General features: G+C 42.6%; 1 protein-coding gene across 1 annotated transcript; it reads right to left on the bottom strand.

The window, feature by feature from the left end:
- Positions 1-20,031: 20,031 nt before the first annotated feature.
- On the bottom strand, positions 20,032-63,666 carry SAMSN1 (SAM domain, SH3 domain and nuclear localization signals 1). Its single transcript, XM_074983467.1, has 8 exons — positions 63,545-63,666; positions 40,159-40,230; positions 39,371-39,526; positions 37,098-37,230; positions 35,318-35,469; positions 33,304-33,510; positions 30,605-30,755; positions 20,032-21,271 (listed from the first exon to the last, which is right to left on the bottom strand). The coding sequence occupies exons 1-8, from the start codon at positions 63,599-63,601 to the stop codon at positions 21,072-21,074; spliced, it is 1,128 nt and encodes a 375-aa protein (XP_074839568.1). The 5' UTR covers positions 63,602-63,666; the 3' UTR covers positions 20,032-21,071.
- Positions 63,667-72,089: the final 8,423 nt, after the last annotated feature.

Raw genomic sequence — 72,089 nt, 5'->3', positions numbered from 1 at the left:
TCTACTTTTAGGTGGTTGGGATGGGAATGATCACAGCAGAGGGGCCTAGCACAGAAGCTAATGCACTGTTTAGTGCCAGGTCTTGAAGTGGGACTCCAGTGTTGCATAAGCCTCATGCTAAGCCTCTGCATAGGAGTGAATTTCACCTCAAATCTCTCTCTATATTTCTTTTAGAGAGTTTGTGCATCTGTCTGTGAGTCCATCTGTCCATCTCTCTGTGAGTCTGTTTGTTCAAGAACTCCTCCTAAATAATAAGAGCTAGGGCCACCAAATTTGGTATTCAGCTTGCTCTTACCCTGACTTAAAGCAAGGTCTGGGTTTGATTGTTCCAGGTAAATGGGAAGAGATGGGAATGGGAGGCACAGAGTGCAGAGTAACCCCAGTGGTCACTGGAGAATGACCACTGGGGCCAGCCACAACGGCAGGAGAGTGGTCAGCTGGGGACAGGGGTTGGCATATCACTAACCACCAGACTGAGTGAATGGTCCTTTTGCCCCAAATGGCACTAGAAGGGACAGGGAACACCCCACCCACTGGACCTGTTGCCCTGCACTGCCTGGGACCACCCAGCACTAGGTCGCAGAGTCCAGTCCCACCCAGGAGCTTCACACATCCCTGCTCCTTAGGAGAGGCTGCATATTGGACAGGGTGGTCCTTGGAGCCTTGCCCCCTGGACCAGATGCTGGCTGGGGCCAACCCTTGTGCTACAAGGTGGAGTGGGCAGCTGGAGGCTGACCCTGGAGCCTCACCCCACTCTGGCTACAGTTGGGGGGTGTGGTGCAGTTGCACACTGGGGTTGTACTCGGACTAGCTGCAGGGTGGTGAGGACAGCTGCAAGCCATGGTCACCCACCTGAACCTCATCCCCCAGCTGCAGCCCAGTGCAGGTGTTGGCTGGAGGCTAGGGCTAGCCCTACAGCTTCAAACCGACCCCCCCTCACCCCGCACACACAGATAGGCTGTAGGCTGGCGGGGGGGGCAGCTGCAGACCATGTCCATACCTTGGGGCCTTGCTCCCTACCCTACCAGGCAGCGCAGCAGGGTATGTGTGTCTGCTGGAGTCTGGGCTTGTCCCCAGAACCTCGACTTTCCTCCCCTTCCCCATGCAAATAAACTGCTGGCTGGAGAGGGGGCGGCTTCAAGACGGGGCCATCCCTTGAAGCCTCGTCCCTCGCCAGGCAAACTGCTGGGTGGAGGCAGCAGGAGGCAGCTGCACACCGAGGAACGTTTCCCTTTTATTACCCAAACCCTCCATCCCTCAAAATCAATTACTTGACTTTGAGATCCAAGCAAAGCCGAGTAAATTTGCCAGTAACCGCATATTTTTGGCTACTTTGAATGTCTGTCCCTAGATTTTTTTAGGGTTGAGAATTATAGTTCAGTGGGGATAAATAAGAGCAGCATCAGAAAATTTGCACCATGGGCCAATTTTTAAAGGTATTTAGGCACTGACTTACGCAGATGGGCACTTACTGGGATTGAAATCAAAGGAAGCAGGGGCCTGGGCACTTTTGAAAGTCCCACTCAGGGTTTAAGTTTTCCTAAATGTCTTTAAAAATCTGTCTCACAAAATTCTGATGAGCTACATAAGGATAATAATTCCTAAAGAGTACTGAGGATAAGGTAGTGAGTTCCCTATTACCCCATTTTGAGTAGCTGTTCTGTCTAGTGAAGGGAGAAAACTATGCTGATCACCTGAGTAGCATCAGGATCATAAACACTTGGGAACAAGAAACATGTAAGTGCTAATAAAAGTGGTTCATATTGTGGCTTCACCTTCCGTATTATTTTCAGAATTCTGGAACAACAATCTGTCACATGCCAACAGCTGTTTAATGACCTGCTCCAATGTCTATTTAAGTCTGCATGAGTTTTTCTAGTGTCTTTAATGGACATTAACTCAGGCCCAAAGTAAGGGGGATTAATAGAACTCTTTCAGGTGGTCAGTATAAACAGGTAGGATTAAAAAAATGAAATCTCCACCTATAACAAAGGGAATCTAGATTTTTATGCATCTTCAATTGCAGTTACAAATATTTGCATTTAAAATTATTGAGACACAATGCTCTCCCAAAGACCAATACTCTAGACATCAACCAATTGTCTTGTATTCTATTTGGGCCTTTCAGTTAGTGATGCATACACAAGTCCATAGAAGCGCAGCCAGTGGCCACCATCGGTAAATCTTTTTCCTAATTAAGCAGGACGTGTAAGCACCTGACAGACTTTAAAATGTTGATATTCTGTAGCCAAAAAAGGGTGTGTTAACAAAATCCTCCCAATAGCAGCCTTATTTCAAAATAAGCTATTTTGGAAAATATATTGTGAAATACCTATTCGACATGATGCTGCTACACACAAAAATGTATTTTGAAATAGCACTTAGGTATTTTTAAATGCAGTGTCTACACACAGGGAGCCTATTTTAAAATAGACCTATTGGAGGCATTATGGCTTATTTCAAAATAAGCGCTATTCCCTGTCTTAACAGCACCTATTTTGAAAGAGGCACTGTTCCTTATAGAAGGAGATTTACCAATTTCCAAATAAGCCAACAGCTATTTCAAATTTCATGTAGGCGCTAGGATAGTTATTTTGAAATAACTATGCTGTGCTCGACATACCCATAGAATGTTTAAAACATTTTTAGTAAGGATTTCTGCTTTAAGAGACATGCTAATATAGTGTCAGACTAATGTTTGTAGCTGAAGATTTTTTACCATGCTGAATTTTATTCTTTCAAGCATATGTACCACAATGCTTTCTTGTTCTGAATCCATATTATTTTAGGCTGAATAATTAAACCTTTTAAAAAAATTATGCAGTGGCATTTCAAGAACCACCTGAGCAGTTTCTGCTAGTCCCATCTTTCTCTAGGTTCTCCTCAGTCCAAAACATTTAGGCTGTGTCTACACTTCAGCAAGCCTTCAAAAGAAGTTCTTCCAGAAAAACTTTCAAAATATCACATCCACACACAAAAAAGCAGAGAGAAAGATCGATCTGGTTTTTCAGTAGAGAGCAGCCACACATTCCCTGCTCTTTCAAAAGAACAGGCCAGGGACTGAAAAATCTGGCACCATGAGGACTGCTCTTTTGAAGGAAGGGCCCATGGAGTATCTGTGCGTGCTTTTTTTGGAAAGAGTCGTTTGGAAAAAGGTGCTCTTCCTCATCTACAAGAGGAAGAGGGCTGCTGGAGAAAGGGCTGCTTTCTTTTGATTTCAGCTCAATGGAGCACATTTTGTGTGTAGATGCTCCACAGGTTTTTTTTTTCAAAAAGTCCCAGCTTTCCCCAAAAAACAGACAAACAAACAAAAAACGTGCTAGTGTAGATACAGCCTTAGTGAAGACCCATAACTGGGAGTTTCTTAATCACTGAATGGCTGAATTGTTGTCATGCTGGTGAAGATAAAAAAAGCTCTTATGCTGGTTTGTTTTAGTACAAGCTGACTAGCAGAAATTGAGGTTAATTGACCTTTACAATGGATGGATGATAGTAAAACTATATCCTGATAACACAAGTTTATTTGAAATCAAATTGTATTTAACATTCATTGTGCATCCTTCTATTGTTTATTGCTAGCTGCTCATGTGAATAGTTTGTTTATTTCAGGTAGGACAAACATTTATTTCAGATAAAGAGTATTTTCAGCTGACTTGGTTTTAGTTGGACAGCTCCCAGTACTTGCTTTTTAAATTGTGAGGTACTGTAAGTCTGGTAACTGGAATCTTATTCTGTTGAATCATATGTCTTGTAAATCTGCTTGCTTTTCTGGCAAATAATTATTTCTTCACAGTAGGATGTTAAATTATGTTTCTGCAGAGACAAATTTAACTTGGAGGATCCAGGCTTAAACCCGTAAGTGGGCTGTCTGACTCACAGTCAGGATGCAAAAAACAAGGCTACTGTGAACACAGGTTCCTTCCATTGATAGACATTCCGACTACTTCCCCACTTGTTACCCTTCTACCACCACCACCACCACGTTTCATTCTAATGCTTTTTGAAACCATTCAATGTTTTTTTTTCTCTTTGAGTGAATATATCTACACCCAAAATACAATTTCTTTCAAAGACAGAGAGAATTAACTTTACTGATGTTGTGGTCAGCTTTTGGAAAGCATGTTGACATTTACTAAAATAATAAATAACAAATTCAGTTTTCTTTAATATAACAAGCCAATTGAGTATTTACTGTGTATTTGCCCACTGATTTAGTGCATTCTTTTAATAGGAAGCCCATATGTGCTGTTTCAGTGGTCATTCTTTTATTGTTTATTTTACCAAATATATCTGCTTTGGGAAACATGCAAGTGATTAATCTCCAAAATAGAGGAAACATTGGAGATGGGAGACAATTCATGAGACAATTTGTGTGTTGGAGAGACTTTTATGAAGGGATGAGAGTCCTTTGGTATGACTTTAAAGTTGCTAGAAATAGGGTGACCATATTACCGTATGCTGAATATAGGACATCTAGTAAAAATTACTTGTACTCAAGTGATTCAATGGAAAACAATCAGAACTATGCAGTTCAGATGTTCAAATTAACACCAAGTTGACTAAGCCCCTGTTAAAATAAAATACTGCATCCCTGGCATCTTTTATTTACCTTATCTTTGAGGTTTGCACAGGAAGAGGTGACTCACACACACCCATACACCTCCCTCACACAGGGATGGGGGTGATTGACTGACAGACCCAAACCATCCCTCCCAGGGCTCTCCATCATTAGACACATGACCAGACAAGTGAGTAGGGCAGGGAGGTGACACAGCATCACTGAAACTGAGCTTGGCTACAGCAGCCTGTTTTAGGGGCCATATTTTAAAAAGATGTTGGAAAGAGCCCGATGTTTTGAGGGCTAAAGAAAAATGCCTTTTTGTGAACTACTGAAAGGAGCCCAATCTGTTTAGCTTCCACAGAAGAAGACTAAGAGGTAACTTCATTGAAGTGTCTTAGTGCCTTCCTAGAGAGAATATGTTAGGCATTAAAGGGCTGTTTAATGTTGCAGTGAAAGGTATAACAAGCCCAATGGCTGGAAGGTGAAAACAGATACATTCTTACTAGAAATAAGGCACAAATATTTCACAGTGAGGATGATTCACCATTGGAACAAGCTGCCACAACAAGTGACGGATTCTCCATTTCTTGATGCCTTCGTGAAGACTAGATGCCTTTCTGATGTGTGCTTGGAGAGTGCTGGGATATGCAGGGGTCAGATGCAATGCTCTAAAGGTCCCATCTGGCCATAAATTATACTATTTAAGTCAAAACTGAGTGTGGCCTTATGAGCAGCCTCTGAGGTTTTACTGTGCAGCTAGCTTGAGCCCCAGACTCAGATGTCATGAAATAGGATGATCCAGAGTAAGCCACTCAAACCTCCAAAGAAGCTGGCCAGGGTCAGGACATCAGCCTTAGAAGAGAGATGTGGCAGTGACATCACAAAGGCCTGTTGCAGGACCTCAGCCTATTGGAGGACAGTGATGGGAAGGTGGTGACCTCACAGAGAGACCGTGACATCAGCCAGGCAGGACAGAAGGGCAAGGTAGGAGCAATCTCAAGAGACTGCTGTGGCTTTGGAGCAACAAGGCTCTTTCTGTAGGTCTCTCCTTGGGGACTCACAGAGAATTAGGATTAATGTGCATGAGAAGGAATTTCACTGGTGTCTTCTTCTTCCCTAACTACTGATTTTCCAGTCCCTGATTAGAAAGTAAGAACCTCAGACAGGTTTGGAATCTGTTGAGTCTAATACACTTGGTACCAGCTGAATTCTAGGCATTGAAATCACTGGGTTAAGGTGATTTGATTTCCTACTAATGACTTTGTCCCATAGAATCACTGGGGGCATTGGGAGTTTGTCCTTCTAGGTTTCCCTTTTCCTCCTCCACTCCCTCTTTTTCTTCTTCTCTCACTTTTTTTCCGCTTTTCCATTCCTGCCTGTTTTCATCAAAGTGTGGTTTGTGCGTTGGGTGAGTTGCTGCCACTGTGAGCGTCCTCCCAAAGAGATGGGGTTGGAAAAGTGCTCAGAGACGGGTTCCCTCCCACGATGACCTGGACGATCCTTTTGGACTTCTGCTGAGACCCCTCTGCCTCCCAGCTCTCAAAGTCTCTCGATGCTGATTGACCAAGGAGGTGGCTATTGACTGGGAAGACTCAGGTCCTTTTGGTCTCATTTAAGACAAAATAGATCACCAGCAATCACGCATTTGCTTGATGGTACTGCTTTTGTGCAATTACTGTGTTTGTGCAGTTCCCGATTTCTCTTGTGTTCCAGTTGTTCGCTCATACTTGCTCAATAATGACTATGAAAAATAGCTGGCCTGAAACTCATTTGAGAGAAATTTATTGTGATCAGTCAGTGTTTCTCAAGGGGCTGGCTAGGGGCAGGACATCAACCTTGTAGGCTGGTGTGGTAGTGATGTCACAGAGGCCTGTTGCAGGATTTCAGCCTATTGGGCAATGGTGGTAGAGTGGTGGTGACCTCACAAAGATCATGACCTGAGCCAGGTAGGACAGAGATGCAAGGCAGGGGCAACCTCAGAGACCCCCCGCATTGTGGCTTTGTGGGAGGCTGTCCCAAAAAGGCACAGTTGGAATGTCTTTGAGAAGTATCCCCTCTTGTGGTGAGCTTTGGGAGACCTGCTGAGATCTCTCAGCCTCCTACTTCTCAGAGTCTTCATGCTGTTTGGCCCAGCAGGGGGCTATTAATAGAGAGGAGAAATCTTCCCAGTTTCTCACCTATGACCCTTGGCTGTCCCTTCTTTTGCAGGTTCCGCAGAAGAATTTGTCTGACCTCAGGCACGCCATGTTGGAGAACATGCTGGTGATGTGCCCAGCCATAGACAGGCTCCAATACATCTTGGAGATGAGCATGGTCAAGAGGGGCAGGGGATGGTTTTATCTTAGTGCCAGGGAGAACTGGAGAGGTGAGACTGGAAATCCATTTTCCTGCCTGTGAGGGAGCCATTTAGGGGTCCAGGGCAAAAAGATTTAAAAAAAAGTCTGTCAGGGATAGTGCTTGGTCCTGCTGAGAGGGCAGAGGACTGGACTCAATGACCTATCAAGGTCCTTTCCAGTTCTATGAGATATGTGTGTATATCCTAGCCTGTACCCCAGTGCGCCATCCTTGTTCAGGGCAGTCAGGGCAGTGCTACGGGAACCCACACACCTATTGGGTGAGGTTCAGTGCCCTATGTAGGGACAACTAAACCACTTACACAGAGAAAGAATGAATCTCTTCCAGGGCCTTAGTTGAGCTCCAGCTGGTCCCAGGTGTGAGTCTGTCTGTGGGCGGTTACATTATGTTGGGCTATTGATCCTTCAGGGACCAAAGAAGATGAAACTTCAAGCCAGGGACCTGGCTGCCTGTGAGCTCCTCAAATCCCCTGTCAGATCTCCCCTGCTCCTACCGTGAGATCCAGAGGAGTGACAGATTACTTCACAGAGAACCATGTGGGCCTGAAGAAAGTCAGCTCTTCTCTCTTACCAGCACTGAGACACACTGGCAGTGTGTGTTATGTTGAAGTTGCCTTTACTGTACTTCCCTTGCTCTGACCAAGCGAGAGGCATGGGGTCTGATACTGAACATCATCCCTATCTAGACTGACAAAGACAAATTGTGACAGTCCCTTTCTCAAGCACCATGACCAATTAATCAGCTATTCCACCTTGAGCACATGTGCACTGGTCTATTGATTCAGCCGTGCCTCCTTCCCCGACAGTGTGTCAGCTTATGCATAAGATCCAGAGAGTCCTAGGAGAAAGCAAAGGCTGTAAGGAGCAGCAATGCCCGGTTCTGATTCACCATTGTCCTCCCTGAATTGGATGTAAGTGATCTCTGACTCAGGCTTCCTGATGCCAGGTTAGCTAGGGTGGCTCTAATAAGCTGTAGGACCTGAAGCTGCAGGGGCTGTGTGTTGGGAGTGTCCCCCCCAGGGAAGGCAGCATCAGAGCAGGGAATAGGATAAACTTGAGTCAAATTCATCTTCTCCTGGTTCAGTGGAGATCCTAGAACTTTAAAGGGAACATGTTGCAATCCTCGCTGCAGCCAGACTCATGCCTGGCCTGGGGTCCCTTCTTGTCCTCAGGGAGGAGCTGTGGGTGCAAGTCTTCATGGAGGACCCTGCCCCCATCCCTTGGCTCCAGGATACCATGGGGGCAGAAGGAGATGAGGGTCAAGCTCTAGCTCATCTCCCCACTGTCTCCAGCAGAGGGACATGGTGTGGGGGGGAGACTCCTGGTGCAGGGAAGATCAGGAGCTGACAGGAGGGTGCTGATGGAACTCCCTCTCCCTCCCTTCCATTAGAACTCAGCTCAGTTCCTCAAATGAGGGAACTTTGTGGTTTAGCTGCAACTGGCCAACAGTGACCCACCCAAGGACATTGGCCTGCTGGCCAGAGAGACAATTTACCAGCTGTACAAACTGCTGCTGGGCCAGAGATAAGGAAACCCAGCTGGGAAATGGGACCCAATAGAAAAGTGACACTGACAGAAGCCAGGCCAGGACCCCTGAAGAAATGAGCCACCTCCCATCTGAAACTGTCCTCTGTTGGGTAAGGGGAGCCCTGCTGAAACCCCCCAAATCCTCTGAGATTGTCCTTAACTGGAGGATGGGTCTTTTTCTTTTCCTTTCCTTCATGCCATTTAGGATCAACCCTCCCCAGGCACCAAGCATAATCCACCCACTGTAGGGAGCCCTGCTGTTCTGTGGGGCCAGAGATGCAGCCCAATGGGAATGGAAGAATGCAGACACCAAAACCACACAGAGAAGTCTGACAATGAGAAGCGGCCAAGGAACAGCTGTCTTAGGGGGACAGAGGGAATGAAGACAGGAGCTCTCACTACAATGGGGTTGGGTGTGTGGCACTGGAGATCACGGAGAGGAAGGGAAGTCCATCCCAGGGTACCAGTTGCCATTAATCCTCCCTGATTCCTTGGGGCATCTAAATTTCTGACACACTCTTGTGTCGTCAGACAGAAGGACATCATGGTGATGTGCCAGCTCCACTCCATCTGATGCTGTCACCAGGTGCCAAAGGCTTTGCAGGGGCTATACCTCTTCAGGTGCCTTTGATGAGATGTAGAGCCCTACCCTGGGCTAGGAGGTGTTAGAAAGCGGACCTGGGCCACTGGGATGCCACCCCATAAGCCTGGCAGAAGCTGCGCCAGCTGGAGAAAGAATTGCAAATCGAACCGGTCTAGGGGTATATGTGCCCACACAGTAGTTCAAAAGCCAAAAGGTTGATCCAGGCACTGCCAGCTATAGCTGACTGGCAGGGTAACAGCAGCTAGGAAGATGAGAGGCCTGGGAACAGCCTGGTAGGTCTTCTGAAAGGCGTGAGCAGGCAGGAGAAAGGAACCCTGGTCAGCAGACTGCTTGGAGTCATCCAGGGTCAGCCCTGAGCAAGAGGTGTTAAGGGGCCAACAGACCAAACAAACCCTGGATGGATGCCAGCACAGAGTGAATTTTCCATTTAGATACAAGGCGTGGGATTGACAGCCTCAATGAGCTGAGCAAGTTGAAGCCACATCCACCCCCCCTTTGGCCAGGAGATGCACCTTCGTACTGACATACTCCTTTCCCCCAAGGCAGACAGCTCCAAAGGCGGAGACCCAACAGAGAAGGAGAGAGATTGACCTGGGGTGATGCTGAAGAAGCAACGGGGTCTGTAGCCTTTGCCTAAGACTACAGACCCTGTTGCTGTCACATCGTTCCACTACATGGTCACTCTTGGTGAGGAGATTAGAGCCCGCTTGAGAGGCAGTGCAGAACAGAGGGTGGAACCTACACTAGCCCTGCCCGGAAGGCAGCATAAAACTGAAGGTGGCATTCTTGGGATCCCCTCTCCCCATAGCAACTTTGTAAACTCTCCAGCACCACCCAGAATCCTATTTTGGGTCTGGCCCTGTGTGATTAGAATGTGAAATTTCAAAGGAAGGCATCTGGAATGGATCAGTTTGGAAAACCTCTGGACGTGAGATTGATGAGCCTGCATGAGGACTTCTATTGGGCCCTTTCTATGTCCTATTCAGTGGAAGTCGTGGAAAACAGTCTGCCAGAAACCTCTGGCTGTGCTGGACCTTAGGGTCATTGAGGAATCCTCAAGTGCAACCTTTCTCCATCTGGGGCTCCCAACCCAAAAGGCTAGTGTACAAGGGTAGTGAGTAGGGTCACTATCTGCCCAGACTTTCTCTGCCATGGGGATGCACCTTCATATTGACCCCTTTGAAATTCCCTTTTTTGGTCCTCTAATCTTCCTCTGGCCAGATTTTGGAAATACTAAGACAGTCTGATTTTTTGCCCCCCTGGCTTTCCAAGGTGGGTGGCTTGAGAGCAGTGGCCACTGTCTAGGCACCTAGTTTGAATGGCAGTGCCACTGACAGCAGAAGCCCACAAGCAAAGGTAGCTGGAATGGTATTGCCTCGCTTCTTTCTGCACTGCTGTTAGTGGTGGCCCTGCCTTTGGACCTGGGCTGCAGCAGAGCAGTGGCCACAAACAGGTCACCCAGCTCAGAAGTCAGTGCCACCACTATCAGTGGAACAGAAGGAACGTTTCTGTACTGTTGCTGATGGTGGGGCTGCCTTCTGAGGTGTGTGGCCTAAGAGCAGTGGCCCCTGGCTGGGTGCCCACTCAGATGTCATTGTCAAAACTAACAGCAGTGCAGAAGGAAGGGTGGCATCATGATATGTTGTAGACACTCTTAATTCTGTGCCACTGCTGGTAGTGGCACTGATTTTCCAGCTGGGTGTCCTGTGAGTGGCCAGTAGTCCCTGGCCATCCTGTTTGGATATCAGTGCTGCTACCAAGCCCGGGTAGGGTACTGCAGCCTGGCTTGGTATTACAATGCTCCCTTCTGTACCACAGCTGGTGGCAGCACTGCCTTCCAAATGGGGTGGTCATAGAGCACCACCGTCCGGGTGCCTACCTCAGAAGGCAGTGCCACCACCAGCAGATGTGCAAAAGGAAGTGTGGCATTGAATATTATTGCTACCCTTTCTTCTGCAACATTGCTGTCAGTGGCTCTACCTTTCAAGCTGGGCAGATGGAACATCAGTACTGTTGCTGGTAGATGCATAGAAGGAAGGGTGGCCTGGCGTATTGCCTCCCTTCCTTCTGTGCCACTGCTGCGGGCAGCACTGCTTTCCACATTTATGGGCTGGAGAGTGGCAGTTTCTGGTGGGACACCCAGCTTGGAGGTCAATGCTACCACCAGCAGCAGCGCAGAAGGAAGGGTGGCCTGGTACGTTACTGCCACTTTTCTTCCTGTGCTACTGCTGCTGGTGGTGCTTCCTTCTGAGCCGTGTGCCCACAGGGCAAGGGGTTCTGGTCATGTGCACAGCTCAGCTGGCAGTGCCCCAGCCAGTAGCAGCACGGAAGGACACATGGGTGGTGTTGCCACGCATCCATCTTCACTGCTGCTGGTGGCAGCACTGCCTTTGGATCTGGCTGGCAGCAGAGCAGAGTCCGCTGGCAGGTCAGCCCTCGCAGAAGTCGGTGCTGCTGCTAGCAGCTGTGCAGCACAGAAGGAAGGTTGGGATGCGGTATGGTGTTGCCCCCCACCCCCCACTTCCTTCTGCACTGCTGCTGGTGGGAGGTGGCCAGAGAGTAGGTGCTGCTGGCCAGGCACCTACCTCGGAAGGCAGAGCCACCGTCAGCAGCAGCGCAAAAGGAAGGCTTCCACTGAATGGCATTGACGCTCTTCTTTCTGCTCCATTGCTGCTGGCAGCCCTGCCTCTCAAGCTGGGCAGTCAGAAAGGCAGCACCATGACAAGCAGTAGTGGAGAAGGAAGGGTGGCCTGGACTGGTGTGACAGTGTCAAGCTCCATCTTTTAATCTGGGCAGCTAAAAAGGCAATGTCAGCACCAGCAGCAGCAGAGAAGGAAGCTGGCCTGGTATGGTGTTGGCAACCTTCCTGCTGTGCGGTTGCTGGCAGTGGCTCTAACTTCTAAGCTGGGCAGCTAGAGAGTGCAGGTGCAAGGCAGCCTGCCACCAGCAGCAGCACAGAAGTTCTGCTACTGCCACCTTCCTTTTGTGCCAGTGCTGGTGGCAGCCCTGCTTTCCCAGATGAGCAAGGAGAGAGTGGCACCTGCTGGTAGGACACCCAGCTCTGAAGTCAATGCTGCCTACAGCAGCAGCAGTGCTGAACAGTGATATGGCCTCATGGCCACCTTTCCTTCTGCACTGCTGCTGGCAGTGGGGTTGTCTGCTGCACTGGGTGGCTACAGGGCAATGGCCTCTGGTGAGGTTCCCGGCTTGGACAACAGCACAGCTATTAGCAGCTGCACAGCAGGAAGGGTGGTGTGGCGTAATATTGGCACCCAACCTTCTGTGCCTGGGTGGCCAGAGAGATCAGGAGCCCAACTTTGAAGTCAGTGCCATCAGCAGCAGCAGCACAGAAGGAAGTGTACCAAGCTGTGCTGTGCTGCTACTGGCAATATTTTCCAGATTGAGGCTGCCACTCCAGCCACCCAACTGTGACAGCAAGAACAAATCATGGACATTCTTCATATTTCCAAAGTCAGCCTCGACAGTGATCAAAGGCCTAAAGAAGAGGTCATATCTGGAAAACCCAAACATCTGGTGCCTCTGCGAGTGATCCTCTTGCACTCACCCTTTTGAGGTGGGACCCCAAGTCTGAGAAATGCTTCACTACAGGAGTCCTCTATCACCCCCAGGGTTCAATACTGCCAGGAGTTCTTGGCAAAATCTTTCCCACAACTTCCAAGGACATGGCTGTAGATTCTGAGAGATATTATTTCAAGTATCTGTCTGGATGGAGGCTGGAGGACCAAAAAGAAAGTCTTGGCCAGGAAAACCCAGGTGCATGGTGTGCCTGTCAAACATCAGCATTCCTTGTGTTAAATGGCCATCTAGTTCTTTGTACAAAGAAAACTGTAACTTACTCAGGAACAAAAATAGTTTGTCTACATTCCACATTTATCAGCCAGCCTTTATACAACCCTCCACTAACGCTATAGTCTCCTGCCACCTGCTCCCTCCTTCTTAATTCCCTGGAATAGCAAAAATGAAACTCAGCCTCCGAGAGATGCTATAGCAATGCAAAATTCTTTGTCCTGGGAGCACAGCCAAGCTCAGATGGATGAACCTCGGGGGCCAAATAAAGAATCATGAGACTGGCTTAAAATAACGAGATGAAAGAGAAATACACAAAGGGTTTTGGGTCTTTTATGTGTCTTTGCTTTCTGAGCCTTAAGGACACACAATGGTCACATTTTCAGCCTGTTCTCTACAAAGCTGAGGGCTTGAAACACTTTTTACACGAAACCTGAGGGTGCGACCACACTCCAAAGGCGGCATAGCTTGGGCCACCGCTGGCAGCACTCACCAACTGCTGCAGCAAGCAGCCACTGTTGGCTGGAAATGAAACAGGAGGTGAAGGGGACCCGCTGGCCAAGGGGAGGCACTGCAGCAGGGACTGCACTGACGGACAAGCAGGGGGAGCCACTGGCCTCGTATGCTGTAGCTGTGCCCAACCAGTAGGCTTGCACTCCCAACCCCATCAGCCACTGGACTTCCACATGCTCACTCACACACTGGTGGGTGGTCATCTGGTGAAAAAGGCTCTGGCAAGCAGCAGGGCCCACCAATACTGATGGGAGGGGAAAGACAGGAACTACAGGCCACGTGGCCCATTTTTTAAAAAGAATCAGGACGCCTGCGTTAGGGCTTAAATATGGGACTGTCCCTTTAAAAATGGGACATCTTCACAGCCTATAAAAGCTGATTTTTCCCTCCCATCCTGAGTGACTTTGAGTCACCCTTCCATTTACATACATACGCTGCAAAGTACAACATTAGCAGTTGAAGCTATTTAACAAGCGGTTTGCATTTAAGAGGCTACTTGGAGCCCGTAAGGGACTTTTCTGAAGTGACATGGCAGACAGGGTTGGAGGACAATGTGCTGTTGAACACGGTGCTTAAAGTGGCTCTTATTTAAGCTTTCAAAAGTTTGGATGTCTCAGAGCTTCTTGTGAGAACCTGCAAATGCACCTGACGTATGAGAGAGCTGCGTGTGTGCAGCACTTTTGAAAATCAGGCCAGCAGCATTTAAAATGATAAACACTGAGGGTGTGTCCACACTCTGAGATAGATTCGAATTTAAGGCAGTTAGCTCGATACTACCACATGACTGTCTCCACTGTAAATACCATTTAGCTCTATTTAGGGAGCACTAATATCGATATTACAATATCATCGGTACCTGCTGGGTGTAGCGTCAAACTCAGATTCAATGAAAGGCCAGTGTGGAAGCACCATGTGTTAAAATTGAATTTATTAGCCTCTGGAGGTGTCCCGTATATAACCACAGTGCCCCTCAGTGCTCTGCTCTGGCTGCTGCTCTCCAGGTGCACAGGAATTAGGTAACAGGAAGACCATGAATTTCAAATCAGGACCAAGAAGCCTGTGGCTGTGGGTTAATGGGTGTATGAGAGGCTGAGAAATGTCTGTCTTCTTTGGTATTAGTGCTGTGAGCGCATCTACCCATTGCAAATAGCCCCAGCAAGGAGTTCAAAGTTCTGTCTCTACACTTGTTATTTTTTCTGCATGGCCCAGTGCCAGCCACTGCCCTGCCACACCACATGGTAACAAGGCTATAGTGGGGAGCTGTGCTTGCGTAAGAGACCGAGAAACTTCTCAGCAGTTTACATTTGTGCACGAAACCCCACTCCCTCCCTGAAAGGTGCCATGCAGTTGGGGTCTTTCCTGCGCTCAGCCACACTGCGTGGGTAGCCCCCAACCCAATAGAAGGATGTGCCTGCCGTTAGGTGATGACCGTGCTGCCAGGCAGCACCATGTCCTAGCTTGCACAAGTTTAGGGCTCCAAGGGTGGGAAAGAATTTTGTGGGCTTGTGGCCACCGGGGAGAAGTCTCCCCCCACCCCCAGCGGTTAACATACTCAGGGGCTTGCTGCCGTCAGGGGGAAGTCTCCTCAGGCGGCTGAGATATTTGAGGGGACTAATTCAACTGGTCCCCCATTGAAACCCTGCCACCCCCCATTGCAAGGGACCAGTGGGGCTTGCTGATGCTGAAGGGGTGTCTTTCCCAGCGGCTAAGATATCAGGGGGTACTACTTCAACTACTGCAACATTTCAACTGGCTCCGCAGCCGCAGACCACAGCCTCCCCCTCACCAAAATATTTTCGGGGGCTTGCTGTCTATTGTAGGCACCTGCTGCTTTGACATTCCTGTTATAAAATCTTCTTTCTAATATTTATCTTTCTTCATGCTTTGACCCCCCTGAGCAACACAGAGTGGAGGGCCAGTTGAGACTCCATTATAAGTTCAGCGTATGAGATTTCATGGGTGTCCCTGTGCTGGCAATGTCTGTGTACTGAAGAGGGAAGACAAAGAGCTTTTTTCCTAGACTTTGCTATCCACTTTCTTCTAACTTTGAGAATACAGGCAGGGTCCTTGTGTTATTTTCAGGGATCAGCTGCAATCACAGGAGGCAGGACAGTCAGTGGATGCCAGCTGAGAACACAGCTTGTGCACAGATGCTTTATAGTGCACCCAAAAGCCAAAGACTCTCCCCTCAGCAATTCTCTTTTTTCAAAAATCTTCCCTATTTTCTCTTTCTTCAAGCTTTTCAGGGTCCCTGTGTTATTTTCAGTGATCAGATGCAATCACGGGAGTGGGGACACTCAGTGGATGGCCAGTTGAGAATTCAGTTACAGAAGAAAGAGATTTCTGTAAAGTTTTTTGCCATCTCTGTGGATGCCCGACTTTTCCTCCCTTTCAACAGGAAAAACGAACATTTGCTTCGCGCGGGAAGGGAATGAGGAAAATGCAATGTGGAAGTATGATGTCAAAGACGAGCAAGCATATCCAGAATGCTACGGGAATGAAGGAGCTGTGGGATAGGTTCCCACAATGCATGACTGCAAGTTGATGTTTACTAATTGTGTGTGGCAGCAATGACTCGACTTTGTGAGGTGCACGTGGGGAGCTGAGGATAGTCAAAATTGATTTTATTAATTCCAGTGTTACAAAACTGATATTAACAACTTTGATTTTCTCTCATAGTGTAGACGCAGCCTGAGCAAGAAGAGTAGAGAGTTTTAGAAAACATGTTCCTGACCGATTCATTGAAAGTCACAGAGCAAGTCAGGGACACAGTTGGAAAGAGAACCCGTATTCAGGCTCTCACTCTTGTGCCCAAGCACACCAACATATGGTTTTCTCACAGGAGCAAGTAGCTTCCCTCTCTCATTCTGAGTTTTCCCAGCACCCAGAAAATGTGCTTATGCAAGTCATGGGCAGGAGAATGCTTCAAAGGCTATAAAATCAACACTATAGCTGTGCAGTACAGTAGACCCCAAGTTACATGTAGGTTGCATTCCTGGGCAACCAAGCGTAACTCAAATTTTGCTCACTTCAGAACAATCTGAGAACCAGGTTCCCAGCTCCTCTCCACTTGCAGGGCTGGAAAACTGGCCAGCACTGCGCTGGTCAGTTTTCTGGTTCCTGGGAGTGGTGGGGAGCCAGGACCCAGGCTACCACCCGGTTCCCAGCTCTCCTCAATTCACAAGTTCGACTCGTGTTAATGTAAGGAATGCAGAAGTTGAAATCATGTTTGTCGGGGGTCTACTGTACACAAATACTGTTGAGGTGTCAGTTGACAAGTTTGGCTACAAGAACACAGTCACCTATTTGGGACCCTGTTTGAAAAACAATTGAATACACATAACTAAAGGAAACTTAATCTTTCTTTTTTTGGCTCACAACAAGCCCCAATCATTTTTATTACATCTCCTAAAAGAGAGGCTTCAATTATTTGCAAACAAGTAAAATTCACGTGGACACCATGTGCTCAAAATACAGTTAACCCTGTTCTAGAAACAGAGAACGGAGGGATTCCTGCTCATTTCCTTGATTCTCTACCTGACCAAGCAAAAGAAGGCACACACCTTTATATAGATTAATGGGCACCTATACATATCCCATGTGCAATTTGGGCATTGCAACACACGTGGCTTTTGGGCCCTTACAAGCAGTCAGATTTAAGCTGTGAATCATTGAGTTTGCATGTACTTATGAAAACATCCTCATATTTGTTTCTCTCCTTAATAGCTTATTCAATTTTACATCTAGTAGCCTATAGCTGCTTACTAAGGGCTTTACTGTCATCCACATTACAGAAAGCAAGAGGGGGAAATACCTCTGGCATGCCTCTGTCTTGTAGCTTGTGTAGTCACCTGGGCAAAGTCAGCATGAAATGCACCTAGATCAGAATTCTTCACTCACCTACACTGCTTAGAGTGCTTTCCACCCATTTTGTATAGGGATAACTGACTATGCAAGGGATTACGCGCTGGAAAATCAGGCCCATTTAATTTCAAGGGATTTGTAACAAATTGTGAAGGTATGGAGCCGATTCCAAGGTCAGGCAGGCCAATCCATGTGAATTTTCAATGCTTCTAGATAACACAGCTCCTTCTGTGGAGCTGTGTGGCCAGTGGCCAGCCTTCACCTAAGCTGCACAGCTCCTGAAGAAGCCTTGTGTCTGTGACACCTCTGACAGTGAAATATTTCTCTCATTTGATCAGGGGAAAGTGACGAGCAGAAGGCAATGCTGCTAAAAGTAACACTGACTTCTGCATTGGTATCATCCATGACTCTGCACTATGGCACACACGGCCTCTTTAACGCCTTCCCACACACCCTGAAATGAAAGGAACTGCAGGGCTCCCTCTTTTTTCTGAGTAGGACCAAGAATCCTCCATTCCCTCAATTAGGAAGCACAGTGGTAGGGATAAAAATAGAGCATAGTCTCCCCTCAAATGCATGGAAGGGGGCAGGGCTCCATAGCACGTTCCCCTGTGTTGAAATTCCTGGTAGCCTTTGGAACCTCCTCACAGTGACGTGTGTCTTTTCTTCAAATGTCTCATCATTGCTACCACTTGTGCAGCTAGATCTTATTCAGAAAAGACAGCACTGAAGCCAATAGATGCTTTGCTTGAGTGGTTTAATCCATGTTCTGGGTCATCACCAAAACTGCTGTGAGGTGAAGGAAGCTCGTACAAGCCTGTTGCCTGTAACCTGATATTTTTATTCTTTGTGGTGTACAATTTCCTCGTCCTTTTTCTCAGAATTGCTTGAGGGAGCGGAAATTTCTCAGTCTGAGAAGTAACCATTCAGCCTTCACAGGAAGTTGCAAATGTCTTAAATAAACTCTGCTGCTGTGCCACATTCTCCAGCGCACGCACAGCAATTTGGGCAAGAGTATCAAACTAGTTTTGGAGACAAATGGCTAAACACACAGTTCACACCCACACTTTTAATGAGTGGTTAATAGTCAGTCAGTCAGTCAACCTTAGCTGTCCACCACCCTTGCCATCAATGGAATCTGGTGCATAGGTTGGTTCCTGGAAAGCAATGGGTTTATCAATATTTTGCTGAATACACAGCCACAGCTAACAGTGTCACTGTAACTGATTCAACAAGTTTTTCCTCTCCCCACGTAAATCCATGCAGTTAGACAGCCCACGGTACATTGTGTCTCTCTGTATGACTTCTGTTTGTGGACTCTGATCATTAAGGCATAGCCTCAATGGGGCCCTGGGCAAAGTGTGCTGGGGCGGGGGGATGCTCCATGTCCCCAGAAGAGGAGGTGCCTTATGTGGAAGTGGCAGAATTGGGACAGCCTGCTCTCAGCACTGCCTGGACTGTGGCACCCCGTCCCTCCTGTGCTTCCCGGAGCATGCCACATGGTACTTTGGCAATGATTTAAAGGGCCTGTTGCTCCAGGCATTGTCACTGTCACTGTAGCAGTGGCAGCCAGGAACTCTAGACTCTTTTGTATTGCTGGGCCCCAAGGTAATTGTCCCCTTCTCCCACCCTCCTCCAACCTCCCTCTCCCCTCCCCACCATCAGCAGGTCTGCCTAGAGGTCATGTCTGGCTCTCACTGGAAAGGCCTCTTGGGAACAAAAGTCGATATTGATTTAGCTCATGTTGGTACCATACATGTCCACATTCAGATATTCATTGAAATAACTCACTAGGAATACATTAGGAAACTGGTTTAGTGACGTTGGTGCAATTTTATGTGTCGAGATTCCAAAGAGAAATTCCATTTTGGCACATGTCATCAAAAGGTTTGTTAACTTTGTTTTAATTGGTGATCCTCTTTTTGTTAGTCCCATAAGAACCCACTTAACTTCACCTTCAGATGCCGCTCATGTCTACAGGGCTGAAAATTAATAAGCAAGCAAACTCAAACACCTTCTTTTTCCTTGTAAACACAGCACATTTGACGTGGAGATCATTGACAGGAGAGACTATGGAATCCTGCAATGCCCTGTTCACAAAGTAACTTTTCAGAGTAGAACCATACATTAAGATTCTGAGGCTAACATGAATGCACCCGCAGCAATAAAGCAGGTAGTGACCGGTGGAGAGAAGGCTGCCAAAACCATTTCTGTTAAAAATGCCTAATTTCATTTGTTTGCAACTTCCTTGGAAACTCTCTTTTTGAGACACTTTCCATGATGGTCTTTTCTGAAGCGCGATCTTAAAAAATGTCAGCAATCTGGTGGAAACTATTCAACATAGACCTAATTTATGAAAATTGTGTGACTAACAGGTGAGAGAGGAAGTCACTACGTTGATTTGATACAGATAATACATGATAAAACAAGCTCATTAGGGCTATGTCTACGTGGCAGAGCTATTTCTGGATACCTCCATATCTCAAAATAGCTACTGCATGTCTTTGGAAAGCACCCGTTATTTCATAAGATTTTGGCATCCCTGTAGTCCTTATTGCAGGAGAAGTAAGAGATGCTTCAAAACAGTGCATTATTTTGAAATTTAGTGCTGTTTTGAAATAAACTAAAAATATGATAGGGAATTTGCATATCTTAATTCGAGTTTAGGATACTGTGTGGACATAGCCTAGAGGTGTATATTATGTTGCCATTAGAAAAGTATTGTATTTGAAATGTTAGTGCCCACATTAAAAATAAGAGTTTTTAAGAGTCTGAATGACATAGTTCTGTTTATTGTCAAAGGAAGTACTTCAAGAAGGGGGTGAGAGGAAAAATAAAAATAAAAGGTGTATTCCAGTGTAAAATACATGGGAGAAAAGATGATTCTTTTTATACGGAGGACACCATTCATATACACTAATGTATTAGATATTGGCTTTTGCATACAAACAAGTACTTCTACTAACAAATTTCACGTTAAGTGCAAAAGGAAGTAGTTTCACCAAAAATAATAATGAAAGCTCAGTTGTGGATATCAGTTTGCTGCTAACAGCAGTCTCTTTCATTGCACAATATTTAGAAAGAATGTAAACAGTAAAGAAAAGTTAAATGTTTTTAAAAAATTGCAGGTTGTGTGTGAAATTCAGACTGCAATTACTCCTAAACGCTAGTAAAAATAGGGGACCTGATTCTCATTTACATTAAGGCCTCTTTGCACCACATGGCAATGTGAAGAGGCTTTAAAGTGGCAGTAAATTATACTAAATGCTTACCTGAAGGCCAGTTTACACATCAGAGTTGTGTAATGTAGTTGTATAATGCAGCTTTGATGTAAATGAGAGCCCAGCCCCGTATTTTTATAGCAGAATATCAACATAATCACCTTTGTATTATGCTGGTGTATTGATAAAAGCAGGTTTTGTAAAAATATCAGAGCAACATTTGTCAGAAGAGAAAAAAGGACAGTTATTAATATTTAGCTTTTAAAATAAATATGTACATTAGTTACAATATTTCAGACTTTTTCAGACGTTAACACATCCAGAACTACGTGCCAATCACTCCCTTTTATAGAAAATGCATTAATATACAAATATATTGCAGTTACTTATTTTCCCTTCAGTCTGTTCAAGAATTAATAAACAGGAAAAACATGGGGATTTATTCTTGTGTCCATATGCTGAAGAAAATAAAAAAATATTGTACTTCAGCTGGAAACCCTAAGAGTGCTTTCCGTGTTGAGACTATTTTGCAGCCCATTTTTGTGCTGCCCTGCTAGCAAGTTAGCTTCTTGTATTTGATAGTCCTGTCTGCAAAGCTGCAGGAAAGCACATATATGGGATCAGTTTGGCTCCGTGATGGTGATCATCTGCACCATGTCAGATAGGTTTTCTGGGTCTAGCTCTTCTTTGCCAGTATCAGAATTTTCCGATAAGATGTAACAGCCAGAGTCTCTTGGACAGTCATTTAACTGTGACTTGTTATAGCTGAGATCAGGGCTTAAGGTCAGGGGCTGTTGCTCATTTTTGTGTTCTTGTTCATCTATAAGAAATGAAAAGGAAAGTGTTATCAAACCCATGTGAGCAATAGTTAGATGACTGCAAGATTGCTTTTGGAGCACTGCAGAAACTGAACTGGCAAACTGCAGTTTTATTTGACCTATGCCTGATTTCTATTAGAAATTAAAATCTTGGAAATAAAAAAATGGATGTATCCTATATCCTACATAAGGTTAAATGTTGCTCACTGGTGGATACCTGAACCCCAAAGAAGTCAAAAGGGCTTTGTATTGGTTCAAGGATCTGCTGGTGCAAAATTCATTTCACCCTTGGGTCTATATGCCTGATTCTTTCCCTTGTTTCACTTTTAAAGACCCAATCCATCAGTACCATCTAACGTTCCAGTTACAATCTGCCCTCAACCTTCTGCACTTGATGCATTATGTAATGCAGTGGCTGCACCTTGAGCTATCAGCCCCACAGGGCAGGGATCTAGTGTATCTATTTATTGTTCTGGGTACACTAACCATGCCGTGCAATTGCAAAACTTTCGAAAGCAATTCACAAATATGGTCAGGTTTGCCAAAGAGCTCAGAAGGATGTGCCCAGTTTTTCAAAAGCAGTAATGATCAGATTTTTAAAGGTATTTAGGCATTTCTGTGCTCAGCACTGGAAAGCCTACCTGAGGTAGGCACCTCGGTCTCATTTTCAAAAGGGATTTAGGCACTTTGGACTTGGGTACTGAGGAGGCTAAAGCTCATTGAAATCCAAAATCTCTTTTGAAAATAAGACTTAGGCTTTGCAATGCTGAGTGCAGCAAGGACTAAATACTTTAAAAAATCTAGACCTCAGCTTTCCAGTGAGAGCTGCTGATGCTGAGCATTTCTGAAAATCTGGCCATATACCTATAAAGGGCGAGATTCAAAAAGGCACAAAGGGCAGTTACTCACCCAACTGCCATTTATGCTGTTAACAACCTACCCACATTATACAGAAGTAACTATTTCGTCACTTTACAGATGATGTTTTATCATATGGTTTTTACCTCTTTTTTCAGGGAGAATTTTTGGTAATGTGCGAGACCACATTAATTTCTGTAGTAACTCCAGCAACTTAAAATGGAATTATAGAAGGGTTATTAACTATTATTATTTGTTAACCACAATTATAAAGGACACATATGTGATGCCTAACACACATTTTCTACGAGCTTAGGCTACACTTCAACTCATGCTAGCAATAAACAAGTCTGCTTGGTCAGAGTGTGCTTACACAATTCAGCAAGTTATTGTGTGAACCCTTCCTTAGACACTGACTTCACAAGATTATTCTATTTCTCTAGTACAATCCCATGATCATTTATAATGCCACTTGTATATGAAGTGACCTAAAAATGTTATCCTGTTTACATCCTTAAGGAATCTTGTCTGTCTGTTTTTAAATTCTTTCTTCTTCTTCTTAAGTGAGCAGGAAGAGATGCTTATCGCAGGGGGTTTTCATTTCCCTTTTTTTGGTCATCCTGTTTTTTCTGTTCTATTAAAAGATGACTTTTTCATCATCTTCATCTGAATAATATAACTTTTGTACACAAACGGATCTGTTGTGGTTTTTTTAGCATTCATGTCTTCTCATCATGATGTCATAATGACAGATCACATTTGGGCCAAAAATGTCAGTTAAACTTCTATATGGGAAATTCTATACATTTTTCATCTGCTTTTTGATATATTGTGTTCTATGAATATATGGCATTGTTTGAAATCCTCTGTAAACTTGCTAGAAAGCACAGTATTTGCGCAAACAACAAGAAGTCCTGTGGCACCATACAGACTAACAGATATTTGGAGCATAAGCTTTCGTGGGCAAAGACCCTCATCATCAGATGCCACACACTATTTGCACACACACTTTTGGAAGTGAAATCAATGTGACAAATGAGCTAAGAACTAAATTACTACAAGAGACAGAATGGGACTTTGCAGTGTGACAACTATATTATTATTGCTAGTCAGAAAAAGGTATTTTCTGTTGGGAAAATGGTTTTTTTCCTTTCAAATCTTTAGGATGATATTTTCTCTCTTTTTTTTTTTTTGAAGGAAAATTTTACAGCCAAAATTTGTCCAGTGTCTGATTTTTTTTGTTATTTATTTCACTGAAATAACAAAGTTTCAAACAAAACAAGTGTTTTCTTCAAGAAAAACAGACTATTTTTGTTTGAAAAGATTGTTCTACAGTAAATACAAAATAATATTGAGCATTATATCTATAGCTATCTAAATATATATGTGTGTATATACACACACACACACATTCAGTGTAAATGTCAAGTTCTCCAACTTCACACTTAAAACTTGTGCTTTTTTTAACTTTTGTAGACCTACTTGTTCTTAACTTACTGGATACAGTGTCAAGGGTTTTATCGTTAAAGGTAAGTTTGTATGGTTAATCTGTACGTCAGCAAAACAGACACTGTGCAGGAAAAGGCATAGATAAAAATCAACTACTGTTAAGTGTTGCAGCTTCATCAGAACTCCCTATCTTATCACCATGTGGAAAGCATGTTATATTTTCTATAGTGAATCAGATTTATATCAGATAAATAGCTTTCAGTCACAGTTGTCTAAGATAAGGTCAGAAGAGTCTAAGCATGCAAAAATTTGACACATATTCCAATACAGACATTTTTCCTGTGTTCCCCTGCTCCATGGAGTCTGGAAGAGCCGCACCCAGCTCGCTTCATCTCTCATCCCTCTGGGCCAAAAACTGAGTTGGTGGCAAGGACCACCTGCCTCTACTCCTACGCAAGCTCATAGCAACTCTGCATGGCGCACACCAGGATCCTTGTTCTCCTTCCAGCCCTATGCACAGCCTCTTGCTCTTGCAAGACCTTGAAGATTTCAAATATGCAGGGCTGTGGCCATTCTGCTTGGATAGCAGAGAGAACTCACAACAGTCCCTAGTGGTCAGGAAGTGGAGATTGGGGAAAGCAGTGGGCTACTGCCAGAGCAGGAGGGCTCTGCTCTTCCCCTTACTCCCTTTCCTGACCAATGGGGACTCCCTGTGGGCTATCCCTAATGCTGCCCTGCCTCATCCCCTGATAGTCTCATTGGCTTTCAAATTGTGAGATGCAACATTTCAGTGCTGTTTTGGACAACAGCTTTACACCACAAGTATTGAAGAAATATTAGACTTTAAGTTTCTGAAAATGAATCTTGAATGCATATGTAGTTTTTCCACTTAACTCTTGGGAATTTTTACTACTACTACTGCTTTGGCAGGACTATAGACGTGCATGGACAGAACTAATGAAAGGATGAATCCCTTCAGAAAAGAACTTATTTAAAGCCTTGACTCAGGAAAGCAATCAAAGGTGTTCTTCAGAAATATGTCTGTGGAATTCAGTGGGGCAAGGATCTCAGCTCATGACCAATCCTTTGGACAAGAGTTGATGATATTCCCCAGCACTCCAGATGGACTATCAACAGTGGGGCTATTGAATGCCTGAGACAGAAAAAGTGAATGAGAAGAAAGAGGCTTTTCTGCTCCTGAGATTAGGAAACCAAGTGAGGACTCTGGGAGAAAAGGTGAAAAAATGCGTCAATGGAAGAAGCAGCAGCCTAGCCACAGTCCTTCCTCATTGGATACAAGACCCAATTTTATGCCTTAGAAAAATCACTTTGGGGCTGGCTCCACAAGGATGACAGAATGTTGTTTGCAAATTGAGGGTTCACCCAGTTGCCAGAACAAGGTAAGAGTGGTCCCTCTCTGAGCACTAATAAAATGTGATTAAACCAAAGTATTTGACCTTCTCATGATTTGTGCAATCTGGTTCACTTAAACAAGTGGTGCATGGTGTAAATTAAACAGAATCTGACCCCACATTTTCTCCCATATGGTAAATGATGCCTGCTATAGCAGCAGGGCTAACGCCATTGCCCTCGGCCTGCTGCTTTGCCCCTGGCAATAAAGCATTTGTTACTTGCATGTTACTGTACTTATCTGCAGGCACAGATAAGCAGTTATCAATTTAGTGACTACTTGGTCCTAAACATAATTTAATTACACTAGTAGCTTCGATTGACCAATGGGAGACACTTTCAAGGCGAGAAATTAGGGATGATGAGTTTTTCTGTTCCCTAACAAATAATTGCTATCAAAGAAGCCTATCTTTGGCAGCTTGCAAAAGCCTAACCCAGATCAGCTGCAAACGTGGTGCGATGAATTTGCTGCTACTACTACCTGTTTCTGGGAGACTTGTAAACTAATATATGGGCTTGTTTCTCAGTTATATAAAGGCCTATTTAACCTCACTCTGGCAGTGTAAAAAGTCTTCAAATGGGTCGGTAATAGTCCCAAAGACCAGCTCCCGAGCATAAGGTCTCAGGTGTAATATCAGCAAACGGGCTTTACACTGGCCTTGCTCCCAGCCCCTGGCCTAGGATGTATTCTGGGGCATTGTCAAGGCCCTGCTGATGTGCCTTATGCTATTGTTATTCTTGGCTACCCAGGGACCATAGAAAAAGAGTACAAGTTAGACTTGTGCTGAGGTTGCTCTCATTTAATCTAGAGATCAGGTAAGGCCCTACCCAGGGAGAAAAAAATTGTGACTGAAATCCATGTTTTTAACCATCATCTGTCTCCCTATCTAAGCCCTCCATTTGTAGTGGTAAAGGTGGTGGGGAGCTGAAGAGTAATCCATGGTTTGCTAGGGGAGGAGGGAAAGCCTGAGAGCTTGGCAGAAAAGAAATTAACAACTTTACAATATTCTCCACATAAAAACAATAGGCCCAATTCTCCTTTGATTTATGCTAGTTTTAGACTAGCAGAACTCACTGACTTCATCGGATTTACTCCTGATTTGTGATAGTATATTTAAGAGAATCAGAATATAGACTACAAACAAGTACACACACAAACATACAAGTTTCTTCACAGAAAAAGGTGAAGAAAGAAGGTGTGAATTTATTTTGCTCACCTAACATTCAGTTGCAACACAACTTTACAAATAGCATCTTTCAAAAACAGAAGTATCTCCTGATTCTGGGGAGGGAATATGAGAGCTGGAGACTGTTACTTCAGGTCTCCTATTGAGACAAATTAACACCTGGCCATTCTATGACCTTGACAAAATATTTTCAGATGTGCTGCATAGAGAAATCGCACAATGTAATTTAAAATGTGTCAAGATTAACAGAAACAAAACCAAACCAACCAAAACCAAACCAAATCAAAAGAACCCTGCAAAACCATCAAGGCATTTCATGATAGCAGATATGATATTAAAGAAATATTTAAATGTTAAATAATATTTCATTACTTTTAAAGTAGAATTAACTACGTTTAGGCTCTGTCCCCAAGATGTTTGGACATTATGAATGATATTGTTATTGTACAAACTCAGGGAACCCTGCATTTCAACTCTGGACTATAAGTGATACCTCCATCAACGATTCAAAGAGAAACTTCACTGGAACACTACTGCTTTGCAAAACTGTGGGACTGTTTCCATTCTGTGTGAAGGACAAACTTGGCAGATTTTTGCTTTATGGTTCTATCAGTAATATTTCACAGAATATATTTTCCCTAGATAAATGTTCAACTTTTTTCTAGAGTACCTCAGTGTAATTTCTATGGCCAGTAAACATTAGCTTGTAGCAGAGGGTAAGTGTGCCACCTACTTCTAAGCTCTGTAGAAAATCAATTTTAATTAAGAAATCATTTATGCTGCACTGAGTCATGCCCATTTAAGTGTGTGTGTATGTGTGTGTATATATATATATATATATATAGACCTAGGAGAGTTGAGTTCAGATGCTGAATACACTTGTAACAATGGTGTTCAACTTTTGTAACCCAATTTTCCAGCTGGATTGGCTGAAGCACAAGGAGGTCAAATGAGCTGGCCAAGGTCACATGGTGAATCAGATGCTCAAGTTGGCATTAACCTCACAGTCATCTTGGCTGCCCTTCTTTTGTTTTAACTACTTGAGGGAATGGCATATTTATATTCCACTATGTGGTTGTATCATTTTTAGTTCTTAACATCGTTGTACTTCAAAGTGTCATGTCAAATCTTGCACGTTACTTCTCATCAGCCTGCTGACAAATACTTACCATGCTCGGTCAATCAATTAAGGTCAGCTTCATCATCATGCTCTTGATTCAGAAGAGCATTTTCCTTGAGCGTGTGCTTAGAGTTAAGCATATATAAGCCCTATTGACGTATCTGAGACTTACTCAAAAGTTTTTAATTCAGCACGTGCTTAAATATTTGCCTGAATTGAGGCCAATTCACTAGTCTACTTTTTGAGAATGCCATTTGACTGACTGAAAATACTTGTGTATTCAAAGGTGATGTGAAGCAATTATTCATCTCACCTATAGATCGAATACTGCAACACATTACAATATTTATTATTTGTCAAATACAAGAATTTTAGGTGTTAAACTACAGCACCAGTATCTTCAAGTGTACTATTCTTCGTGAAGAACAATGGCATAAATCCATTGTGGCTAAGGGCAGGGACTGCACATGGATGGCAATAACCAATTAATCAAAGTCTAATGTAAAGGATATTAAAAGACTATATCAGGTTAAGGACATTCTTCCCTAATTCTTGCACTTTTGCTGGCCTGGGAACATGCAGAACATCAAGTGATTAAAAGCAGTGTGAGTAAGAAACTAACTGATGGTTGCCTGCTAAAGAATCTAGATTATTAAGGCTGCCTGCAATGCTTGTTATTGTTTGAGTATTAAAAACAGTAAATCATATGATATCACAGGGCTTTTGATGGAGGAGCAAAGCAGGCAATTTGTCCCAGGTGATTTAAAAGGGCTCAGGTCCCTGGACACGCTCCATTGTTGCTGGAGCCACATGGTGTATGTTCCAGGCAGCGCTGAGGTGTGGTGTAGTTTGGGTAGTGCTGTCTGCTGGCTGCCCCTAACCCAGCCCCTCCCACCTAAACACTCATCTTTCCAGAGGGCCCAGAGTTGAGCCCCTGCCCACATTGCCTAGGGTCCAGCAAGGTCTATTGCCAACCCTGCTGTATCATAGCAGCATTTCATGATGACAGAAACCTGTTAAAATGATTCATACTGTGCACCAATAGAAACTCTTTGTAAAAATAGAACCTTAGCATTTTCTGTTTCTGTTTTGTTTAACCGTTGAAGTGAAATATGTAGGATAAAATATACAGAATGTACAGCATGGCCAAGTAGCAACCTAGATACATAATGATACACATGCACAATCCTAGGGCAAGTCTAGGCTGCGGGTAGGGGAAGAGGGATCCATCCAAACTGCAGCATAAATAGTGGGTGTAGTTCTTTCTCCTTTCCTTCCAGGCTCCTTCTTCTTGTCCTCACTTCAATCACTGCATGTGCTCTACTGGCAAGGCCCCTTCTCTCCCATTCCTTCCACCCCTGCAGCTAACAAAGGCTAAGGATAGAAAAAAGGACTATTCCTCATAGCCATCTGTCAGCCAGTCCACAACGAATGGTGAGGGCAGAGAAAGCCATTAGAGCTACTTCTTCTTGACTTCTCATGGAATCTCTCTTCTTTCCCTCTCCCAGGAGGACGGAAAGGGATAGGGAGGGTGTCCATAGACACCCAGAGATGGTCTTGGTGTGAGGGCTCCTGAGAGGCCCAGACAGAAAGCTGGGTTGGGCTGAGACAGCCATGGAGGGTCTTCAGAGTATATATATATATAAGATGGGAGTTCCTGCTTGAGGTAAAACTCTAAATAATTTATCCTTATACATCTGAAGTAGCCCAGTGTATGAAAATGACTGAGTGATGGAGAACAACAAAAAGTCTTGTGGCACCTTATAGACTAACAGATATTTTGGAGCACAAGCTTTCATGGGCAAAGACCATCTTCATCAGATGCATGAGTGGGGTGGGGGTGTGGTTTCAGAGGGGTATTTAAAGGGTGGGGTCCCAGTAAAGGGGGAGGGCCAGAGTTGACAAGGTCTATTCAGCAAGGTGGAAATGGCCCAGTATCAACATTACTTATCAAAAGAGGAAAAAACAAGTCAGATCAGACAGGGGGATGTGAACCATTGTCAGCATCTAATGGGGAGCTATCAACACCCAGAGCAGAGAAACTGTCTTTGTAAGCTATGAGCCACTCCCAGCCTCTGTTTAATCCATGGTTAATGGAGTCAAATTTGCAAATAAATTGCAGATCAGAGATTTCTCTGGCCCTCCCCCTTTACTGGGACCCCACTCTTTAAACACCCCTCTGAAACCACCCCCCCATGCATCTGATGAAGCTGGTCTTTGCCCATGAAAGCTTATGCTCCAAAATATCTGTTAGCCTATAAGATGCCACAAGACTTTTTGTTGTTCTCAAATCTACAGACTAACATGGCTACATCTCTGATATTTGAGTGATAGAGACACATCTATCCCATCTCAGTTAAAAGGCAGGGTGGGGGTGGGGTTGCAGATGAGATGCTTCTCTTGGTGAGGTTTAGCCTTGGTCCCCTTAGAAGTCCTAAAATGTTTCTAGGAAACTTTGCATTAATTTCCAGGTTCCATTTATTCTTCCAGAGGATCCTCAGTTTAGAGTGAACATCTGCCAAAGTAGTTGCTCGGGAAGGGCACGACTCTACATTACGTCTACTTTGGATGAGTATCCAAATATGTAGTTAACTGAAGTTTATAAGAATTCACCTGAACTATTTGGGGCTAGTACCCAGACTGGAAATATCACAATAGCATGTCCTGTGGTGTCGTGGTACTTCTAACTCCACTGAAAGTCCAAATAAGGATAAAAAGGAAAACAAAACACACTTGGAGAAAGCTAAAGCAACTTACTGAATCTCAAACAATACCCAGTTCAGTTTCTTTTTAAGCTGAGACTAGAAATCTGCTACTGTTTTATCCAAGCCATTGTTTGCTGATCTGTACTAGAAACACCAGCAACACCAATCAATTTCAAAGCTGTCACCAAGGACTAAAGTGGAGGAACAGCGCCTGGGAAGGGGAGGATCTTGAGATCCTTACAGGAAATCACTTCTAATGCCAAAAATATTTTAATTAATTTCTAGGAAGTAAGTTTAGGACACTGGAGATCTCATTTCAAATTTCCTGGTCTGTCACAGACCTCCTGCGTATCATCTACACTCTCTGTGCCTCAGTTCTTATCCGTAAAACAGGATGATAGCACTGCTCTACCTCACAAATACATTGAGGATTGTGAGGCAGCCATATAATTCTGAGGGGGGTAAAAATAGCGCTTGAGATAATTTCTCCTATTTGAGGACAAAGTCTAATACATGGACCTTTGCTGAAATCACTGTTATTTTAAATGAATTTGTGTCTCCAGTTAAAATGAGACCATAACACTGAGCATGGGTTTATATACTTACTTTCATAGTCCTGTAGATTCTCAATTGCAGACAGTAACCTTGTCCTGTCTTCTGGGTTTGTAATATTCAGTTCAATTAAGTGGCTCTCTTGTAGGTCCTTTAAATCTTCCAGAGTCTCATAGCCATTTAACAAGAGGGTTGATGAGTATTCCTGCAAAAGGGGAAGCAAACAATTCCTTTAGCAAGCAATCAACAGGTTTAGCTGGAGACATAACCACAGTTTCTTCTTTCATATTTTGGTGGAAGTGGGAAGAAAAGTCATCATGATTCCTGGAGCATGAAGTCTCCCAGTCAGCAACATTGCCTCTGGGCTTGTATGAAAGAGAGCTGCCAAGTTACTGTTCCTTCCCTCATCCTTCTCATAACATGAAGCACCTTGCAATGTGTCTCAGGTTACCTCTGGTATACTAACACTTCACACATTGGCTTTATTTAACTGAACTGCAGCATTGTCTAATCTATTGGAATCCAAACTGCTGACAGCAGGCCAGACCCATTGCTGGTGTAAATCAGCATTATCTCCATTGAATCTGATTTATAGCATGTGAGGATCTGGTCCAGCATCTGTAACACTCCCATGTTAATTTGAGGAGCATGAGAATTGTTTTATTAAAAAAAACTTTGTATTGTATCCCTTTTGTAAACTAAAGATTTTCTATCAAAACAAAAAGCAGTCAAGTAGCACTTTAAAGACTAGCAAAATAGTTTATTAGGTGAGCTTTCGCTCACCTAATAAACTATTTTGCTAGTCTTTAAAGTGCTACTTGACTGCTTTTTGTTTTGATAGTGTATAGACTATCACGGCTTACTCTCTGTTACTAAAGATTTTCTATTTTTGTCATTGACTACTTGTAACTGCAGAACATATCTCTAAGGACTGGCATCCTTTAGTGTCTACTTCATGAGATAAGCCATTCAAAAGGTCACACAATGAAATTAAGTGCATTATTGTCCTTTATATTTCCTAATTAGTTATTGTTAAATTAAAGTTGGATTGCCTGGAGGGATAATACTGATACAGAACTCAGAATATGATTCATTAATAGGTCAGGAGAAAAATAAAAACCTTTCAAGACACGAAGAGAGAGTTTGTATTGTTCATTGAAGTTGAACTTGAACCAAACCCCTTCATTCCAACACCCTCAGGTTTCAGGGTCTGGCTCAAACAGGACAAATCCAATTATGATTATTTGGAACCCCAGCCAGCTTCATTCAACCCTAAGCACGGTAGCCATTTGGCTCTGGGTTTGACCTTATAGCTTGGGTCCCCTTCCTAGTTTTAATATAACATACTTTCTGAATATATTTTTCCTCTCCTTTTTATAGCAGTAAATGGAATATAAGGGTGGAAACAGGAATGATCGTGGGCCATTCATAACCTCTCTGCCCCTCAAATTTATGATTTGTAAAATGAAGATCAGCAGGCCTGCTGATGGGGGTGGGAAGAGGGGGCAGTTGCCTGGGGCCCAGTGTTTCAAAGGAGCCCAGAGTTCTGACTGCTGCCAGTGCCAAAGTAATAGCAGTGGCGGTTCTGGACCCCTCTCAAATGCCATAGAATCTGGGAGGCCCTAAGCCCTGCCCCTTCCAGCGGGAGGAGCCAGCCCTGCATCCCATCGTGCCCTTGGGCCCACAATGGCTGTAGACATCACTGAAGATCAGCAGCCAAATTATAATGATATTTACATCACTAACATGCAGTATGCAGTAAGCTTTGCAAACGGCTTTGAAATTGAAGCATCATATAAATACTATCATCATTATTGTTTTACATCTGTGTCACAATATTTATTCCATTGATAAAATAGGCTAAGCAGCATTCAAATTTGCTGTATTCAGAGAACAATTTGAGTTCAGGCAGAAAACATTTTCTTGTCATAAAGAAGATGAAGTACCAGTCTGTTATAAACCAAAAGATGAGTACACAAAGGGATTCTCTTTCAGTGGTGCACTTTATAGGTTGGGAACTACAGCAGCAAAATGATAGTGTGTTAATTTAAGATGAGCAACAGATAAGCTTCTGATGAGCAACAGTTGTGTAAAAGCTATAGCAGAGAGATGGCAAGCCTATCACACATTGTTTCATTTCCTTGTGAAGATGAGATGAGTAAACCCAAAGCTCCAGAAGCAGGCTGGATATTCTGTTTACACTGGTGCCAGCCAGAGGGAATATTCGGAGAACTATATACATGGCTGTATGATTAAAGTAGTGTTATTCCTGGTGACCACAACTGAGTATGTGTTGTTCTAGTGCCTGAGCATGAGTGCATTGCTGCAGAAAAGTGATTTATTTCCACACAAACTCCAACGCAATAACGTTGTTACTGCGTTGCTGTATTGTTACTGAATTTTTGATTTGTGTGGCAGGAATCCTTAGCTACCCAATCAGAAACTGAGGCCTATGGGGCTAGGCACTCTATATACATATAAAAAAGGCTGCTTCTTCCCCAAGGACCTTACCATCTAAGTAAAGGTCATATTAAATGAAGGATTACTGCTTTCTCATGCCTTGTTTTGTCAACCACCACCCTCACATCCACATAAACACAGGTTAGGTAATGGAAGGATGTAGTATCTTCTAAGTTACCTTTCTTTTCCAAACTGCTGGAGTTTGCCATTTTGGCCTTGGCTGCATTGAAAAAATAAGAGCAAGCCCACACAAACTAAATATTCCGCACAAAGCTGGAAATGTGTTTGCTGACCTGAAGATGGACCCGCTCCAAAAGTTCCTGCAAAGTTTTAGGTTTGGCCCTTTTGCTCCTTCTGTGGGCTTTTATCTTCCTGGGTGTAGCTTCCTCTTCCAAAATAATATCGACGTAAATGAATTTGAAGTTCCCCACTTTGTTATTCAGCATGCCTGTCCATATTCCCATGGGGGTTTTGCAAATGATGTCTATAATGTCTCCTTTCTAGAAGAAATAAAAAGGGCAAACCAAATTTGAGGCAGATGGCTTGTGATATGTGCCCTGTTAACTCAATGGAGCAAGAACAGAATAACTACCCAGACATCATTGAGCTGACACAACTTAAATGCTCTGGGGTGAAGTGACCCTCTTTCACAAGTTGGGAATACATTTTGCTGTTACAAAATTCCAGAGAACAATTTCAGAGTAATCTGTGGTAAGATTGGCCCAGGCTCCACTACGAACTCCTGCAGAGAGCAGGGGGAAGAAAATGGATTCCTTTTCTGCTTGTATAGGCAAATACAATGCAGTCTGTGGATCCCCAATACACGGGATGGGAAGTAGCCTCTGTAGAGCTACAACTTTAATCTCTCTCATCCAGCACTCCCTTGTCTGTCAACATCCATAATCTGGCATAATTTTAGTTAGCCAGTTGGCCACTTATCATGGGTGTGACCAAGTTTCCTCGGTCCCATTACAGCCACCAGTCCTGGCTCTGAGTGATCTGTGCTGCTATTTATCTCTAGTTTACCCCAAGTATCTTCTAAGAGACCAGTAAGCAGTGGAAGTGTTGGTAAGGCTGCTAAACAATATTGACCTCCCATGGTCTGGCAAATTCTCTGTTTCGGCACCAGTCAGGTCCCGAGGGTGCCAGACTAGAGAGGTTCAGCCTGTACTATTTTCCTTTCTATCGTGGATGGGCCAAGAGTGGGCAGGAAAGGACAGGGAATGGGTGGAGTTGTGGTAAGGAATAAGGGAAGATTTATAGGGGACATCATCACTGTATAGTTAATCTGGGCTTGTACCCTCTCCTGCCCCCACACCATCCACACAGAAAAATCCCAGACTTGGTTTGGAGGTGCATTAAGCCAGACTTCTTCCCATAACTTGGTGTGGGGGATAGCAGGCTAGATCACTCAAGTGATGATAGGCCTCCAATGCCTTGCCCACAATTCCCCCAAAAGGTAGACACCCAATAAAATAAAAGAATCCCAGATCATCCTGGCAGATACGCAGAAAAGGGATACGCTCCAGATGGCAACAGGCAAGTGAAAAACAGTGAGGGTTCAGTAACTAAGATAAATCTTTGCAGTTAGGGCTCTTACACCTGGGGTTGGCTTATTCAAGTGCTGATCACCCAAGCTAATTCTTCAGTGAAGAAAGATTCTGTGAGTAACAATTCCTTCTGCAGTTTACTTCTAAGACAGCACAACTGTACACTGTCACAGGAATAAACTTCTTTACTATGGGCAGTTGTGTGTGTGTGTGTGTGTGTGTGTGTGTGTGTGTGTGTGTGTGTGTGTGTGTGTGTGTGTGTATCTATAGCTGTCTATTTATCTATAAAATACAATGTGGAATATTTTCATAGCTTGAGTATGTCTTATGAAGAGGTTTAGGGAAAGAGTGGATGGAGGTTTCCGGTGTAAGAGAAGGGCTGAGTTTGTGAGATGCCCCAGCTTATCCTGAAAAGCTAAAAAGAGTCATCCTGATTTCCCACGATCACCAAAGAGCTCTCAGTCAGTCTGAAGCAGCACTTATTCTACACTCAATGGGGCTGGAGTGTAACGAATACAACATACACCAATATTTCAACTGGATCTTGGTAGAGTGGGGTCCCGTGACTCAAAGTCCCTGCAGCAGTAGGTTTGACAGCTCAGTATGAACTAGCCATTCACAAATGTATTGCGAAAATGATGGTGTCTGTTTTAAAGCACTTTATACACTCAAAATCAGAAATGGATGAACAGATCCCTTACAAAACAAATGTCTAATTGATTTCTACTTCAGAAAGCAGTTTTGATGACAGTCTCACCTTGATCTTGAGAGAGTCAGTGTCATAAGGACTTGGTGTGAAGTCTGTGTGTACTTTGGCTCTTCCACAGAATGGTCCAGTGTAAGGGACTTCATCATCTAGTCTAAAACTGTCCCTGTTGCTAGCACCATCAGAACAGCTGGTCACTCCACCTAATAGAGATGAGAATGAAGATTTAAATGCCCTTCCTTGAACTACTAGCTATTCAATTCTGTAAAGAAACAGAGGGGCTAATATGCAGAGCACAGAATTAAGACCGCACTCTAAACAGATTTCACATAGTCCAAGAAAAATATAGTCAATAATCAAGCATAGTAACAAACAGGCTATGCAAAGGAAGTCAGAGCTCTTCATTTAGTCTCTGGAATAATTCTTGATACTGATGATGCTTCTAACAAAATGCTCATTTTATTTAGGAACTTGATGAAATATTACCTTTGCATGTTAATAATGAGTACTTTAAAACTGTAGTTTAGGGAAATCTCTCTGCTGAACTTCTCCTGTTTATTCAGAGACATTGAAACAAATACCGCAGAAATGGCTCGATTTCATTATCTTATAAACTAATACCTGCCTTACAGAGGGACATTTTAATTTTATCAACATTTCTATCTGTCATTTTATCCAGGCTGAGTAATAAAAACATCACTATAGTAAGTCAGGCAAATTGAAGCAAGCTCTGCAACATTCCCATCCAAGTAAGTTTTTAGATGACAGCATCAGTGTGTTGGAAGTAGAATCCCATATAGTTTGCACAAATCACATCACAGAAAAATGATCATAAAATTAATCTCAACTTGATGTGGTCGTTCAAGCAAACAGTCACAAGTCAGGGCCACACTAACCTCAAGTACAAATGCCCTGTGCCTACAGAACTTGCTCAGATCACACTACACGTGAACCAATGCAACATCATCATGTACAGGCTGGTACCCCTGGGAAGTAGTTTGCCTACAGCTTGGCAGCAGATAGCCTCCTGCAGACAGGAGGCCCACTTCCTACTGGAGAATCACGTGCCTCCACAGACTTACAATTTATTCTACCTGGGGGAAAAATAGTACTTTTTTTAGTGGGTTGAGAAGGTCCTCTGCTGCTTTTGTGTGGACAGGTATCTCCCACCTTCTCCAGAGAGGCAGAATCAGGTGGGGTTCCCCCCTTTTGGCCAACCATCTGCAGACTGAGAGCAGTGGGTTCCCAGCCACTGTAAGACAAGGCTTGCATGTGTGAGACCCTGCAAGCACCAGTCCACAGGTGATGGGGTCATGGCAGTAACAGAGCTAGGGCCAGCCGTAGTCAGGAGGCCAGGCTTATTGAGAAGCTTGGGCTTAATTACTGCAGAGTTACATTTTGTTTTTAATTGTTACAAAAGGCAACATCTGATTCACAGATTAGACAGCCAGAAATAGCTACTAAAATAATATAGTCTGACCTCCCGTATAACATAGACTGTACGACTTCCCTGAATTATCTCCTGTTTCAACCTGAGCAGATGTATTAGAAAAAAACATCCAATTCTGATTTAAGAATTGCCAGTGAAGAATCCAGCATCAGCCCTGGAAAAGCACTCCAATGGTTAATTACCCTCCAGGGGTAATAATGGGACATTGCTTCCAGTCAGAATTTGCTAGCTTCAGCATACAGCCGTTGGATCTTTTATATCTTGGTCTGCTAGAATGAAGATCCATATATTATCACATTTTTGGTCTTCAGCACCAACAGTTCAAGGTGTGTTCAATAACTGAGAAAAAGACTGAACAGAACTATGATTGTTTGTACTCACTAGATGAGCTCTGGCCACTGTTTAAACTATAGAGACTGTCCATGGAGTCGCTGGCTTTTAGGCAGACCTTCTCTGTGTGTGTTCCATCCCCAGGGTCACTATGTGCGTAGGAGTCTTCTTTTCCTTCTTCATTCTTCAGTAATAAAAACAAACCAGTGGTTAGAGGTAATGAAATATATTTTACATTTACAGCTGACCACAGTATCTTGCACACATTTACTTTGGTAGTCCATAATGATTTTTAAAGAATTATTATTCCATTGCAGTTTAGGAAAACTTCTTTCACTACCAAACATTCAAGGGAAGAAGCACTTTTCATGGTAATACAATGGAGTTGGAAATTAGGAATTCTTGGTTCAATTCCCAGTTGTACAACTTACTCATCCTGTAACCATCAGCAAATAAGTATCAGAGAGGTAGCTGTGTCAGTCTATAGCTTCGAGAACAACAAGAAGTCCTGTGGCACCTTGTAGACTAACAGATATTTTGGAGCATTAGCTTTTGTAGGCAAAGACCCGATTCACCAGATGCATGAATGGGTGGGAGGGGAAATCCTATGTAGCCAAACAAGAGCCTTTCTGACTGCTTTCCCTCACTAGAGCAGGCACCAAAATCCCTTCTGAAGTTTTTCATCTGTCACATTTTTCAAGTTATTGTTGCTAATTTTAGGTGTTCCAGATTAAAATACAAAATCATCTGAGGCCACATTCCAAAAAAGTCTTCATTAGCAGCAGCTGCTTCATCTTGTGAAGCGCTTTCCCAGACCCTGGGCTCTACTAGCCTATAGGAGCAGAATCAAGGCCAGGATATCCAGAGTCAACCTTCCAGATGGAAGTATGGATGATCAGCTATCACACTCCCTGAGCTGGCTGATCAAATCTTATAACAAAAATTCCTCTTTTACAAGATTAACATAGGCCTGTTTGCCTTGTGAAATCATCAAAGGCCTGGGTACTGGACCTTAAAAGTTATATTCTTACATGTAACCTCTCTAAGCGTATCTTACAGAGTTTGCAAAGATAAATAAGTATGGCCCATGCTTCAGTCACCACTAAATTTAAAGTAGATGTAATAGCTAAACGGACCAGTGATGACTGCCATAGGAAGCTGGTTCTTTACACTATTGTATCACAATGTCAACCTAGCATGATATGTTGATGTAACCTAGATTTCACATGCCCTCTGAAATATTGCATTAAACTAGGGAAAATGCTAAACATACACTATTAACTCAGAGTGGAGCAAAGATGAAAGCGTATGTGAAATAGGCCTAGGGCTCCTGCTGTAGAATTAATCTCTAGAAACTCACTTCCTCTTTTCATGCAGATGCTCACAAAAACATCACAGAAGTTACAGATGACTGGTTTCCAGGAGGGAGAATGCCATCTACACCATTCTATTGTGTACTCCACAAGTTAACCAGTGGAGAAGCACTGAATGACAGAGAAAAGGAAGATTATATGGCAGATGGGTCATCTGTTTCTTTTACATGAAGAATTAATTTACATTACATAGAAGTAAATGTAGCACTACTGTTTATACTTACTCATAAGAAACAAGTGGTCACGTAACGGAAATGAAAATTACATATAAAACTAATAAAAGGAAATACATTTTAAAAGCACAATATTTGATTAAAACGTAGAACTCATTGCCACAAGACCTGGAGGAAAAAGGTTCAGTTAGAATTCAAAAAAGATTACACATTTATTTTTTATATGATAAGAATATCAGCAGTTACGTTAGGTAAGAAAAAAATATATAAAGGGATATAAACCCTCATGCTTCAGGACAAAAACCTAACAGGGAGTAGGAAGAATTCCTGAATGCAGGTTATTCCATAAATGTCCACTGAGAATTCTTCTGAAGCATCTAATCTTGACTTTTGTCAGAGACATGACATGATGCTAAATGGACCACTGACAATATGGTAATTCCTACGTATCTTATTTAGGACCAGATTCTCCCTGGTCCTTGCACAGATATACAGTAAGCAGGGACTGTTTAGGAAGCTTTTCCCCCAGTTGCCTAGCTGTATGCATGGACAGATTCACACACACTTTTGATTGTTGGCAAAGCAAAATCTTCCCTTTCCCACTGGTATTAAACTTTTACCCCTGTGCAGGGCCAGAGCTGGGTGAAATTGTGTGTGTTAACATGCATGCATGGGTAAATGTGTACGTTTGGGAGAATATATGCACATAGGGGAGAAACGACTACCACATTTCTAATATAACATCATACAAATCAAAAGAGTTTTGAACTATATTTACCATTTCTTCAGAGAGTGCCTTGATGTACTTTTTACCCATCTTCTTCTTCATGGTTAGAGAAATGGCTCTCATCTTCTTTCCCAGGCTTCCTCCATTACCTGCCATTTTATTTTGTCCTGGATCTCCAATGTCACTTACAGTCTCCACCTCGCATATCTAATTTGAAATAAAAAAAGAACACAAAACAATTATGACTCATGAAAATAAAATCTGATGGAGTGGAATGAGAGATTGCAGAGAAATATTTTCAATTCGGATATAGTGAATGCAAGTTATTATTAGTCGTTCTTCTAGCTTTAGAAACATCTAGGGGATTAATGTACATAACAGGCTTGCACTTTACTGAAGTACTCACAAGTGGGAGATAGAAAATGCTGTTCAGACTGATGCTCACCTTATTTATGGGCTTTAATCCAAATGAGAGGGCTGGGAATTTACCTAACACACTTGAAGACAGAAAGCCGCTCTCCAGATTACTAGCATAAGGCCACTTACGTGGGTGCGTCCCTCTGGAGTGTAGGCTGTTCTGAATTCTTACTGCCCTGTCTTTTTTTTTTAAAACAGAAATGGCCCTGTCCTTTACACTACGCAAATATCAAGGGTTTATTGTGCAAGCCTTACTCTTGTTGCTCAGCACTGTCACGCAAGTAGTTCCCATTGATTTCAACAGGACCATGCACATGAGCAAGTGCTCATCAATGCCTGTTTTACACAACTGAACCCTAGTGTTTTCCACAACAGTCACAAGGAGAGGGAGTAACAGAAGTAGATTCTTGCAACATACAAACCTCAACTGAATCATCTGCTTTTGATACCGAATGGTGCCTAAAACGGTCAAAGCTTCCAAAACTGCTTGTGCGCTAGAAGACAAAATAAACAAAAAAAGAATTGAACTCATTGACAATAGTCTTTTCGATTAAGACAAATATAAATTTTACCTGATGTTAAAACTTCATTGTCCACAAATGGAAGCTAGCATGAGCTTTTCAAACAGAGCCAGACACGGCTCCAGATGTGTCTATAGGAAGAAAGTGTGTGTGTATACCTGGAGACAAAGCAATCGGAATCAAACACACTGTTAACACTTAATAGGTGGAATTCAGTTATGGGTATGATTTTATGAGCTCACCAGTATCACAGCTGTAATTTATGCTCACTTCAGTGAGTTCTCTTCACTCACACTGGGATATGGGAGGACAAATTCAGGCCATCTACATTTAGTATTAAACAACGGTGGTGCTTTGGAGGATGCCAGTTCTATAATGGTAGCTATTCAATTAACTTTATACAGTTTATCCTTTCTACTGGGAGCCACAGCTGAAGACTGTTTAAGACTCTGTAATTTGGGCTAGATTCAGTTCCCACTGGACACAATGAGCAGTCTCTCATGGACTTCAGTGGGAGTTGCATTAGCCCTCAAGAGAGCATTCTGAATAAAGACATTGAAGCTTATTTCTGTGCAGGAACATTATGAAACGAAGGAAAACAATGTAATCGTTAAGCACCTTATTTTTCAAAAACGGCCTTTAATTTAGGTGCTCAATTTTTTCAACACACACAGACACATTTTGCACCTGTGCCAGAGCTCTGCTCAGTGCAAAGATGGGGTAATGCAAGGGAACTAGTTGGAGCTCCCTAAACCTTGGCATTGCAGCAGCCAAGGGGGATCGTGTAAGTCAGTATTTCTTAAACTTTTTGAGACCACGGAACACCAAACAATGATGTTTTTATACAGAACTATGGAAATTTTCTGAAAAAATTGTCAGACCAAAAAAAAAAAAAACCCAAAACACAAACAAACAAACAAACAAAACCAAAACAGCAATGCATACAGTAGACACTCAAGTTACATGAGGGTTCCATTCTGTGCGCTCTCGCGTTACCCAGATTTTGCATAAGTTGGGGTCTGGCTTTTTCCCCAGTGGAACACATGTTCTGCAGCCAGGTAAGCAGCAGAAAGGTAAGTCCTGGGATGGGGGGCAGTTGGGGAGGGCTAAGCCCAGCAGTGGGTTGGGGCTGTGGGAGGCAGGCAGGGGGGTTTAAGCCTGGGGTGGGTTAGGGCTGCAGGGGGGGTGAGGGCTAGAGTTGAAGCAGAGCCCTGCTTGGGTGGTGAGCTGGGCCACGGGGGTTTGAACCAGGGCCACATGCAGGGGGGTTGAACCAGAGCCATATGCAGGGGATTTAACTGGGGCCATGAGTGGCAATTTAAACCAGTGCAGGAGGATAGAACTGGAGCTGTGCATGAGGTGTTTAAACAAAGTGTGTGGGGGTTCCACAGGAGCCACAAGTGGGTGGTGAGCCAGCCGGGGGAGTGAACTAGGTCTGGGGAGGTTGAGCCAGAGTCATGCCTGAGGGGTAGATCTAGAGCCAGAGGCGGGGGGTGGAGGGTGAGCAGGAGCTATGCACAGGTGGTGAGCACAGGTGCGGTGGGGGGGCGGGGGGTGCTGAACTGGGGCTGTGCAGAGCCAGGAGAGTTGAGCCAGGGCTGGGGGGGTGGGAAGGGAGGATCGAGTTAAGTGCAACTGGAAATCACGCATTTCCAGGGTTTACTGCAGGAATCTTCCGGTAGCCGCGTAAGGGTGGGGTCACTTATTCTGGGCTCGCCTACTCTGAGCCTAACTGTACAGCAAAACCAAAATGAAGTAATTTAATCAGGCACCACAGCAATGAAGAAATAATATTAAATCTGATTTTAATAACAGAAAATATATACCACCAGTGTATTTTTCTAAATGCTCACTGCATACCTGTGAGTTGTTCACTGAACACACTGTTCCACAGAATATACCTTTAAGGCTACGTCTACACGTGAAGCCAACATCGAAATAGCTTATTTCGATGTAGCAACATCGAAATAGGCTATTTTGATGAATAACGTCTACACGTCCTCCAGGGCTGGCAACGTCGACGTTCAACTTCGACGTTGCGCGGCACCACATCGAAATAGGCGCTGCGAGGGTACGTCTACACGCCAAAGTAGCACACATCGAAATAAGGGTGCCAGGCACAGCTGCAGACAGGGTCACAGGGCGGACTCAACAGCAAGCCGCTCCCTTAAAGGGCCCCTCCCAGACACAGTTGCACTAAACAACACAAGATACACAGAGCCGACAACTGGTTGCAGACCCTGTGCCTGCAGCATGGATCCCCAGCTGCAGCAGCAGCAGCCAGAAGCCCTGGGCTAAGGGCTGCTGCCCACGGTGACCATAGAGCCCTGCAGGGGCTGGAGAGAGAGCATCTCTCAACCCCCCAGCTGATGGCCGCCATGGAGGACCCAGCAATTTCGATGTCGCGGGACGCAGATCGTCTACACGGTCCCTACTTCGACGTTGAACGTCGAAGTAGGGCGCTATTCCGATCCCCTCATGAGGTTAGGGACTTCGACGTCTCGCCGCCTAACGTCGAAGTTAATTTCGAAATAGCGCCCGACGCGTGTAGCCGCGACGGGCGCTATTTCGAAGTTAGTGCCGCTACTTCGAAGTAGCGTGCACGTGTAGACACAGCTTAAGAAACACAGTGGTAAGTTGTACCATTGGCACAATGATGAAGCACTGGCATATGAGAGCTCTGCTCTCCCTCAAGCATGTCCTTTGTCACTACCACATGTATTCTCTGCTGAGGTGAGGCTGACATGGAGTTAGCATAGAACACTATGTTGGCTTTGCAGCAGCAGGGAGTTCTCTCCCACAAGAGAATTAGTTTTTGTCTGTTTTCAGTCAGAATCCTTCCACTTTACATTGCTCAAAAGTGGCCAAAGTGAATTGAGCACACAGGATAACCCACTCTAGTAACTGTCTAATGTTTATCATCCAAAAATTGAAGCACCATTTGAGAAACTGAGCTCAATAAGCCAACTTCCAGAGTTTCTAGTATCTAGTTTCTAACAGTATCTTATAAGAGATCAAAACAAAAAAGCAGTCAAGTAGCACTTTAAAGACTAATAAAATAATTTATTAGGTGATGAGCTTTCATGGGACAGATCCACTTCTTCAGGCCATACTGGGTCTGTCCCACAAAAGCTCACCTAATCAATTATTTTGTTAAAGTGCTACTTGACTGCTTTTTTGTTTTGATAGTATATAGACTAGCTCGGCTCCCTCTCTGCTGTTATAAGAGATCAATTTAGGTTTCTCATGGTTATTGAAAACTAAGTCAAGAGATGCTCCCTTCTAATTTCTATTCTTACATGTATATAAAAATGACTTGTAATACACTCCCAAGATTATTGCTTGTTTCATTTTTTTAAAACATTGTGTGCCATTCTCAGTACATATCTGGATATCCAAAACCTTTTACTTGAATAATTTGGAGGGAAAGGGCACTAAACTTAATAGTAAATATCATACCGCATGAATATTATACATGCTCCACCTCCAGATCTAAAACTTCTGGGTTAAAGAATTGCCCATGTTTATTTGTCCATGCATCGCTCTCTGTGATTTCAGCCTGCCTAATGAACTGTGTGTTCCTTCTTTTTCTTTCTGCCTGGTGATGCCAACAGTTCTTCTTCCCTTTCATCTGCCTCTGATATTTAAAATGTCTGTCACACTTACCTCCCTTTAACCATACATAACAGGTACTCTGACCTTCTCTATACAGCTCCTTTAACCTTAAGGTAACTTTACATAAGGCTTTAACAGGTATGTCATCTTAGGCCTTGTCCACCAGCCTACTGATGTCTCCAACGCTTCCTCAAAAAATATACCTCTGACTATATTGCAGGTTCAAGGAGGAAGCGTCAGAACTGATTGAGGTTTCAATGGACGATCCACTGCGTGATGTACAAGTGAAAAGAAGGACAACTAAGTCAGATACCCTGTTTTCAATATTTAAAGCTACCAAAAACTTCCTGTGCCACCATAGGCACATTCTTTCAGGTAAAATATTGGTATAACTCAGCTTACATGACATTAATAGAAAAACAATTTACAATAGGAGCAGAACTATCTTATCATGAAGCACATGTGAAAATACCATCCTTATGCTCTTCATGCCATAGTGCTTGATTTGTAAAATGGGTAAAATGCTTCCAGGAGGATAAATTCATGTGTGTGTCAGGTACTCATATACCACAGTTGTGGTGCCTTACAAGAAACAGACAGACAAACTAAACCTAGCTGCATTATGTTCTTAATACATAAATGGTAAAGATATATCTGGCTACCACTCATGTTCTTTCATGAAGTGTTTGTAAAAGCAGACTGAGAGGAACTCTACAGAGGTAATTTCCCTTCTCTGGATATCCATATCTGCCCATCAGCTACACTGAATGGCCATAATCACTCTGACTGATCACACTAATTTACAATGGATAGTTACTTCTTTCTTTTGTGTAATTTCTTACGTATATACCCGCCTTTGTATTTCCACACCACTTCATCTGATGAATCAATCTGATGAAGTGGGTTTTACCCACAGAAGCTTATGCCCTAATAAATCTGTTCATCTCTAAATTGCTACAGGACACCTTGCTCTTCTTAAAAGCAGGGCATCTTAAGCTCTTACAGCATTCAACTCCGTTGGAGTGGAGATCTGAGTAACAATTTAATCTTAGGTAATTTTCTGAGTGATGATAGAGAACTGTACCTTTTTCTACCCATAATTACCAGGCTGAAATTTACTGCTCTGTATGTGTGTACTCTCCTTTTTATAGTTAGTCCTCTAAGAGTCTCATCAGGAAAACTGTCATACTCCTAGGTGTTGTACAGGGTGACAAGTTGACATTCTGCCTCAGCAACTGTGATCTTACGGATGGTGCTCATCAAAATGATACCAGCTACCTGGTGTACATATATACCTCCCCTGGGTATTTCCTTCTAGGAAGGACCTCATCTTATTCTGGCCATGCTCATAAATCACAGGGTCACTATCCATTTTAGCTCCCTTATGTGTCTCACACACTCACTTTTAAACTAAAAATAGTTGATGAGAGGAGGGGAGGCAGGTGACAGTGGAAACCATGCAAAAATAGCAAGTCTTAAAAATCTCATTCTTTTTCCGAAGAAAAGGATTATCATCTTTTACACCATTCAGATTAAAAACTCCATGATATGCCAATCTTTGCTTCCCCACACACCTGCGCGCCACTTTGGAGCTGGTCAGAAAACAATGCATTTTGGTGGAAGTTTTAAAAAAAAAAAAAAGAATTTTTGTTTCCACGATGAGAATGTTTCAGTGAAAAGTCTGCAGCCAGAGTGACCTTTACCAGTAATGTGAAGCTTGTCTTTCGCTGATCATCAATTTGTAATAGGGTTCTAGCCACTAGAAGGCATTCCATAGCATATAGTTGTTGGGTCTTCTATCATGACATCGTCGTGTTTTTTATTCATTTCATTTTGCTTTTTTTGGCATGAGCTTGGTTTACAAAATTAGTACATGAAATATATTTTAATATATTCATTAACTCAAATACTGACTCAGTCATGAATATTATGTTTTATTTGTGGTGTATCTTAATTGCTTGTAATCCATCAGAGAAATCTGTTAGAGAAAACTACTAAGAATTGCTTAAAGGACAATTTAGCCCAGGCAGTTTAATTTTATCTAATACTCCCAGGTATAACTTCTATATTTACTAGATCAACACTACTCTGACTTATGACAAGGGGTTAGCTCAATAGCATGATATAAAACACAGCCCCAAGGATTATGGGTCTATTAGACAGGATTAACACCTTTCACTGACTTGTCAGCCTTGCCAAATATACCCCTCAGCAGAGAGGGAGGGATGGAAAGAGGGAGGTTGAGATTCACAATAATATTGGGAAATATATAAAATATTCTTATGCAGTGATCTCTAAACACACAATGACCTTTCTGTAGCATTCCATCATTTCAAGCTGCCTACTAGGAATAACTGTATATTAAAGTGCTGATGTGCTTCAGATAGTTTAAAAAAAGAGGAAAGGGGTTTATTGTTGCTGTTACTCATAAACAACTTGAGCACAGGGAAATCAGTTATTCTTTTAGAGCCTTGAAACAACCTTATATCCTATTTGGACAGACGCCCTGGGCTATTTTGTAGTATATTTCAGTGTTGCTTCAGATCTATTAAATATTAATAGGAGTTACAGGATGATTTCCACCATTCCAGATAATGGTTTTGTTGCACAAAAGAGCACTAAATACGGCTGCTTCAGCAATTCTCCCAAGCTAACTTTTTCCATTAAGTAATCAATAGCTACCACCTTTTAAAATGTATTCAACCCCATTATACTGATAAAGAAAAGCAGATTTAGGAGCCATGGTCTAGGAGGGAAACAAGGCTATTACTTTTGGTATTGTCAGTCATGACATTAGTGTCAGGGAACACCTATTTTGTAAAGGCACAGTCATCTGCAGGCCTCACTTCTAGGTTAAGGGACTCTCCTAAAACAGCTGCAGATCTACTAGATGAAAATATGTCATTGATGTTTGGTACCAATATCTTATAAAACTAAGTGATTTCTCTGGCTGCATGGGTGCATTAAGTGAAGGTGATTTTGCACAATGAAATGTAACGCAGGCAGACAAAAAAACACCCACATTTTTCAGTAAAAGTACTTTCCCTGTGTCTTTTGCTTAGATGCAGTAAAGGAACATTGCTAGCCTGAAGTCCATTCATGCTTTAGTAACCAATAACGTATGTGAAAAAAGCAAACCTATGAAATTGTTTATAATGACTCTTCTATATTCATCTGCTTCCTTCCTTCCCAGAAATGTGAGATTCCTTAAATAACCCTTTCAAAAAAGGTGAAAATACACTTTTTAAAACCAAAATTGTACTTGCCTGTGAGCTCGACTTAATGTCACTCCAAAGCTCTCCTATGTGCCACAAGCGGCAATGATTGCCTTGTTAAATATTCATTATGGGCGAAATTTGGGCCAGTCATATCTCCAACAGACATTGCTGATTTCTACCTGCTGAGGAGCAGCCCTGAGTGTAGAATGCCAGTACAACCACCATGCATCACTGAAGTCTAATTCAATATAGTGTTTAAGTAGGAGTTACGTGGTGCAGAGGCTTCATGCTGGCTCACTGCATAGAGGTAAATGTCACCCTGTTTGAAATTACTCCTCTCATTTTCTGCATTAGTTTTTGCTTGTCACCTGTCTACAGTTTATATTGTATAGCTACAAATTGCTCAAGGTATCTGTTGCAGGTCTTCGATAGGTTGTTTGTAATTCAGATAATGGGGCCAGATCCACAGCTGGTGGAAATCAGCATGAGTAGTGATTTCAAGCAAGCAACACTGATTTATACCAGCTGACAATGTGGCTCAGTATTTTCCTTCTGTTCTTTTTCTTTTCATCCCCCCCACCCCCACCCCGACCCCACTAAGGATTGTTCCTTTGTAATGTGTTTCTAGACTGTCCCTGCTCTTTCCTCCCTGCAGGGAGAGAAGCCACATGAACGTCCAAGAAGACAGAATAGATCTGCTTGATCAATGGCCAGGTAAGTAGCACTGGGCAAAGTTCACCTACAGAGAGTGGAGGGTGAATACATCCAATCTATTATACTTCTAGTACTTTCAGAACAAGCGAGCCAGTGACAGTCACTATGGAGCTGAAACAGAAAGCCATCAAAGTAGAGATGACTATTAGCCAGCCCATCTTAATTCTTTAATATATCAAAGGAAATGGTCTTTTAGTGGTCCTGAAAGCAAGATACCATATTTTAAGTTTAGTGCTGATCTGTATGAAGAAGTTTCTCACACCTGTATAAAGCATAAGAATCTGAATACCTGAATCAGAAACAATCAGAAGTGTAATGGAGAGGTAAAGGAGGAGACATCAGGCCCACCATACTTCAGGGACTTACCTCATTTACACATTAATTACCTATATAAATATCTGACTATTAATAAAACTATTAATATAATTTTCAAGTCCATTTAAAAAAAAAACAACAACAACAAAATCTCACCAGACAAAGCACCAAAATGATCCAGCTTGTTCTTGCTACCTCAAGGTGGGGCAAGCTCCTGAAATGGCATTTTTAACTAGGTTAAAATTACTCTATAAGATCTGTCAGTGTGCCCTGGCTGTCAAAAATTACATAGGGTGACAGGCTGAGGGGAAGAAAGACAAATAGGTTCTTCATCAGAAATGTCACTGAAACATCAAAGCAAACACTAATGATGGAAAAATCACTGGAAAATAAACAACAGTATAAAGTAGCCTGTTAATTACATTAAACACATCTACATCTTAGCAAACATCACTCTTTAAAGCAAATGTTAGACAAACTGGTGTAACAGCTGCTCATCTAACACCCACAAAACCCTCTAGAGCCTTCACGAAAGTGTGCAGTGAAACATAGCACCTGGATGCCTTGTTGTCACAGTTTCCGTTAAAAAGTTAATTTTTCAGCAGGCTAGAGTCTGTGACAGTGATACTCAGGCCTCACAACAAAATGAGTGGCCAAGTATTCTAACACAGCAAATTACAAAAGAGTGATAATATAGTAAGAGCATCCTGATGTGTTGATAACTTAGCTTGTTTACTAAATAAACTGCACTGTTATAATCTAATGGGTTGCAAAGAGCCACAGGGGACAAAGAACCGCTTGTGGCTCCTGTGCCTCAGCCTGAGTATCGCTAATCTGTGACTTTGGCCCTGCAGCTACCGCATGCAGGTGAACAGCTCCATTTACGCAACTGAGCTTCTAGACTTCAGCAGGGGCATAAGACCTTGGAGGACTGGGGCTCTTCTCTTTACCTTTGTTGCATGCTGAATACCAAGCACATGGGAAAGACTAAACTATTAGAAAATTTCACGTTGCAAACAATGCTTTAAATAAGTTGTAATAACATATCGGTGAGGCCAGAATACACTTGTTATAGAAACATTTACCTCAGAAGTAGCATGGCATTTTAACCATGAGTTACTAATATGGGGGAGGGCAGAAGGCAGCTTCTTTTGTCTTTTCTTCTAAAGAAGGTACACATAGATCCTTCAGAGTTTAACAGCACCTACAAGCAGATTTTGAAAAGTACTTCACACCACACAGCTCCCACCAAAAACAACATGCACGAACAGCTGCATTGCACACTTGGCAATTGGTTGACATGGTGCATACACCCACATGTGTTTGTAATAACTATGGAATTCAGACAAATATCTCTCTGCTCTTTCATTAAAAGCTATTTTGAATCACACACAAGCCCATAGAAAGGAAGAGACATGAGAGGAAGGTTGTGGGGGCAAACTCACAGGAGCTATGAAACAGACATTTAAGGTCTTGCTGTGATAGGCACATCTCCCTCACTATCACCTCTTTTCATCCTTCATATAGATGTGTGCAAAAACATCTAGGGACAGGTCCTGGCCTCATTCCTCTCCAAATTGTCTCCTGAAGTCAAGGAGTATGTTATCTGAATACTGACTAGTTAAACACTCAGTAAGAACATTAGAATTGGGCTCATATTCTTGAAGGAATTGGTGCCTACACAGCTTTGAGGATCTGGGGACTTAGGGATCTAACTCGCTTTAGGAATTAGCAGCCACTGCAACTTAGGCACCTGAATACGTTTCAGGAGCTGACTTGTTCCCTAATCCTTAAATATGAACTTCCTTGTTTTCCTGAGTCCCCCCAGAACCAGAGCAATTCAAATATCCCCATATATTAATGGAGCCAGGTGGTCTGATTTTTAAACCTTCCCTAAACTTATCTATTTAGTGGGATCTCTTTTTATAAATGTTTTATGTAAAACGTACCTACGCTTTGGTCCTGTCAAGTTCAATACAACTTCTTAGGTTAGTAAAATTGCGCACACACTTGAGTGTTTTTAGAACTAAGACCCTGGAGAACAGAGGCCTCAAACACCTATACAACTGTACAGGACAGGAAAGGGTGAATAAATTGTGCCTCAGAATCATGCCATGTATGTGACATTTCTTGATGCTTTCAAGAGAATTGGAGGGTCAGAGCAACTTATTCCCCCCTCTTTACACCCTAATTCCCCCTTTTGTAGGTCATACATACATGCACCAATTGGCTTAAATCTTCTCTCAGTGCAGCTAGTAGTAAAACTCCATTGCCTTTACTGAGAACTCAGTCAGGGCTTTATGTCCCTTGCTCTCAAAACAGCTCAATGGTGAAAGAAACCATATGAAAAATGTTCCATCAGCTGAAGTTTCCAGTGGGCTTTGATATGAAATAAGAACACCGAGTCACCACTGTTAGACACTACTGTCCTCCAAGCTTGCTCAGTTTCAGAAGGAATTTTAGAAGTGAAAGAACGTTAGAACCCGTCAGCCAGGTTTTACTGCAGACATATCCTTGACCACAGGTAATGACCAACACTAAGCTAATTCTAAGAAAGTTTTTTTTAAAAAAGGAAGAGTTTTTATTACTTTTAAATGAGTGTCTGAAGCATCATTTTGGTTCATCTGATTAATGTTCACAGCAAACTCAGCCACTGTAGTTGTAATGTTTCTGCAAGCTTCCCTACAGCAAAGCTTAGCCATTAATTCAGTGGCATATGTCAGCTCAGCAGAGCAAGGTCACTCTTCTCCTTCAAGGGGAACGTTTTTAGAAATAATAAAACTGACAAAGTTCTTTTTTGCATGCTTTATGTCACCTCAGGTTGAGTGCTGCAGTTAATATCTTAGAGCTTATAAACATTCCCATCTCAGACAGCCTCTAACTCCACCAGATTTTTGGGACCTAAACTTTTTTCTTTCTTTCTTTTTTTTTTTTGAAGTTAGGTAGTGACAGTTTTACGTGGGGGCAAATACACAATATGTGATCCTAAATGAGTAAAGAATAAATAAATCTTTTCTTAGGATCTTTGGAGGAGAAATTTTGGAAGCCCCTGATGTTGATGATGATCTTGCAGTTTGCATTGTTCAGACTGGTGCTTGAAAAGAAAAATGTAGGATTAAGGGCTTTGTCTGTTTGAATCCAGGTATCTTTCAACCCTGGAGTACAAGGCGAGGACATTTATTTCAGTTATTACTGGATCCCTATTTCTAGTTCACTGCTAACTGTTACAGCAGATTGTAAGCTTGTAGGAGAATACCAAGTTAATTGATTTCTTGATAGTATTGTTTTAAAACTGGTGCATTAATGAAGACTTGTTAACAATCTGTTATGACAAATAATTGTGATTAGAACCTGTTTAATTGGGACACAAAAAGTAGCTGTAAAGCAAAATTAAATAACAGACTTCAGAAGCTGATGATGAAGGGCCCAATCCCAAAAAGAATGTTGCACAGTCAGATTTCAGGGCTTAGAGGGAGCTCTTTTAAAGATCAGAGCCTAAAACAACTGAAGGATAAGATTTAGTGAAATATAGCCAATCAACAAGCTAAATTTCTCCTTTGAGTACATCCATTCAAACCTACTGAGTACAATTTTATTAATAAATCTTTAGCAACATTAGCGGAAACTACTTTTATGGGTGAGAGGGCACGAGGTGGACCAAAATTTATTAACAGACACTGTTCATGTTAGTTATTGCAAATCTATATGGTTAACAACTTTCATTATTTTATCTATGAAAACAATGAAACAAACCAAAAAAAAGAAAAAAAAAAAGATGACACTTTGCTACTGGTGGCTAATGTTTGACTACCGTACAGTGAAGACCAGATGAAGGCATCTTTCTTTTCATCACACCTGAGCAGTGTGGTCCGAGGTTTTGTGTCTGTGCATAATGTCTTCCACACCCCAACGTTACCTTACTGCCTGGACCCAGGGAACACAACTCTAACTTTCATGTCTCAGAGGAGTAGCCGTGTTAGTTGGTAGCTTCACAAACAACAAGCAGGCCTGTGGCACCTTAGAAATTAACATATTTATGAGGTTGTGAGCTGTCATGGGTAAACCCACTTCTTTTTCTGTTCCATTTTCATCTGAAGAAATGGGTTTTTCCCACAAAAGCTCATGATCTCATAAATTTGCTAGTCTCTAAAGAGCCACAGGATACCTTATTATCCATGTTTCATGGTAATGTCACAGAGGTCACCGGTATACTAATTGTATGAGGTACATGTATGCATGTGATAACATGCTTTGGATTTTGAAGGCTGATAACTGAGATCAAGAGTTCATACCGCATGTTAGGCTTTGGATCATTAAGTAGGTTCCAAAAGAAAATCCAGCTAATAGCATCCTAATAGTTTAGCTCTGCCTAGGAACACTTCTTGGCAGGAAAGAAGCAATAGATTTGGTTCTGTGAAGCTTGTATAAACTAAGTTCTACAGCTGCAGTCTCATGAGGAAGTCTAGTCTAATTAAATTAGTTACACCATCCTAATTTTTCCATTAGTTTTTATGCAACAAACACACATTTACACACAGGAGCTCTTTTGGGTAATGTGCAGAGCAAAAGGTGTGGGTCTAGTAACTGCACTCCCCATCCCCCTGTTCATTCTCACACCTGTGCTACAGACATTCATAGGGGTCTTGTAACCCCTGAACTGATGATCCTGTCAGTGCTACTTGGGGAATTTGGCGAGTAATGTGAGGGCAAAATCTGATTTTTTTTTTTTTTTTTGGTAAGTGAAAATGAGCAGAACAGCTACATACCCACATGCTGGCAAATCTGCAGAAAAACAAAACCCCCTCTGAGAAACTCTCACATTGAACAGACAGTGCCATCGTCCCCTAAAGCATGCATTAGTGCAGCACTCAGGTATTTGCTTGGAAAGACCCCTGTGCATGCTTGACGTGCTCTGGCTGGGTGTAGAGGGACACTGATTTACTAACCAATCATTTGCTCAGCTGCATTGCTGCTTTTTCTCCTCATTCGCATCAGCTGACTGCACAAGCCTTCTATGACTTTCATATGCTGCATCCACAGTCCTCCAATTCTGTACACAGGCAATCAGGCCATGTGACCAGCAGTAATTTTCATACCAACAAAGTAATTACAGAGATGAGAGCTCAAAGAACATGCCTCACTGGCAACATCAGCAAAGCCCAGCCTTGTGCTCATGATTAATCCTTCTTCATGTTTTCTCTACTTCAGATTAGCCACCAACAGAGGCGCTGACAGCCATGGTAGGCCTGGGGGGCAAGGTGTGTGTGGGGGGGCCAGCTCCACAGTCATGGAAGGAGTGGAGCCTCAGGGAGAATGGGTGGAACCAAGGCACAGCACTGGGCCCACACACAGCCCCCAGCCGGCACGTGGAGCGATTCTCCCGTGGCATTTGAAAGGGGTCCAGAGCTCTTGGCTGTCGTCACTGCTATTGCAGCAGTGGCTGAGAGCTTGAGGCCTCTTGGCAATGCCAGGCCCCTATGCACATCCCCCTTTACTCCCTTCCTGTTGGCAAGCTTGGTCACCAGCTTACACTGGTTCTGAATCACTGTTCAGATTTCTGTTAATTGTACTTCCTTTTTGGATTGTGACACTCCTTTTTGCATTACACTTCATGTCCCAGAGCCAGCCAGCAACACTGTTTTGCATAATGAAACAGCTCAGCAGAGTAGGTGCAATTCAGGAGTGAGAAAGCCTAACACACACTTTCCACAGGTGCAGCTGACTACATATGGTGCAGCACAGCAGGTAGTTGACCCAGCAAGTTCCTTCAGCTCTCCTAGCCACCATGTCATCTCAGCTTCACACATTTACTTTTTTGTTGTGCTGTTGCTAAGCGAAGTTGATTTCTCCATCACACTGCCGCTCAATAACCAGCCGTGACAAATCTCTGTCTCACATATAATGAGAAGGGAACAGTCTCTGGTTCGTCGTTTTGTCTAAGTTTAACCCTGACTGTTCTGTTGGGTGGCACTCCTCCAATAAACTTTCAGCTTCAGAAAAGCAAAAGAAGTCCTTAAAAAAAAGTCAGCATAATATTCCATGCTCTGAGACTGTTGCATCCTACCATTGAGCAATCCAAAGCATAAATCCTGAAACACAGTTTAAACGAGATCAGCAAGATCTAACAGAAGGACTTACTGATTCCTTCAGCACCAGAATAGTGGCCAGACCGTCCAGCCATCTCATAGGACTATAAATGAGACCAGCAGCACAGTGTGGAGTGGGCTTACATTGTTGTTCTCATGAAGATGAGAATGCAACTCAGAAATGAACGGAAAGGAAAGAGGGTGGATTCTTGGCCTCTCCATAAAGATGGCATGATACTGTGAGGCATCAGGAGGCCCCTCCATATTTCATCTTCAGTGGAGAGTGAGGACTGGTGGCCTGTCTGTGCCATGTTGGGTGTGGCATGTGTTCATCTGTGCCCACGCGTGCGCGCACACACACAACAGTGGAGGTTCACTGCTACAGGACAGGAGCAACCTCTAACTCAACACCCCAGCCTAAAGAATTCTCCCACGTGATTAGTAAGAGGACAGTAACTAATCTGTTTTAAAAAATATTTTGTTTCAGCTGAAACGTAAATGATGTGTGACAGCTAGGGTGCTGTCCTTCTCATAGTTAAATTATATTGGATTCACCTCACTCACCCTTCCTCTTTCTTGCCATTCATGGAAGAAACCAAGGAAAAATGCAGAGAGAACAAAAGCCCCAGAATTGGCACTGTGGGGTGTGTGATGTATAATAATATAAGCCGCTGAGGCAGCAGCACTGGTGACAACAGGAGCTTTAAATCTCCAGCACTTTTGCTAGACTCTGAACTTTAGTGATCCATCTCAGGAGGAATAATAATAATAATAATAATGCTTGCAGAAGGGAAGAGGAGATGATAAAAGAGAAAAAGGTAAAAGAAATAGGAAATATGCCAGCTTGCCCTTCTGAGAGCCAATCTGGCATCTGCTGAGAAACCTTCAAACTCTCATAAACAACCCCAGCCATATTTTTCTATAAGCTTCTTTCATTTTTGCAGTATTGACTGTTCAAAGACATTTTGCTCTGTTGTTGATGCAACTATGAGAATGTACCTCAGCCCATCTACATCTTGGGCCACAGCATAAGTGCCACTGTTGCCAGTTTGATAAAAACAGCAGTTCTGTTCCTAGTACCCAAAGCAGCCCCACAGTCCCTTCCTCCTTTTCCTCTCACAGGCTTTCAAAAAGAGATGATAATGTGGTCAAACCTAGGGGCAGTTGTTAAATAACCCATTAGGAATGGCCAGTCCCCAGCACCCCCTTTGCCCCAGGCCCTACCCCTCCTGGTCCCACTCATCCTCTGGAGAGCAGAACAAATATAACCCCTCAGCTAGTGGCCTTCTGTGTACCCCCAGCCCCAGTGCACTGGTGGGGCATTATGGACGGAGAATCCCCCAGCAGTAGGTGGGCAGGTGTCTTGGCCAGAGTACCCCCGGATCCAGCATGACGGCTGAGCAGTGTGTCTGGAGAACCCCCAGCCCCAGTTCACTTCCAGCCATGAAGTGTTGGATGGAAAACACAGACCCAGTGCTGGACAGATGGGCAGCATAGTCCCAGGCCATGGGCACACAGCCCCAGCTTGCCTGCCCCAGTCCCTTGGCTGCAGAAGACCAGGAAGGGATTTGATAGCAGAAAGGAGGGACTTTGGGAATTAAGAGTGGGCAGAGCCATGCCAGGCAGTTTGGGGCATCATAGGCTTCCCTGCCTAAGTTATCTGCCACCCATGATCGGAACCATTTGACTTGCTACCACTGGTATCACCTATCATGCCAGTCCAGTCTGTCACAGTCTCAGGAGTGGTTTTACACCACTTGAGTCAAATATCTAGAAAGTGGTTGAATGCTGTTAGTCGTATGGAGACTCTCTCCTCAGTCCATGGGGATTCAGACCCCAAAATGAAGTCTCTTCCTGGACTCACTTCTAGCTAGCAAATACAAACAATATCTTATGTGCTAGCAAGCTGTGCACGGCTGCATGTGGATTAATGCAGTTATTACGCTACTTATTGCATGCCCGTTTCTCTCCTTGACTTGAAGAAGGCAGATCTAAACACAGAGAGACAATGTACAGCATAGTATGAAACATTTCTAGCAGCTCATAATGCCAAGTCAGTACATACAATAATGGATGGTGTCTTTGCCTTATATATTCGTCCTACTCCATGCTTGGTTAAACTTGGCTATTAGTTACTTCAGGTCTGATGATAAGTATCAGGGGGGTAGCAGAGTTAGTTTGTATCCACAAAACCAACAAGAAGTCCTGTGGTACCTTATAGACTAACAGCTATTTTGGAGTATAAACTTTTGTGGGCAATGACCCACTTCGTCAGATACATGTCATTGTGACATGCATCTGACAAAGCAGGTCTTTGCCCATGAAAACTTATACTCCAGAAAAATCTGTTAGTCTATAAAGTACCCCAGGACTTCTTGTTGGTTTTTCAGGTCTGATGGTAACTGAACTATGAATATTCTGACAGATCACTAAAAGAGAGTGGTCATATACAAAGAGCTGTAAGCCACATCCTCTGCTTCTCCAACACAGGCAACCCTTTTCCAAGAAAGTACTTGACAAGTATCAAATACCTTATTCACATTTGTTTTAAAGGTATATGATGTTAACCGAAAATACAGAACTGCACTTAGCCAAATCCTCTACATGATTAATTGTAGGAAAAAACAGGTATGGCCAGATCTTTAGCCAGTACAAATCCATTAACGTCAGTAAAAATATCTCTTTTACATCAGCTGAGGATCTGCCTTCCTGGGGTTAGAAGTGTGTGATGGAGTTTTCAAATATGGTCCCCCTCAGAGCATCCAGGCATGTGACATGAACATTCAATACACTTGGGTGGTGGCCACACTTGGACAAAATTTTGAAAGGGCCATGCTAAGGGCCAAATCGGAGAATACTAATGAGGTGCTGAAATGAATAGCTGAATTAGCTATTCAAAAGTGCCATGCTTCAACCGTGCATGGCTCATCTATGTGGGGCCCTTTTTGAAAGGACCCTGCAAACGTCGAAATCTCCTTATTCCTGTCAGTTTGCGGGGCCTTTTAGAAAAGGGCCTCGTGTAGACGAGCCATGTGCAGTTAAAACGTGGCACTTTTGAAATGCTGCGGTCGGCAGCATGCTAATGAGGCACTGAATATTCATTTGAGCACCTCATTAGTATTCTCCAATTTGGCCATTAGCATGGCCCTTTCGAAATTTTGGCCAAGAGTGGCCACAGCCCTAAGGTCTGACTAGAGCATCCCCATGGGAATACTGCACATCATAGGGTTTTATTATCTCATCCGAGGAGCACAGTAACCCCCGGAGTCTTACCCCATGAGGAGAGAATAATGCCTCAGAGTTTCAAAAGCCTGTCTTGCTCCTGGACAATCATAATTGAAAAATGTTTTCAAAATATTCCTTTCATTAAGGCAAAAAAAACAAAAAACAACCATGGTTCCCTCTAACCTTGTTCTAGATTTTATAGAGCCCAACTGAAACATGAAATATCACCTGCAATTATTTGCACTTGCATTTATACGTAGGTTACGTTAAGTATGCTTTTTTACATAAGCCCCTTTTGATAAGGGCTACAGGTATTTCCACTATAAGCCAAATCCTTAAAATTACATCCCAGATGTCTTCTCTTTCAGGTTACTTTACAGAGCTCAAATGTATTTTGACAAAAGTACTTTCCACAAGAGGCAACTCGGTAAAGACCTTTAATGACAGAATTGTGTGTTCCTTCTGCCTATGAGCATAAATTTGCATAGCAGGTAGTATGGCAAAAACAGTTTATCATCAGTTCATCACCCTTCATCACTGTTAGAAAAAAAATACAAATGGAAATGAACACCGCTTCAAACATATCTGTGAAAATTAGCATCCATGACATGAGCAGGGGGTAATTTATACACTTGAATTTTTAGAAAAAACACACAGACAAACTTGCTATTTTCACAACTGATCAGACTATACCTTTGAACCATCATTAAAGAGCTGAGCTTCTACTACTCAAGGATGAACCCTGGTTAATACTCTTCAACTCTGAACAATCTCTATACTGCAGGCCTTGGTCTACCCAAGTTCTAATCACAACTTGAATTATTCTGGGTAGTAAGGCTTATTGTACCTTTATTTTGTATTTTCTTTTTTCTCATCAGTATTCCCCTTACAGCATGCTGCTCAAACCCCCACAGGAGAAAAAGTGGCCCCGGGAAGCTTGCTTAACATCTGCCCACTCTGCATGCATGAGCCTGCAAACACTTATGCAAATTAATATTTTGACTTCTGTGGGACTAGTCATGTGAATAATGAGCCAGCTCCTGTGAGCAAACTGATTTATATGAGTGTTTTCAGGAGCACTCTACCTCAAGAACGCACACAAAAGGTAAAATCCTGCTTCCACTGAAACCTCTGCCATTGACTTAGGGCCAGGATTTCAACAAAAGTGTATAAGGAGGGAAACTATCGGTGTGATACAGTGATAGAGTACAATAGCTTTACAGTGAAATAATTTAGTTCTGATCAGATTTCCTTGTTATTTCATATATGCCTTTGAGTTTCATAGTACTAGTATATCCTTCAAACAATCTCACAGGGACATTATAAAGCATTTGAATAAACGTTGAGATAAACAGGAAAAACGTATTCTACATTATTCTTCCTTCTTTCTCATACTTTGGATAGGTGGAGGTTCACGTGCCATGTCGATGAAGTATGTTTGAAAACAGAATGAAACATCTGTCATCCAAAATAAATACATAAGACAAAATTTGTATCAACCAAGTCCAAAGGAAAGGGCATTAGGTAAGGTTAGGCTGGAGTGGAAACAAGAGGAATCCCTTCCTTCTCTATCTGTAAAATATTTAGAGGCAGAAATAAGGAAGATGGACTAGTTATGATTCACAGTTCTGTAAACTTTACAAGCAATCTTATAATACATTGTACTCACTATCAGCCCCTTGTGCTATCATGTACACATGGGCAAAGCACGTTCAGAGTGGATGTAAAACACTGTCTGATAACACTACAACTGTTTTATGGTTATGTTGCACCAGGCACTTGGCATTGGAGCGTCAGGTCCTGTAGAACATGCTGATGAAATTACCCTTCCTTCCCCTGGATCAGGATAGCAAACACAGCTGAAATCTGACCAGTTGCATGGCCGCTTTGCTAGGTCTGGCAGAGAGTGGGTGTGGCAGTATCAAAATGATAATTCTAAAGGTCTGAAAAATCATGTCAGCTGGTGTTTAGGAAGATTATAGCAGAGTTTAAAGAAAGTGATCAAAATTGCCCTGAGGCCAGTTAGAAAGCCTTCCGTTGACTTCAGGGTTCAGGCTCTAAACAAATTCCTTTGTAATACCATGCGCGTGCTCCCTGCCCAAGGGCAGGCAGAGGGTTTATTGGTGGGAAAATTTACATAAACCTGTAACCTGTCACCAAAACACATATTCTAAATAGCAGCCACTCACCTCCCTACTAGCTGCCCTAAAAATAAGTAGCTGAAACTTTTGTGGAGAGGAGATAGCTGTCTCTGCTAGTCTGTGAAGTTGACTTTTAGAGAGATCAGTTTGACCACAGAGATCAGAGCTCTCAGAGCTAAATGCAAACTACATTTTTCTGGGCCTCAACTGCCCACAACCTGACATTTTACAACAACACAAAATAAACAAAGTCTAGACCCCACTGACTAGAATGGCGAGGGAGTAGTGAGAGATAGATGCACTTATAATTATTGGAGGTTCTCAGATACCATGGAGATAGGAAACCATGAAAATATCTAAATAGAAAGAAATGAGTTAATTGTGGGCATGAAAAAATATACAATGAACCTTGCAATTTTAGGGTCTTGCCACATTTTATTATGTATTCTGCAGTATTTTGAAATTTTCTAAGCTTTGAGTTTTTAAAGAAGAAAATTTTGAAATTTCTGGGCCAAGTCTTCAGCTGATACATAATGGTGTAGCTCCAGGGAAGTAAATGCAGCCATATGGATGTGCATTAGCTGAGGCTCTGTCTCTTCCTCTTACCCCTCTAGCTAGACACCACCAACAGAAGGTAACCTGATATTCTATTGCCCTGTTAACCAGACTTTGAGAAAACTGTCACAGAATACAGAAGAGGGATAAGAAGTTTTCCTTCAGCTTTCAAAGAAAACTTTCACTTTGGGGATGAAACCAGACATGGAAAGTTTTGGCTCAAATCATGACTGTGCCTTCACATTATATAGAATATATAAACTGTGTGTATTATATGCATGCATGCATACATGTACAGGTACACGTACACAGACATTGCTTGCTATTTCCTGTAGGAGAGTAAATAGCGTTGTTGCATCCCTTCTTTGTAGCACAGAGAATAGCAACACTCATTGTTCTCAGATGGTAATATCACCATTTTAATGGTGAACACTTAGCCGTACACACATCATCGCATACAATTCACTAGAAGTTGGGAGCCAGCTGCCAAAGAGCCTCTATGGAACATAGGGGCAGCTTACGGTCTAAAGGCAGCTTTCCGACATCATCTTGACAGGATTTCCCTTGCCAACCTAAGTCTAAACCACAGAGTAGATATTTTTCATGGATATCAGATGCATGATATATTCATATTAACATAAAGATCTGAAAATGGAATCATTATGGAAATGTTGTAAATTACTCTGCAAAAGAAAATATAAAAATGACTGGATGCAATATGCATGAACGGATGTTGACTGGGTAAAGCATGGTGACCAGGAAGCTATCTAGAGAAATCCATTATGAAATTTTGTAAATTTCTTAATAAGCTATTGACCTGCATCCTGTACATTTCTCAACCACTAAGTAAATTAGGTAACTATCTTGTTCAGAGAAAACAAGTTACAAAGTGTGCGATGACAAACAATAGTTTAGATTTACTATGTTCTTTCTCCATTCTTAATACTACGATTCTTAGACACTCAGCACAATGAGCCCATTGAGAGAGAGTCACATAGCCAGGCCTAATTCTCTGCTTTGTTGTTGGTTGTTTAATCACTATCCCAAGTGAGTATATGGTGGGTAAAATACATCTAAATTAAGAGTGGCAATGTGATGAGGAAAGTATACAGACTGACTTGCACAGAATAAGCAAGCTGTTTTTACACTTAAATTCCAGCACTACATACTGTCGCAGAAGAAGTGATATGTACATAAAGTACAACTATACTAGGTACTAATTAGCTTCTGATATATGTGTGAATGCAAAATTCATTTGATTTGGAGAATAAAATTAAATTAAAGCTCTGGTTCTTTATTCTCATTACAGTGGTTTAAAGCTACAATTCCTCTTTTGCTTTTGCACACTGTTAGTTTATTTGTAAAGAATCACAGGAGTTCATGGAACTCTTTAGCAGGTCCATCTGAAACAGAGATCATGGAAATGTCCTTTTAATTTATTATTATATTTATATGGATTGCTAGGAGCCACTCTTCAGCAGTCACCCACCAACACATTTTAATTTGGGCCCAAGTCTGCCGTCTTTAGCCATGTGAAATCCATGAGTAGTCCCAGTGAAATCAACAAGACTATTTGGTCAGAAAGTCTATGTTTAAATGGTGAGTGCTCTTTCAGGATACAAATGTATCCCAAAATAGCAACGCTGTGGCTTTTTCCCGTGCTCGAAATAACACTGCTGTTCCGAGTGTGGTATTCCAGTTCTGGTACCCCTTGATGTATGAGGGGTAATGGAACTTTTGGAATAGCCACTTATTTCAAACTTTGGTGCCATTTGGATGGCACCAAAGTTCAGAATAAGGAAATTTGTAATAATTTACGCAATTTCTGTAGCACAACTTGCCTACATTATTTTGAAAACAACTTGCTGTGTCAACATAGCCAAAGGTACACTGGGCAGGAATAAAATTGGTAGTGTTTGGTCCTTAATAAAGATATCTGAGAAGAAAATCAAAACCATTAACTAGTGAGGAGGAAATGATTCTCTTAGGCTCATTTTCTTATTTTTTGTCATGTGTCATTTATTTAAAACTACGTATTTTTTTTATTTTAATGCACTGCCTAAAAGTGCATCACAACACTTTAACTGCATAAAACATATAACTATAAAACCAAAAGGCGAATCAAGAAGAGCTTGATTCAGATCTCATTGAAATCTGTGGAAAGACTTCCATTTACTTCAATGGTCCTTAAATCAAACCATAGCACTAGGGGTGTCTCACAGAAAGACTAAGATTGGTTAAAACAGAAAATGCTTCTGATAAGCAAGTATCTTCAATGACCTTTTAGAACTGACAAGTTAAAAGTTGAGGCATATCCCCATGTCATGAGAAGTTAGTTCAACCAGCATCCCCCTAAGAGTAGTGAGATGTGGGCCAGAGTTCACAATGGGGTGACCAGATGTCTTGATTTTATAGGAACAGTCCTGATATTTGTCTATATTGGTGCCTATTACCACCCCTACACCACTGGGATTTTTTGTACTTTCTGTCTCTTGCTGTTTCACACTTATATTTTCATACCCTGGCTCTCAGGACCCTCTGTTAAAATTCTGGCACAACCAAACTGAAGAAAAGTGTGGCTGTTTTGGATTCTGTTTCATGTTTAATATCTGCTGGTGATAACTTATCTAAGGAGCTCAAGAAAGTGTTTCTGAAAGCATTTTATCTTTTGCTTTGAGAAGGATCACAGTGCACTCAGCGTCAGGAACTGAAGCTCATTTCCTAGGTCAGGACACTCCGGTGCATCCTATAAGTTCCTTTGCTCTCCCTCCTCCAACTGCTGATTGCAGAAGCTGAACAATGCTGCAAACTATCAATTGACTCAGCATATTTTTTCAGGCTGAAAATACAAACATTTTCAGCAAAGGGCAGCTGACTAAGCTTGTTTGCCAAGCTCTGTCTCCTTCTTTACTGTTATGAAATAGCAACTGTATTTGGGGGAAAAAATAACATACTCCATTCTCTGTCCTCCTGCTTCATTCCTAGTTCATCACAGCCTGAAGAAGGGAACTTTAAGTGGAAACTAGTGTCAAAACAGCAGCAGTACATCAGTCAGCAAATACTAGCAGGACTCTTCTGAGCAGACACCTCCGAATTTTGCTCTGTCCCTTTATAGTGTGCATGGTTGCTTCATAGGGAAGAATCTGTAAACTGAAGCCACTAAACTGAATGTATGCAAACTGAGCCAGGAGATTATAGTAAGGAAGCACAGGACAGTGAATTAGGAGCTCCTAAGATACTGTTATGTATTATTTAACATCAGATTTTGCTGTTCAACATTTTCATAGATGACACAAAGCCTGTCCCATCAAACATGATTTTTTTAAAGTGAATGACTGATGCTCCACCCTAATAAGCAACAAAAATACCTTTGCAAACTGTTAAGTATCCCTTTTATTATTACAGAACAATCTCTTACCTTTGGCTTTTGGCATTTCTCCTTCTCTGACGCATTGGAAGGTTTTCTCTTTAACATTTTAAAATTCAGATTTATCCAGATTTGTATAATTAGTCTGGCTTTAACCAAACTCGCTGCAACAGTGCAGGCTATATAGAGTGTTCCTCAGCAGAATAGTACTTCCTTATTCTACTGAGGATGTGACTTCACTCATTTGTAGGCGGAGGAGGGTGAAGTACTCAGTTGTGGGAAGCAGGAGAGAGGAAAAAGAGGGGGGCAAGAGAGCCATCAACCATCTAATCAGTGTCAACCAAAGGAAGGAGTAAAGGGCTGGCAACCAGGAACTCCTGAGCTCTCTTCCAGCCACTACCACCATTAAGGCTTCATAATAATGCAGGTATCCTAGCTGTCCCAGAATTCCCACTAGCTCTTTGGGCATAGCCACTTGAATCACGCCTGTTCAACCAGACCCAGCACAGAGTGGGAGTTACTGCTAAGCTGAAGTGACACTTTTCCCCAATGGGTTTGAAGAGCAATATGAAGGGTGCCCCAGCTGTTCCCCAACTCCCTCTTCTCCTCTTGAACATGTGGAATTGGCCTCCATCTCAGAGGCTGCAGAGAGAAAAGAGGCAGTGACTTGGAAGGATTGGAGGGAAGGAAGTGGAAGGAAAATCACTCTGGCTACCGTTGTCTTTTGCATGGGGAAATGTCTCAATCTTTCCTCATGCCGTTTGGGCTTCCAAAGGCAGTGCTTTCAAGTCCCTTGTTCAGAAGCACCATCACAGGTACTAGGAGGAAAGGAAGAGGTGGGACACACAAAACTGACAATACACTAAAAGAAAAAAATAAGTTCAACAGAGAAGGATGTGGAGCGTGTGACCAATGTCCCCTTTTAAGCCCTTTAAAAAGAGCTAAGATGGCAAGAGAGATGTAGGCTATCCAAAGCAATATCTCATTTTATGTTTTCTTTTTCACATAATTTGCGAAAGAGTTTAGGGCAGCAGAAATCCCATGGCTCCAGTTTCTTGACAACTGTGAATCACTGCCCAATAAAAACCTGAAACCGTGCAAAATTTTGCTGACTTCACTCTGAAAGCTGTAAAACAAACCACGAGTTTTGAGCAAAAACCCCTCTCTTTTGGCCACACATACCAGTAACAGGGTCTCAACATGAAGCTTTTGCTATACATAGATAAGCATGGATTTTCTGAAACTTAATTGTAGAGCTGGTCAAAAAGGTGAATAGAATTTTTGTTAAAATTTAAGCAGTTAAATTTTTAATGATAATATTTGTCAAAATTACAAATTTTGAAAATTTCAATCACCCTGATATAACTGTTTGGTTAGGTTTTGTTTTAACAAGCTGGAGATAGACAGTTATATTTGGGAATAAAAACTCACTAATCTTGTGAATCTGTAAGCAATGCAACAAGAAGTCCTTTGGCACCTTATAGATTAACAGATACTGACCTGCTTCATCAGATGAATGACAGTGTGTGTGGCGGGAGGGAGGAGGTTCAGAGGAGCATTTAAAGAGGGGGTCCCAGTAAAAGGGAGGTCCAGAGCTGACAAGATCTATTCAGTCAGGGTGGAAATGGCCCACTATCAGTAGTACACATCAAGAGAGGAAAAAAAAAACAGATCAGTCAGGGGGGATGTGGCCCATTGTCAGATTCTAATGTAGAGGTGTGAACTTCCAGAGGAGAGAAACTGCTTTTGTAAGAGGCCAGCCACTCCCAGTCTTTGTTTAGTCCTTGGTTGATGGAGTCAAATTTGCAAATGAATTGCGGCTCAGAGATTTCTCTCTCCATTTTAACTTTTGAAATTTTTTTGTATTAGGACTGATACTTTTAAATCTGTAACTGAGTGTCCAGGGAGACTGAAGTGTTCTCCTACAGGTTTAAGTATGTTGCTGTTCCTGATATCTGATTTATGTCCATTTATTCTTTTATGTAGAAACTGTCCAGTTTAGCCAATGTAAATTGCATTGGGGCATTGCTGTCACATAATGGCATACGTTGTATTAGTAGATGTGCAGATAAAGGAGCCCCTGATGGTATGGTTGATGTTAGGTCCTGTGATGATGTCACTGGTGTAGATATGTGAGCGGAGTTGGCAGCGAGGTGTTTTTCAGGGATTGGTTCCAGGTTTAGAGTGACTGTGTTGTGGTCTGTGGACAGCCTATATGCTACAGGACAGACCTTGCAAGGAAAACAAGAGAGCACCACTGGCACACCACTATCACATACAGCCCCCACCTAAGGCCTCTCCAGCGCATCATCAGTGATCTGCAACCCATCCTGGACAATGACCCTTCACTCTCACAGACCTTTGGAGGCAGGTCTGTCCTCGCCTACAGACAGAGTCCCAACCTTAAACAAATTCTCACCAGCAACTATAGACCACAACACAGTAACTGTAAACTTGGAACCAATCCCTGCAGCACACCTTGCTGCCAACTCTGCTCACATATCTACACTAGTGATATCATCACAGGACCTAACATCAACCATACCATCACAGGCCCCTTTACCTGCACATCTACTAATACAACGTATGCCATCATGTGCCAGCAATGCCCCACTGCAATTTACATTGGCTAAAATGGGCAGTCTCTGCGTAAAAGAATAAATGGGTATAAATCAGATATCAGGAACAGCAACATACTTAAACCTGTAGGAGAACACGTCAATCTCCCTGGACACTCAGCTACAGATTTAAAAGTAGCAGTCTTACAACAAAAAAATTTCAAAAGTTAAAATGGAGAGAGAAGTCTCTGAGCTGCAATTCATTTACAAATTTAACTCCATCAACCAAGGATTAAACAAAGACTGGGAGTGTCTGGCCCCTTACAAAAGCAATTTCTCTTCTCTTGAAAGTCACACCTCCACATTAGAATCTGACAATGGGCCACATCCCCCCTGACTGATCTGACTTGTTTTTTCTCCCCTCTTGATGTGTACTACTGATAATGGGCCATTTCCACCCTGACTGAATAGATCTTGTCAGCTCTGTCTGTCCCTGGGACCGCCTCCTGTTTAAACACTGCTCTGACCCACACCCGCCACATGCATCTGATGAAGTGGGTCTTTGCCCATAAAAGCTTATGCTTCAAAATATCTGTTAAGTCTATCAGGTGCCACAGGACTTGTTCTTCTCGAAGATACAGACTAACATGGCTACCTCTCTGATACTTGCAAGCAATGCAGAAACTGCTTTGTTCTTGTCTTCCTTTTGCAATTGGGTTTGAACATATCCCTGAAACCTAAAAGAAGCGAAAAGATGAGAAGCCTTGTGAACTGAAATCAAGGGGAATGTTTGTTAAAACCCAGCAAGAGATGCATGGCTCTTGTGCCAAGGGGTGCCTTTCCCATGATCCTGTAAAAACACTTCTAACATTCCTGATGCATAAATGAAGAGAGGAATTAGATAAGGGACACTGCTATATTTGTTGAAATGTCCTCTTTCTTCCAGTTTAACAAGCGACATAAGCTGATTATAAGGCAGATAACAATTTTCAGGCGAGTCACCATTTAATATTGTTATTCTAACAACTGTGTCTACATATGCACATTTTATGAGGCAGTGTTAAGTTTGGGTATCTGGTACATTGGGAAGATTAGTTACATATGCTGAAAGTTTCTAAGGAAATGGGGCAACTGAATGGATGCCTGAAGTGTTTCTTTCCAGACTTTCAAAAGGCAGCTTTTCTTAAAAAAGGTGTAGCATTTCCGTCAAGACAATGCAATATCATTCTTTGGTTTAGCCAGACTCCAGTAAAATACATGCTCAAGAGGAACAAAAAACTTTTGCTTACAAATTTTTATCAGAGTTCAGCCCACTGAAAGGACAAGTTCAGCGCTGGTTGGTTGGTGCCAATTAATAAAGGACCCTGAGAGAGAAATTTCCCATCCTCATGTATCTGATAACACCACCTGAAAAGTACTAATTTAGATTAAAACAAATTACCATAAGGATGAACTCACCCTGGTAATTTAGTAAATAAATACTTTGCACTAATTAAACCTATTGTTCTTTATTAAAGTATTATTACGCTGTATTACAAATAATCATACAGTCTTACAAATGATACACGAACTTTAAAATGAGTTCAGGCTGCACTGATCATTAGACTGTGATTCTGTCCACTGTTTAAATCTTCATGCTAAATAAATGGGAACTCGTCTGATAAGAGTAATATGTGAGCTTCCTTTCTCTAGCATATTTATTGTTAAACAGGAAGAAAGAGACCTTTGCAAGAAATATAGTACCCACCCATCTCTATTTCCTCTCCTCATTCACAGACCAGAAAAATTATAACAGCTTGAAGGCTGACCTGATCATCTTCTTGTCCTTGGAAGACTGATAATATATACACTAGTTTTAGAAACTGCCAAAGGAGGACAAAACATCCAAAGGTAATATTAAATTCACACGATCTAGTAAACCAGTCCATTTAAAGGAGGTTCCATTTGAAATATGAAATAGCAGATATGGTAATGGTAGCATACTTCATGATTACAGCTCTTTAATTGGATACACCCCAAATTATGCTCATACCTATGCTAGAGATCTGATAAGAAGTGTTGAAAACCTTGCTATGCCATACAACATATGCAATGGGTTGTGAAGTGGCATAGTGAAGTAAATAGACACTGTAATTACCAAGCCACTTTCAAAACATCAGGCCCTCAGTATCTCACATTTGACAAAATAAGTGGGCATATTTGAAAATGCTGATCTTTATATGCAGCCTATTGACTGATATACCTAGTCTTAACTAGAGAAAGTAATGACAAAGCAGCTATTTCAGTTGTTGAGGTCACTGTCAAAATAGAGTGCCACTTTATGCAAAATCCTGTGAAGCAAGTGGTTGCCTTGGGCCTCATACTACAATTGAAAATAGCATTCACTACCCACCAGCTGAGCCCCACTGTAAGTGTGCTGCCCTGGGCCCCACCCATCAGCCATGTCCTGCTGGGCCAATTCTTCTACAAACAGATTTCTGGTCTCAAGGGAGATGAATTAAATGTCACCAATTTCAGCCTTGTCAGTGGAGTGACACTGGTATGTAATGTGGTGGAGAAAAGACCCAGATCTTCTATTGTATTTCAGGACTGGATCCCAGTTCAAACAGTAGCTGCTTCCAGAAAAGCAGGTTGCATGCTGATCCATGGAGCACTGCCATGGCATGCTCCCAACCTCTGCTGGCCTAATTGGGAGTGAAGTACCAAGATCGTATGCCAAATTTCAGTCCGAGATAGTAGCTCTGTGCACCAGATGGCCAGGTCAGTCAGTCTCATGCAATGTCAGTTTAGAACCAACACTGATCAAAAGAAAGATATTCTATAGAGTATGATGAGGAATGATACACAAAGAGAACAGCTGCAGGTTGTTCCACAGATACCTTTGTTTATAGCTTTGAGCTGGATAGATATTTTCCCCCCCATTTCAGTGTGCGTAAGCTGCCTTGATGGCAAAACTCCATGTTAGTGAGATGTGCGCTTGTGTTTTGTAGCGTGTAGCCACAGGCTGCTACAACTTCCCAGTAATGATTCCACACTTGTCATTTTAGAAAGATGAGTGTATGTCACTGATGGATTTCCTGGCTAATTACAATAATCAGAGCAACGTTTCCTGCATGTGTGTGGAAGAGAGACAGATAATAAGTCAATCTGCCAGGGGGATTCTTCTGTGGCTTTAGGTATGCATGGGCATAGCAGAGAACAGATGTACTTGTAAAAGCTCTGGAGTGCAACTGTTCATGTCTAGGACATCTCAGTAGATTACATTAGTGAATTCTGGGATTGCTAATCAGCTACGGGACTGTTTTACCTGGGTAAATTGCATGATTATACGAGAGTTCGTTTATAATATACAAGCTATTACACACATTTTCCCAAATATCTTTATAACTGTATTGAAAGAATGAGGACCCAAGATGCTGGTGCACCACATGTATGTGCACTAGGAAAGCCACAGAATTATAACATTTTTAAATAAAAGATCTACTGAAAAAATATTCAGCTGCTCAGGATTAATTTAATACACAAGACTCATCATGTTTCATCCCGCAGCTTGGAAAAAGCAGCTTAGTGCACAAGCACTGGCGGTGTAGTTGGGGATTTTTCAGGGCATCTAACATGATGCTGTGGGCCTGCTTATCTCTGATTAGAATCAAAACCAACAAAAGTAAATTCTGATTAACTCTAATGCACAGCCTGCTGTCAGAAAACTCTTTCTAATTGGATCCATCTTTAACTAGTAAACATGTCATGCTGAATTTCTCCACCGATGTCAGAATGTTAAGTTGCCAGACTGTCACAGCTTTAGGTCTGCTGTTTAAATGCTAACATGAAAAAGAACAAGAGGAAGTACACTCTCCATAGGCTCTTGCAGAGCTTTAATTCATTTGGCCTAGCTGGAGGAGGATGTTTTATGTCCCCTCGCATGCAGTTTCAGGTGTGTGCAATTCAAAACCAAGAGAGACACTTTGGAGTTATGTTAACATGTGAACCCTGTTAGCTTCAAGAGAACAACCAGGGGAAGAATGGCTTTGTGAGCCAGGCGAAATAGGGAGCAAACACAGGCAGTCCTGAAAGGAAGCCTTAGGGATAGCCAAGCTCCATGAAGACAGTTGGGCTGAAGTTAGTGGTTTGTTATTGTTTCTGAGTGAAACGCCTTGAAGAGATGAGTTGGGACACTAGCTTGGAGTGTGTATGAGTTCTGTTGAGTGAGGGAGAGAAACTTAGGTAATTAGCATTTACTCCCTCTCCTGCATCCCCAACTACCAGTCGGGGATTTTATTTTATTTTTGCTTCCCATTTCTCTGATTCCTCTTCTAATTGCCTACACTCGCCCACTCCACCTCTTGACCTTCCCTTTGTTGCACCAATGTTGTGGCTTTGCCACTGCACACCTGTTCCTATGTGGTCCTTTATTTTCCCACACTTTCTCTCTCCCTTGCGTTCCCCATCCTCCTGTCTGAGTCTAACCATCTCTTAGAGGCTGTCCAATATCCCTCATCTTGGTGACACCAGGGAAAGAGAGAACAGAAAACAGGTTGGAAATTACTGTCCCACATCATTAGTAGCTGAATTAAGTGTGGCACAGCTACTCCTCCCTTCCCGTGGACATACTGCTGCATCAGCTTTCTCAGCCTTGTGTGTGAAGGGAGGCTGCTCCTTTCTTCCAGCCCTGGATGGCTGGTAACCAGCTAAGAATGGAACACAGATGCTTCAGAATTACAGGCAAGAAAAGAAAAGGAAGGATAGAGTCCTTTCACTCAGAAAGAAGCAGGGGGCGTCTTTAAGTCTATGATGACACAGCAAAGGTAAAGCTCTACTTTTTATTGAGTAGTAAACCCTTATGGGTTTTTCATGCATGCAGAGCTAGAAGAACAGTAAGGTTCTGAAGTCAAATATTCAAAAGCAAGGAAACACCACAATTAAGGTAGCCTGCACGACCTTAGTTTGATTCCTTTGGACGTATGCATTCATACCATTTTAAAGTATATGATCACATTTTTCCCTCCCACAGGACCACTGCCTCATTCAGGGCGAAGATTGAACCTGCTCTGGGGATGGATCAGTTGTGTAGCAAAGAAAATAATTGTTTGTAAGACCCCTGCCTCATTGTGGTTCAAGTTGTATAGTCAATGATGCAAGATCTACAGCAAAGTGCTAAAGTACTTACATGGTCCCCCAACAGTGAAATATCTGCCTCAAAATCTAGAATGTATTTATTCTCACATTACTTCTGTGAGGTAGGGAAATGCTATTATTCCCTACAGATGGACAATGGAGGTCCGGAGAAGTGCCTTGCTCAAAGCCATACAAGAAGTGGTCACTAACCATTTGTTCCTCAATTTCTAAGGCCCCAAGTTCAGATCCTGGGTTTAATTTGCAAAAGTGCTGAGCTGCAACTGAAGTCATTTGATGATGTACTTTGAAGATAAAATCTTGCTTCAGTTCTCTCAAATAGGGCACCCAAATTTATTGGGTACTGTTGACCTTTTCCAGATGCACAGCTCTAGTTGTAAGGCTGAAGCCTTGAACTGTAAACATTCGGAGGCAAAGACAGCAGCTAGTATGATAGTTGGCACTACTGTGCATCACTTCAATATAAAGGTTAAATATTCATTTTCTATGAGGTTTTCTCAGTGTTTTATGTTGGATTGTGGATGGCTTTTAATAAAATGAAAAAAAAATCCATTACACTCATGCAAATCTAAATATAGGAACCATTAAATGCTCAAACAAAAGCCTAGCACATGATGTTAAATTATCTTAACCTTCCCATACCCCATGTACCCCACTCACTGGCTATGTCTACTCTGGAGAGCTTAGTCAACAAAACTGGGGTTTTATCGACAAAACTCACAGAGCATCTACACACAAAATGCATTTTGTTGACATAAACTGTCAACAAAAAGCTGTGTAGATGCTCCAGGGGCCCTGTTGTCGACAGAGCGGATCAAGAGATCAATCCACTTTTCTGTGTAGACGTGATCTGTTGACAGAAGTTTTGTCAGAACATCTCTTCTGACAGTAATTTCTGTAAACAG

Source organism: Carettochelys insculpta, chromosome 1 (assembly GCF_033958435.1).
Source record: "Carettochelys insculpta isolate YL-2023 chromosome 1, ASM3395843v1, whole genome shotgun sequence".
Taxonomy (NCBI): Eukaryota; Metazoa; Chordata; order Testudines; family Carettochelyidae; genus Carettochelys; species Carettochelys insculpta.
The sequence above is the reverse complement of the archived record's forward strand: the minus strand, read 5'-3'. Positions and strand labels throughout refer to the sequence as shown.

Bases quoted from the DNA above. Each gene is read 5' to 3' on its own strand.
- SAMSN1 (XM_074983467.1), bottom strand. From the start codon at position 63,601: ATGTTAAAGAGAAAACCTTCCAATGCGTCAGAGAAGGAGAAATGCCAA. The intron at 37,231-39,370 runs GTAAATATAGTT...TTATTACTGAAG, and splicing joins AGGCACTCTCTGAAGAAATG to AATGAAGAAGGAAAAGAAGA. The intron at 33,511-35,317 runs GTGAGACTGTCA...TATTTCTTCTAG, and splicing joins CTGACTCTCTCAAGATCAAG to AAAGGAGACATTATAGACAT.